At 37.6% G+C, this 72,089-nt stretch overlaps 1 protein-coding gene across 8 annotated transcripts; it reads right to left on the bottom strand.

Moving 5' to 3' along the window:
- Window positions 1-940: 940 nt before the first annotated feature.
- Window positions 941-39,735, bottom strand: RBBP8 (RB binding protein 8, endonuclease). Of its 8 annotated transcripts, none has more exons than XM_067290645.1 (22): window positions 39,658-39,735; window positions 37,905-38,040; window positions 36,750-36,822; window positions 36,110-36,333; window positions 30,730-30,772; window positions 26,143-26,238; window positions 24,269-24,381; window positions 22,869-22,944; window positions 19,513-19,682; window positions 17,893-17,994; window positions 16,692-16,789; window positions 15,905-16,032; window positions 14,052-14,937; window positions 13,835-13,961; window positions 12,596-12,696; window positions 11,774-11,888; window positions 10,674-10,844; window positions 9,969-10,038; window positions 8,860-8,956; window positions 8,610-8,636; window positions 4,150-4,291; window positions 941-1,560 (listed from the first exon to the last, which is right to left on the bottom strand). In XM_067290645.1, the coding sequence occupies exons 4-22, from the start codon at window positions 36,219-36,221 to the stop codon at window positions 1,463-1,465; spliced, it is 2,772 nt and encodes a 923-aa protein (XP_067146746.1). In that variant the 5' UTR covers window positions 36,222-36,333; window positions 36,750-36,822; window positions 37,905-38,040; window positions 39,658-39,735; the 3' UTR covers window positions 941-1,462. The 8 variants fall into 8 exon arrangements, with proteins under 8 accessions (XP_067146746.1, XP_067146745.1, XP_067146744.1 ...); XM_067290644.1 differs by lacking the exon at window positions 36,750-36,822 and adding an exon at window positions 37,597-37,643; XM_067290643.1 differs by lacking the exon at window positions 36,750-36,822 and adding an exon at window positions 37,444-37,643.
- Between the last annotated feature and the right edge of the window lie 32,354 nt (window positions 39,736-72,089).

Genomic DNA, 72,089 nt, shown 5'->3' on the forward strand with positions numbered 1-72,089 from the left:
AATAGTTGCCTGCTTTATGATCTCTGTTTAAACAGAATTCTCATTGGTTGAGACTCTCCCTGGCTACACACTGCTTGAACATATTATTCTATTCCTACATATAAGGATAAAGAGTTTTATTACTTCATGCTTTGGAGGATACAGCAGCCTAAAACGTATGCTTTTGCACCAGGATCAGAGTGGCAGGATTAAACTGGAGGACTAAAGAAAAATCATGCCCCCAGGCATACTGGTGGAAAAAGAGGTAGGAAAAAGGGGGGGGGGGAGGGGGGAGAAAAAAAAACAGAAGTGGAAAAGTTTCCTACAAACACTATACATAAAAAAGCATATTACATTATACCCTCACAGCGTTATTTTGTAATAATAAGAGTTCCTGAAAATGGTCTTGCTTTTCATTTAATTAAGCCTTTTCATATCACCAAAAAAGCACAGAGTGGACCTGCTGTGAAGGAGAACAGCTTGAACTTTCAAGAAAGCTGGGCCTTACCTGGGATTACTTCTTTCAAATATCTTCTAACAATCTTTGGCCTGCCTGTGTAAAAGCATTGCCCTGCCCGGTCATGCTGTATGTTCTTACTATCCATATGCCAGTAGGAAACTACCTATACTTCTCCTTGCTACCATGAACTCATTAAAAATGCCTCTAGAGAATGCCTTGTAATCTAGTGGACAGCACTGGTCATCACCTAGTAAAACCCCAAGCATAGCCGTCATCCAGATTTAAAAGAAAATGCTTATTTCCATATCAATAAATGACACATAGTAACTGAATACAAATAGATCCAAAATTAAAAAAAAAAAAAAGAAAAAAAGGAAAAAAATGGATATTCTAATTTAAATGCTGAGTAAAATGTGGTGCTACATATTTAACACCAAAAGTTTAAGAAAGACGCTTAGACTGAATGATTTTTATACCTCCAAACTATTAACAGTTGATACCTTTCATATTAAATACATTTTTATTACAAGTAGGTATAACAATTACTGCCAAGAGAGGAAGGCTATATATATATATTATATATATAAAAATCCAGTGCAAAATGGAAGCACCCTACAAAATCTGCATTTCTGTTCCCATTGACAGGCAACATTTAGACCTTGCATGAGCAACTGTGATCTTGGGGACTTCAAAGCAGTTACTCACTGACACAAAGTTTAGATAGGAATTGCTAGAATTTAGCTGTTGACTTCAAAGAAAGAAAAATGGGAGACTCACTGTCTGACAGGTGCAAAAATCAATATGAAATGTATTAATAAAAATATGAAACAAACATACATTAAATAGTTTTGCTTCCTGGTACATACTTCAGATTTTCAAAAGAATTTTATAAAATTTACGTACTTAATGAAATGATTTATTGTTGTAGAAAACAAAGTTCTTTATTTCAAGTTTATATTAACTATAAATATCTAAGGACAGGAAGGATATCCCTCAGGTTGGCGTGCTGTATTTCTCCATCACTTATGTCTTCTGTTCTTTGCCTTTTGGAGAAAACATTACAGCATAAGGCTGCCGTCTCTTTGGACGCTGACAGGGAGCAAGGTCCTCTTTAATGTATCCTTAAAAGAATGAGAGCAAATCTGATGTAAGAAATACAACATAGAAACACACAACTTCTGTTTCATTTTTTTATTTACTCTCAAAAAAAATTTGACTTTTTTTTTTTCTTTTGGCAAATGGTTCTCACTTGAGAAAAAGTTAGAGATACCAGGGTGCATTAGACAGAATCTATCATAAATGAAAATATTTAGTTGCTTTCCAGTAAATGACTGCATAGTAATGCAACACAAACAAATAATATTGAAGCTACAGAGGAGAAGAGAGACTATGAACTGTTCATCTAGTCAAAGCAAAATTGCATGTTTCATTCTTTACTATAAAAGATTTTCTAAGAGTAAAAAATATAAAATTACTGCAAGCTGAGTTGCTTAATAAAAATCACTTCCTAAAATGTATTCTCTAGTCTTTCACAGGAAGCTTTAGGCACATGTGCCTTATGGGTCTAAATAATACAGCCCTCTGTTTTAAGAACATTCTTTCTTTATTAAAGACTCTGTCCATCTGGAAAAAGCCAAACAGTAACCTACAACTCAAACACACCTTGAACTGCTCTCTGATAAGAAAAATGTGTAGAAAATTTCCATAACATGCTCAACTTAGCTAACACTGACAGTAAGCAGAAATTTTATGCAAATCAGTTACAGCATCTGGCTTTTGTCAAATCCTTACTGTTTATCAGTGCTAACATCTGCTGAAGTAAGAATAGTAGAGTTGTACTTCATAGTTGGAAAAGAGCTTTCTGTTCAACTCTCAATTATTTAAAAAACAATTGCTTCAAGATACCATTAAGAGACAGAAAATACATCCCCTGCACCCCACTATTTCTGAGTGAGAACTGCAATTGCTTGTCATGCTGTATGTACATCTTCCCTCTCTGTTTTCTGATTTCTTGTTGTACTCTTGTATAATATGGCCTTTGCCAAGAGAGGGGAGATCTAAAGTCTGCCTCTGATATCCTGCTGAGGACTGCAAACAACCCAACAGCTGTTGCTTTAGCAGAACAATGAGGCAGCTATGACACTAGTTTTAACAAGGTTGCAAGCAGATTCCAGACGGGTGGTAACAATCTCCCTAACAGGTTATCTTTATCCCTTGAAGTTATAAATGGACATGGCTTGTTCAGACCAGCTTTCTCATTGGCTGCAACGGGAAAAGGCAACCAGGCTGGAAAAGGAAGTACTGTGATTTGGTCTTCTTGGAAGGGATAATGATCAAGTTCCAGAGAAGGCTCCAGGGTGTTGAGATTTCTCCCTCTCTATCTTGTTGTCTAAGGTGAAGAAGTAATGGATTAGAAATCCTTAATCAAGCCCTGCCTAACTGCATACACAAGAGAGAAAACAGGTAACTCACTGAGGAAGTGGCAGTTCAGCAGCACTCCTGTGGTGCAGGCTAGCTGGATGGAAGGATTTCATTTTCCACACATGGTTCCAGGCAGAATTTAAGGCAAAGAACGAACCATTTCCTGCAGCCTAACCAAGCCCAAGGGTGCTTAACAGCCTAGTAACTAGTGTAAACCCTTGCAGCGGATATTTAATGAAGGGGAACTTAACTAAGGCTTCAACAGGAAATCTGACCCCCACAATGGGAAAGGCTTAAAATTCTGAATCCCATGTTTGAAATGCTTTTATTCCTTGGAACCACAGGTTCAAATTTAAATGAACTCAACTCAGTACAACTTGATTAAAACTCATTATACAACTCATACTGCTTATATAAGCCTCAAAAAAAAAAAAAGATATCTGTTCTGAAAGATTATTAAGGATGATATTGTAGCACTACCACACAAGAACACATACATGACCCTAGCTAAATTTTCCTATGCCTGACCTGAAACTATAGAATAGAGAAAAATAAGCAAAGATCAATATTTCATAACTAACAACATACACTTTAATATACAAGTAACTCAAAGAGAGTTCACCTAGGACTCCTTACATATGAATTTCACATCTTCTGAAGAACATCCATACAGTATAGTATAAACTCAGGAGGTTTTAAAGTCATTAGGAATAAAACTTAGTTTTATTCCAAGCTCCAGAGGCTTCAGAAAAATTATTTATGGAAAGAACAATCTTCTCTGTGAAGAGGAGTCAAAAAAACAGCTTCTGAGTTTCACTAATAGCCAGGGTGTATGTATTAAGGACTACTTATTCACACCCTATTCTCAACCTTTCCATTATTATGTGATACTAGGGAGCTCTAAAGATCCAGACAAAGATCAACAATGCTACCTGTCCGTCTTCAGCAAGCACCATCTCTCAGCCTTTGCCTCTTAAAGTGTCAACCTAGTTCTTGCTTTGGTTCAAAGACAAGTAGGGTTTTAATTAAATTCTCTGAAAACCTCAATTATTTCCACCTTCTCTATCTAGGCTCTGAGAAAAGCCTCCTTATAATCCCTCCTCCTTTGTGTTCTAGGAGCTGCTGAAAAAGGCAGTATTTGTTCAAAGTAATGATTGCTGATAGGTAACTGGAGCTCAACAGAACTGTGTGAGAAAGGCTGCTTTATGAAATACAGATAATTTCAGGAGTCCATTTTAGAAAGAATCAGCTGCAAGAGAAGTGCTTTATAAGCCATTTTATGCACAAACCTCTTTCCACACAAGTTTGGGTGGAAGGAAATCCAACCTCCCAGAAATTTTCAGGTGTACTTGGAGGAATGTAGCGAAATCTATGTCTTGAACAGGAAGCTAGTTTCTTTTCTCTCTCTTCTGCTGGAATGTCTGCATAATACTAAATGTTAGAAAATAAAAATTCTAAGTTAACAAATTCATACATAACGAGTAACCGCATTACACAATGAAACTATCAATCACTTTTTATTAACATAGTTATCTAAATACGTTGGTGAGAATAGCCAAGAGTAAAGATGTGTTATCTGGCCATTATCCTAAAAGTTTACGGAACTGACAGATTAAGTATAACCCTACAGTGTCTTGTTTGTTAGATTTATATCTTTTAACATAACATAGGTACTAAGTTTATGCATGTGTATAATTACTTACGTCAAAAGTTCCAGTGATTGATTTTATAAAGCTAAATAGCATAGGGGTTGAAATAGATGGGAATTTTATAATGAAGAGTCTAAACTTTAGTATTTGCAAATAAAATAGAAAAAAATGAAAAACCATGCTACAAAAATCTATGCTACAAAATTCTTCAGTGTCTAAATTTACAGTATTTACAGCAAACAAGTCAAAATGCTTCCTGGTTCATTACCCTCAAATTAGGAGTGTGAAAAGAGCTAGTTAAACATATGCTGACTGACACTGGGATTCCAGGAACTATCTGCCAGCTGGGGATTCTCCAGAGTATGTAAGTAAACTGGCTACCCACTCTCTTATCTGTCAGCTGTGCTGGAGGCTGCACTGAGAAAAGTGTATACTCTGCAGGCTTCTTTGCAGGGTGGTTCCCATGTGTAGCATCACAAAAAGACATTTTTTAGTGCAGTTTTCTAGTGTTTTAGACTGTGATTCTAGTTAGCATCTCCCCAAAATAGCAATTTGGAACCTACATATTATAAAGTACTGAAGTATTTTCAAAGCTGAATGCACTATTTGATTCAAGTGGCAAGCTGAAAATCCCAGTCTGGATTGCACAAGAAACCTGGCCCTCATAAAAGTAATAAAACAATTCTACCAAAGTAATACAGTATTGTGATCCAGAGAGGCAAACTACAGTTTCAAACCTCAGTCAGCTAACAAGTGATCTAGAGTGGGGATTACGAAAGGAGCAGAACATTTGTGTCAGAGTTTACTTTACTACCTGTCTCCATCTACTGGTAGAAGGTTCACAGAAAGCCTACTTATTTGGAATATTCAAGTGGACCAATAGATTGCTTTTTCCTTAATAGATGACAGGTGAAGTATAAAATAGGCATAAAAATCCTGTTCCCCAAGACAGTGATATATATACATATATAGATAGATAGTGGATGGATGGACAGACATGTACATACACACACTGATGTTTGTTTAGATAATAGAGTAATCACAATCGGGGGGGGGGAAACATGACAAAGCTGCATGAAATGGGAAGAAAGGTGGGAGTTTTTTTTTTTTTTTTTTTTTTTTTTTTAAATTTTAATGTTTCTGTAGGCTACAGGAAGTGTAGCTCTGCCTGAAACTGAGGTAAATTTTCTTCCCCCAAGAAAGTAATGCAAATTTCTTGTCTCATTACAAAGTTTGACACCAGAACATATTTTCCTCTAAAAGCCCTCATTAGTACAGGAATTTTAATCTAACATGTAGGTTTCTCTGAAGAACAGAGATTCAGTTTGTTAGCAGGTTGTATCCAAGATACGAGATTACTGGTCTGTCTTCTACAAAGTCCTGGTACGTAGGGTAGAATGAACTGCCAGTTCCATAGAAAGCAGTCAGGAATGGTTATGAGCCCCTAGTAAAAGGTTCTACAAAATATTTGTGCACTAAGCCCACTACAGCCCCAACAGTAGAACCCCTTTCAGTTAGTGAATGTGGACAAACTTAGTTTGAAAGTGTTTGCCACTGTTTTATACAATGTTCCCTCAAACAGGAAAAAAACCCAGGGCCTAGACCAGAACTTTTCAAGTGGACATCAGTGGTTACTGAACTGGACTTCAGAGACCAGCCGGAAAAATGTCTGTGGCACCAAGTTGAAGATCTAGAGATTGATGAGAGAAGTGACATAGGTAATTATCATCTAAGTACACATCAGTTTCCACTGATAACGTTTAAAAATGACAGGGTGTTAAGTCAACAGAATTAACTGTAAAAATTCTGCAGTACATAATTAAACCAGCCAGATTAACAGCCAAGTTTTATTGAAGGATAATTAGCAGTAGGCTTTACGTTTGTCCTTCAGACAGCTTGGAATTCTAGAAAACAGCTTGTTAAAAATCTGCAGTGCTGCATTCTTTCTTTAGACTTAAAAAAAAAAAGTTATGATTGGTGGGGAATTTTATGGATCAAACAATGAAAATACACAATAAAGTTTTGCAGGAACAGAAAATAAAAAGATAAATCAATAACCAACCTAAATAATTATTCAATAGAAATCAAAAAGCCACTGTTTTTTATTTTGGCTCCTTTAGAAATATATTGGCATTGACAGAGAATGAAAGAGTTACATATGTCTGCTAAACAGAAAAGAAAAAAGAACTGTCAGACATTTTCTAGTCTTTTGAATGATGATCAGATCGAGATCAGAGAAGTATTAACATTGATCTCTCTATCCACAGCACTTACAATCCCCCAAACATTCAAGCTATGTTCCTCCATATGTGAAAAGATATGGAAAATCCCATCCTGCAGGACCTTCTTTGTAAAGAACTGTTTACAGAGCTCTACATTTACTTGGAGTCTCAAGAAGATAACAGATCCTTAAAATGTTCTTTTCATTAGTTCAGTGCATCAAAGTCACTTAAGAGAGTCATTTCTGTAATCTAATTGTACATAAAGACATCTGATTCTTCTACTTATTTAAAGTCTAGCTAGATTGAATATTCACATTAACAAATGTTCCTTTTACAAGCTACCAGTAACTCCTGCATATAATCTTTCTCTGATTGCGTCAAAGTCATTAGACAAAACATAACAAGACTTCTTATCAGAGGTTCTATGCAGTAAAGTGAATGAGATGCTTCCACAAAGTTTTAAGATGAGGATGTAAAGGACTTAAATATCATTTTGCTAAGCAAGTACAGAAGTCAAATCTCTCACTCTTAGAATGAAAAGTAACTCCCGTACACCCCCAAAATACACTGCTTGCAGTGCCTTGCCAGAAGCAATTTACTGATTTCTATCCACTCCCTAAATATTTCCTCAGACTTTAGAGACTTTTCAAAACCATATGGCTAATAAGTAAGCCAAGATGTTTTAAACATCATTTATGCTTTGTCTAATACTCCCCTCTTCCATAAGCATTTCATTCAAAGCTAGTTTTCTTATGGTGTAATGATACAGCCAAGCATTCCATACATTCTGAGAAATTTGTCTTGAATGGCCTATCGTTTCTAAAGCTTAATGTAGAAATCTAGTATTGTAAAACAGAGGCTATAAATGTTTCCAAATACCATGGTTACCATTTAATTAACTTGCCAGAAGGTGACAAGAACTGGATTTGCTGAGAGATCTATAGCTTGCAGAGACAGGAAATTAAAATAGTTAAGACACAACACTTGGCCAGAGAAATAGACTGAAGTATTTTTTTTAATCCTGTTTTCTTTCAAACTCTCTAAATTAAACATATTTTTAAAAATGGTATTTATAGTTGACTGTAAAACTTAATAATTTGCATTTAATGAGTTTTATCAGGACAATTTTTCAGGAACATGCTTTTATTCAAAATACATTCCAATAAATGTCTTCAGCTAACTAAATGTGACAACTATAAAATGAATAGCAGAAGAATCTAAGAAAAATGTTGGTTCTAAATAGGTATGGAAATTAAGTGAAAAGGCTCCAGAGGGAATCCGTTATTCAGTCATTAATCCACACTTCTGGAATGTCATAATGTATTAGATCATAGCCTAATTAACTCCAGGCTGCAAGTCTATTAATGACCAAATTAAACATATTCTTATTACATAGGTAGTAATCTCAATATTCTATATCTGTACAAAGTATCTGAATGCAGTTTAGTAATTTGAAAGACAGGAAAGACTTGCTAGAGTAATAAAAGGGAAACTTGTAATGCAAAACCTAAAATCTCATTATATATATATATATATAAAAAATATGCACATACATACATACACACACTTTTTTTTAAAATCTGTAAATATTTTTGTATGCATTTGCACATATATACACATTGGCATCTATGCCGGTGTGGCTATCTGAAAATACAGACACCCCAGAACACAAGAAACAAAACAAAACGACGACATATAGGAACAATGGTTGCACTGGTTAAGATGGCTGGAGAAGACAAAAAGCTTTCCTAATTCAGCAGCTGTAAATTTTAGTAAAGCTTTTGAGCTAATGTTTAGAGCCTTGCAAATCATTCTTTGACTAGCTTATATATATATATATATATATATATATATATTTTAAAATAATGAAAATCTTACTGGATCCATGATGTGAGAAGTTTCTATCTTCAAACAGATGTAAGAAAAAAAATCAAGACATTCCAAGTTATTTGCAGTTACTACAGTTAAAAAAAAACTTAATAAACAGCCTAGTAAACAGCATTTACTTCTTTGCTACTGTATGTACTGATGATGATGCAACCGTATTCCTAATTTCAACAGCATTTTAGAACTTTGATAGTAGCAGAGTTAAAATGCAAGAGTGACCAAAATTTAGAGCACTACTTACTATTTCACATTCCTTACAAGTATGGCCCAGCAATTTTCTTCTTTCTTCCTTCTTTCGAATTACCTCAATATGAGGGAAATCTAACACAGTATTCTTTCTGAAAAGCAAAAATGTTTTCACATGATAGTAGATCTATTTCCTTTACAAGTCTGGAAAATTTCTTTTTTTAGAACACAATGAAGGAGAGTCTTAAGAAAAGAAAAAAAAGAAAAAAAAAATCACAAAATACCTGCAATATCCAACCACTCTCCATTTCACATCTGAACAAGACTATTTTTATAAGCAAAACAGTTCCAGGATTTTTTTTAATGTAATATAGTATTTTATACAGATGTGTGTCTCAGATTTTGATGGCTTTTCATAGGGCTAAAATACTTACTACATCTAATTTACTCAAAAGTAAATCTTTTTTAGTTTAAAAAAAAAACTTATTTTGCCTGGAACAGAAGTTCTTGCAATGATTTCTGAAAGAGGAATGTATTTTGGGGATCTAACAGATTGTTTTCAACTTTGTGTTTTCTTTTTCAAAACTGCACTAGAAAAATCCTTCTTCCCCTACAAAGAGGGCACAGGCTGAGGTAAAAAATAAGCCAATAACTGTTTAACTGAAGGGTTTAATATCATTATGAAATGAAGATTCAGATTACCACTGATGATTGGACAGAAAGGCAACAGATGCAGCACTAAGAGGTACAGTTATTAAATATTCCTGATTTCTTGCCTAGAGGAAGGGGCAAAAAAGCCAGAGGTAAGGAAATGTTTTTATTTGGACAAGTAACCCATAGCATCTTTGATCATAAACTCCTGCATGACCACGTAACTATAAGAAACAGCATGGATTATGAAATATTGCATTCAATAAAGTTATAAAAAGCAAAAGTAGCAATCTCTTCTTTTTAGCTAATGTGATGGACATGCCTCTCAAACTGTTTATAGTTCTTTTTTTCCTACCTGAGCTTTTATCTAACTAACTAAATTTTCTACTTGTACACCTACAGCTGCTAATAAGTTGCGTACGAACAGACTTACTTTATGGAAGGAAAAAATCTCTATGGGGAGGGAAAAAAAATAGTCTTAAAATGCCTATATTAATAAACAAACTACATTACCTTTCATCACTTTTAAAGTAGGGCTCCACAAAAGCTTTCTGTTTGGTCTTATCATGTTTATCCTCCTGTTCTGTAAATATATATGCAGAAAAAACCAACAGTCATATAAGGTTAACAAACTGCCTGGAGATGTGTCTATAAAATGATTAACCAGCTATTAAGAAATACAAAGATGACATGTACAGTATGCTCTGAGGCAGAAAATTCAAACAGATACTAAAAATAATACAGAATTGGATCAACCAGAAACTAAAAAGCATAACTGGAGAAGCAGGAGGACAGCAATAAGACAAGTAAAGAAGAAAGATGAGCAGAATAGCAAAGGAAAGGTTGCCTAAAATACAAAACATTAAGAAATCAAGGAAGAGAGGAAGTAAACAATGCACAGTCATAAATTCCAGCCAAAACCTGGTATTTCCTTCAAGAGTCATCCTGCTATACAGCCCCCATATTAACATCCATCACAGCTCCCATATTTGGGTGGTGACTATATAAATGAATTCCTAAAATATGTTTTAAAGTGATTTATGTTATGTCCTTGCAACGAATGAATTCCCCCATGAACTTTTGAAAAATGAGCTTGTGGTTTTTTTGGCATATTTGATCCAAGAGAACTGAGCTTGATTTCAAATCAACTCTTGTAGTTTGACCAGTCTAATAGACAAAAAAAAACCAAACAAACAAACAAACAAAAAAAACCCTCACTTTTTAGTTTTTTGCTTGCTGCTGCTATTTCTTTATCCTGCTCATCATCATGAAGAGTTTCTTTTTCATCACATGTAGACGGACTATCTTCTGCTAGGCAGGATTCATATTCTTCATGGCTTGTCCGATCAAACATTTCTGTTAAGGTATCATTCATTTTTTTTTCTCCTCCTATTAAAAAAACAACCAACCAACCAGACCCATAATAAATATCCAAATCAGTCTCCCAACAATTTAAGTCAAGAAAAACAATGCTTTTGTATATTTTGATTGAATGCATATCAAAAGAACAAATACCTACTTTCAGCTCCAGTACTGGTTAACTTAACATTGTTAATACATTTATTCTTTCTGTGTTCTTTTATGTCTTTTAAATGTGGATAATGCTTACTTATTTTTCATAAAGACACCTTGATTCCATTGGTAAACGTTGATTAATTGCTGAATCACTTTGATTTATCTTTAACCTTAACACTACACGCACAAATTTTTTGTTGTTGTAACTATGGAGATATCCAAGCACAAGGAAATACCTTCTGTGGGCAGGAGATAAACTATGGTAATGTGATCAAGTTGCAGCTACTTTTCACACCCACCCACCCCCTTAGAAGTCACTGCCCTGCAGCCATAAATCACCACATACCATACATTAACTGTGATATAAACACATTCGGATTTATTTTAAAGGTACTAGCTCTATTTATGTTTCATTAAAAATGAAATCAGTCTTTCCACAGAAAATTTGATATGATTACACAGCAAGCTTCCAAATTTGTTTGACCTGCAAGCATGTTTGTTGCAGATGAGAACAGAAGTGAAATATAGTAAATATTTAACAACTTAAGCAATGTTAAAAGGAAAGGTACTAGTTCTGTCTCAACAAATCCTATCATTTTATTTTAGGTTAAAAAAATAAAAAGCCACTGATTCTACTAGGAAACAGACTGGGTGATCATTGTAATCTGCAAAAATACATCAGCACTTTATAATGCAAACCATTTTCTACCATCTATACACACAGAGGAAAATAATACATATTATTTTTTCCTCTTCCAAAAAAGCAAATGAAAGAGGGGAAAAAAAAAAAAAAAAAGTCTTACCTGGACTGCTTTCCTGGTTTTGCTTTTGGTTTTTCATTTTTAATAGCATACTTTCACTAACATATGTATAATCCATATCAACACCTTCCCCTCCAGTCCTTGACTGAGAACCACCCTGAAAAAACAAAGCAAACATATGATAATTGCACTCAGATGTAACTGATTAACTCAGTGTCACACTTCATATCTGAAAACCCTTTAATGACAGTTATTGCAACTTCTTAGACACTTTTCTCCGATATTTTTTCTGCAGTAATATTTGCATGATAAAGATGCAGAAACTAGGTAACAGAATAACTCAAAGTATCAATTAAGCATACAGAAATTAAGAAACAGACATTCTGAAGTCGGTATATTTTAGGATATCCCATAAGCAAAACAAAACAAATACAGCTCAGGAAAATTCTCAGCAACCCTGCTCTAACAGTAAAGCTGCATGCAAATCAAAGAAAGATAATAGTCAAGATTTACACATCTTCTACTGCTTAACATAAAGTGATATAACAGTGAACATTTTTTACAGAAAAAAATATGAGATTTGGAACATTTATTTGTCTAAAAAAATAATCAGTTTCATGTTTAGTATCTGCCTGCAAAGTTTATCAAATACAAGAAGAAGGTTGGAACTTCTTAGGATAACTTACAGTACTATGTACAAACAAATATTTTAAGAGTGAAACCGTATATCAAATGAGCTGAATTCAAAGTTTTGTTAGAAAGTGGTGGTTTTGGTCTATCTAGAATAAAGTTCATAATATTACTTTTTTTTTTCCCCCCCAATACTGTGGAACATATGGACTTGTTACAGAAAGAGCAGTTTACCTTTGTATCAATCACAGTAACATCCATTTTGTACTGTGTAAGGTCAGCTCCTGGATCTATGCTCCACTGAAGGTTTTCTAAAGAAGATTTATCTTTAAGTTCTGGATGCAGAGAATATGACAAAAAAGACAAATAATCAGTATCAAACTCTGTCAACAGCACCCAAGAGCATCTAAATTATGTCTTTTTTTTTTTTTAAGATCAATTCATCTTTGGTTTTAAGGATTGATTATTCTTAAGTGATAAGCATACTAATCTGGTATAAATCATATTTTATCTAAAGATTCAGAAGCAATGAGTAATCATAAGTTTTTTGTCATATTTGGGAAGCACATTGCTCCTATCTGTTTGTATGAGATACATAAATAAATATTCTTGCAGTAGAAATACCTGTACTATGTAAATGAACTAATATTAAAATTGGATAGAAGATCAATAAGAATACAAAAGTTAAAGTAATAAAGACATTCCTGGTCATTGTTCCAGAGATGACTCTGGAGTCATTTGTGAAGTAGACATTTAGCTTCCTAGCTACATGACAACATGAATGGCTAACAGATTTTTTTTAAATTCCCAAGTATTTCTAAATAAAGGATGCAGTGTAACAGCTTAGCTAAGGAGTACAGAAGTAGCGATTCTGCAATCCCAGTTGGGAAAATTAAAATGTTAGGAATGGGATCACTTACTGTAAAGAAGATACAACACCTGCTAAGGGGATTATTTGGCAGAACCTGCCCATTACTAGTAGGAGCAGAAATTTCTTTCAAAGATCATCAGGAATCATAACAAACATTAACAACAGGGCTTATCCTTACACTTAAGTACAGTTTTCAAGCATTTGATGTAGACAGTATAAATCCAAACTTCCCGAGATTGTTTCAACATCTCTTACTCAGATGTTGCAGTAAGCCACTCTGTACAGTAATAGCAATGCTAAATAAACCAGAAAGAACAAGTTTCAGCAAGCCTGTTGAGTTTAAAGCTGAAAGCCAGCGATATATTTATTGTACAGCGGAAAAAGAATACAAGATACTACTGAAGAAAAGCCTATGAAATATAGTAAAATTATGATACAGATTGAAAAGCTGGAGGTGATTTTGAAAAGTCCCAAATAACACGGGATTAAGTTGGAAGGAAAACAGAGGAAGTGATTACTGTGGGAGAAAAAAAATATGAAAAAATTCTATTCAGCCATAGCATAGGCTGGGGAGGGGAGGGAGAACATTTTCATAAAGTTACCTTGTTCATTTTGCAGTGCTTTATTTTTTGGTAGTCTACAAGGGTTTGGTTGAAGTACAGATGCTGGTTCAGACTCTCCATGTCCTGTCCTTGTTTTCTTTCTATTTGGTACATGGCCACTGGCAACCTAACAACATATTGCAATTTTACCATTTCCAAACACTTTAAAATAATATTCCAAAGAGGAAGAAAAAAAAAAATCATCAGAAAAACATACCTTCATGTCATCAAAAAGATGTTCTGTCTCTACAGTGTTTAGCAGTGGTGCAATTTTGAAGGGAGGAACATCATCTTTCATTTGGATCTGTTTTTTGTTTTCTGGGAATGTTTTTCCCAGCATTACCTCTGGTACATAAGGTTCCTCTTGTAAATCTCTGCCAAACAAACAACTCTCACTGTTGGTATTTTGAATGGATGGTGAACCCTCAGAAATGGGCTTCCCTAGCTGTGAAAAAACAGCATGCAGAGTCACCTGCTTCAGTCTATTTTTACAGGTTTCCTCACTTTCTTGTTTTTTCTCTTGGCAACGAACTCCAGAGAAGCGATCAGACAGATCCAAGGGTTTATCAACTGTATGTTCTCCATTAACAAGCTGAACGTCTGCTCGGAAAGGCATAGAGTTCTCTTTGTTGAAGGATGCTTTTTCACAGCTAATTGCATGCTCATCTTCAGCTTTCTTTCTCTTAGCACACCTGCCTTCTAGCTGCTTATGGTGTATGAGAAAGACATCATTCTTGATCACCTCATTTTTAGCTGCACAAGTGTTTCCAACACAAGTTCCAGCCTCGTTAGCATTCTTTTTCACAACCATCTGCCTATTGATAGAGGCCTGGCTGATAACTGAGTTGATTTCAGTTCCAAGGTTAAGTGGTGCAACAAAAGCAACATCTTCAGATTTTGATCTACTTTTATGAGATCTGGAACTGGAAGGATTGTTGAAGGGGTTGGTTTTGAGATTAGGCTTCAATCCTGAATCTAAAATACAAGGGGCATGACTAGTACTTGAGTTGTTCTTCATACTGCTAGAAGCTCCAAAAACGGGAGAAGCTACCTGAGAATCCCAGTCAACATGTGGTGGAGTGTTCTGAGACGGCTCTGAAAGACTGAATACAGCAAGAGATGAAATATTTTTCTGGTGTACACAGGGAGCTGGAGGGGTAAGAAAAGGGGATATGCAAGAGATGTAAGTTTCCTAACAGTGATACACGTTAAACCTGTCAGACCTGCTAGTAGTAACTGAAAACTGAAGGAAAAAGAAAAGAGAAACTTTTGGTCTAGGAGTATTGTTGCAAGAAGAACTGTAAAAGGCAGGCAAACACAAACCTAGTCTTTTATTTTAGTGTGGTGTCAAATTATATTCCACATTCAACTGAGAATCAAGGACAGAATTAAGCCCACCTAGGAATCTCTCCTACCAAAGGGCTTCTCACCTTTCAGTGCAGTCATATGGAAGAAAGCAGGAAAGGTTGATACAGAAGCCTACCTAGGTTTCTATATAGATCTTATCAGCGCAACAACAGATTCTCTAACCTTCTGCAAATGAAGCAAAAATCTGCAAGTTTCTTTCAGGTACTCTCGCACACTCCAACACACACTTCAAGTAGTTTCCTGTCCTTCAAGATGACAAATGGGTGCTAAATAAATCCAGTTTAGGCCACAACACCCTGAAGAGGGTGGAAAGAGCAACAGCCCACTGATATGACATCTTGTCAGCAGAAGAAAAGCTTTTTGTTCATTTTCTCACCCCAGGCCACTTACTCCCAGGTTTAGGGACCTCAGAAGATACCTCTCAATAACAAGAAATCAGTGAGGGTGGGAGGCTGTATATCAAAAGCCCACATCAAAAGTTTGAGAGAGAAGAAAAAGTCCACAGTTTCGCAATTTTATAGTTCCTTTTCTTCTAATGCTAACTTATTTACTTGAAAGAAGTTCATATAATATGAAAATATCTAGTTTTTTCCACGTCTATATCTTTAAAACAAACTGCTTTAAAGCTTTAAGTTCTACTAAACCCAGAAGTTCATTTAAGCCTGTTTAAAACAATGTTATTCTAACCAAGCAGAAACACACCCTAAACTGTTGTCATCATTTGTTGATTCAGAAGCTGGGTGTTTTCTTGACTCTTCAGACTGCATGCTCTCTGGATCCTGGTTCATAACAGTATTAGTGGTGGGATGACTCAGTACACTCTGGGACTCCTTGCAAGCAATGAAAGAAAACAAAGAAGGGAAATGTGAGAAGCTATTAGAATTAAAAATTATACATATGCTAGGCTTGCACATAAGAACTCCAAAGTCCTATTCAAATTGAACCATTCAAAACTCTGAAAAATAATAACATTTAAAGAAGAGATGAAATTTTCACCAGGAAATTTTAAAGATGACTTACAGAAATTCAAAAACTTTTTCATTCAAATGCACACATAGACATAAATTTTCCTCTATTTATAAGAAAAATGTATGTAGTATGCATTCTACCATCTTCACTGCAGCAACCAAGCAAAAACATGGAATAATCTAATCTAAGCCACTAAACTGTCTCATCACCAGATAATTTTAGTGTCTCAAACTTGTATTAGTGCACAAATAGAGGCTGGCAGACCTAAGATTAGTTCACTGTCTTAGTCAAACTCGAAAGACATTTACAAGGTGGGAATTCCCTTCCCTTTGGGCAGGTCAGCACAGTTGTATTCCTTTTTGCTAGAGCAATTCTGTAATAAATGAGCAAAAGCAGACCAGAATGAGATTATTTGGGCTTCAACACTTTTGCAGAATTTTAAAGCAAGAGTAAAATACTGTTTTACAAAACAACTGGCATAAAAAGCTGTTTATATGAGAAATTTGGGAATATCACTTACAGATTCCTCTTGAACAGCAAGTCCAATCGTTTCTGCCACAACTGCAGCCAAGTTAAAAGATGGTCTTGGAACAGGATAGCCTCCGATCCTCTGTTTATCTTTGCGGGTAGAAAGAAGTTCGCTCAATGAGTTATACATACATTCTAATATTTTACTCCACTCATATAGATAATACAAACTCAAAACTAAAAAAGAACTGAACTAGAACAAATTAAGATCTGGTAATTATGGAAATAGGTTGACTTGTTCCATACAAAGTCAAATCTGGAAGCAGTGAGGGGAGGAGAGAGACAAAAGAAAGATTTCTGCCGATAAGGAAGAGCTGTATCAGAGGAAGATATACTTCCTATTTGGATACAGCTCCCCAAAATCAACATATAGAGACAAATCAAAGTAAAAGTTGCTTTTCAAACTCCCAGTCCAGGGCATGAGTCGTCCGAGAACAGCAAGTGGAAGTGTGACAGTGTATATTTATAGTGAACTGTGTTGCGTATTTTCTAGGTAACACTTAAAATTATTCTTCTAACTTGTTTATTAGGAAAGTGAAGAGAGATGAGTTTCTCTTCTTTTAGGGGTTTAACATCTTTCAGTTTATTAAACTGGGGAGAAGTGATATGATGGGGAAGTACAAGAACTACAATCACTACGACCCTGACCTACACGAATATTCCAAAATCCTGTCACCTGTAGTCAAAAACTTCATAGAAAAAGCAACAACATAGAAAATTCTTGAAATGTTACATAAGCTTTCAAAGACTGGTTTCTGAAGAAAGACTTAAGACAGCAATACCAATTCACAATTGCAAAAGAGGGAATAATTAACAAAAGCACTTTTAAATGTTACATACTGACTTCAGACAGTAAATGCAATTCTTGGAATATTTTTCTTCTACCTTACAGTTAAAAAATCAGACATAAGACAATTGGGGACTAACCCAAAATATAAGAAGTCAGTAGCAAAAGTTGCACTGGGCTTCTTTTTATTTCTTAGTTTTTAAATCCTGATGCTAGTCCACTAGATTATATAATTTTACAGGATATGCATTCCAGCAGAAATTCTGCTATTGAAAATAATTTTCTTTTCTGGCTCCTTAGTTCAGACAGATGATGAATTGAATCTCAACAGCTGATAACCCCTCATTTTACTATATCTTGTCCTTATTTTGAAAAGAATTAAAACTAAAGGTATTAATACACTTACCTGGCACAGGGGACAGCTGTGGATCACAAGTGTCTGCCACTAGTATCTCCTTTCCATGGTGATTGTTCACTTGAGTGGAACACAGTGGAATTTTTCCAAACTCTAGAAGATGATGTATAAACATTTTCACAGGGTGAAATGAGATAGCCTTCTGTGATAATTATGCTTAAATATAGACCCTGATCTTAAAAGCACTTGAACATGAATTTTAATATGTCAATAGATCCATTAAACTAAGCACATCTGACTTTTTATTCTGAGGTATCACTATGACAAATTGTTCACAAAATTTTCATGTTAATCCTCTCTCTCGCAGGTATGATCCCAGCCAGTCAGCTTCTGCCATAAATTAATGCTGACATATTATTATGTCACTTTCTATACTGAATGCACATACAGTAAATAGTCAGTCTACAATTTACCTCTTGATATGGCAGCAGGACTACTGATTAAAGAATAAACTGTCCAGGAGAATAATTTCCTGCATCAGCTAAAGTAATGAAAAAGCAAAAAGCCTGATATCTGAAACATAAACAACCTTCTTTATGCTGTGTAGTTCTTTCCAGCTGGACACCAACAGCTTTTCATAACCATTATATATTGTGATAGGTACTTATAGCCTCTTTCTTAGGTATTTTACTTTGGTTTGATTTAGTAGCTCAAGTTTTTTTTAATTCAGAAAATAGATAGAAATAGGTATATTTAGAAAGGAAAGAAAATTATTCACAGAACCAAAATTAGATGCGTAAAATAAAGGGTGTAAATAACCCACCCTCCTCACCCCACAATTGTGCTTTTTTATTTTTGGAAAGAAACTTTTAGTCAAGTCTTATGTTTTCTTATTTCTAATCAAATATACTTTTAAAAGATATTTTTTATTCTACAAGAAATAAATTAACATGGTAAGAGCACCTGGATTATTTATCATATTTCCTGTGTATCATTAAAATACAACCAAGAAGTCCCTTATTTCCTAAAAATACTTCTTACGGTTAAAATACATTATAGTTATTTCTATGACATACAGAACCAAGTTTGGATTAAATTAAATGTGCACAATACTAAAGGACACAAAACAAATGCAAACAGCATATCAGAACTAGAAAAAGAAACATCATGTAGGTGCTAGCATTAGATACCTATCAGTTTCAGTAGTACCACTTTGATAGCAGGATAACGGCTGAATGAGGCAAGACATATATTTCACTCTCCACTAGGTGGTGATAAAGGTGCGCACACAAGTCAAACCTGAGCATATTTTTGTCTGGATTTGCAGAAGAGATAGGCGTTGGAATATATTTGCATGTATACATGGATGATGAATAAGAGGAGGGAATGGTTAAGTAGGAGGTTAAGACAAGCTTTAAACATATTGCTGGTATAACAGTTACTGTTAAAACCTTTTTTCCACTGGGTCATATATTATAGCATATATGGAAAAAAGCCCCCCCCAACCCCCACAAAAGACAATTAGCAAGGGTTTTTTTAGATTTCCTCCTTGCAATCATATTTATATGTCATTATTTTCCTTTAGTCCTTCCTTAAAAAAAAAAAAAAAGAAAATCTTTAAAAATTAGTTAACCCCCCCCCCAAAACTAAGCACAAATACAATACTCTTACCACTGTTGGTTTCAGCAAGTTCCAAATCTGGGTGTGTATGTTCTGTGTATCGGATATGCCTATTCTCTTTTTTCCTTCTCATACGATTAACCACAGAAAATGAAGAAGTCAGAACTGGAGAATCTGGAATGACGCCTTCTTCTAATTCAACTGCTTGTTGCTTTTGCTCTCTGGAGACAAAATTAAAAGGTTAAATAAAACCCCAAGTCAGCAAGATGAAGAGCTTTAGTTGTAGCAAGTAGGACAATCATATGTTTTAAGCAAGCAAAAATTTAGAAAATACAGTAATCTTAATAACATCACAATATAAAAAAGTAATACTGTAACCAAGGTTTCAGACACATCTATCAGCAAATTCACAATTGCTCCATCAAGCCTGAGAATGGTATACAACCCTTGTTCTTCACAGCTGAAGTCAACATCTAACTACTGCATTATGGAAGACTTTCTCCTGGAAACTAGGAACTGTGAGGTTTCCAGCTTCTTCTCTGAAACCTGTACTACTTCAATGAAAAAAAATTGGAGCTGATGGACTACCAGGTCTCTTCCAGTATGGAAGTCCCTGTGTACTTCTAGAATATTAACTGTCTTCAAATACAAAACAAAAGCTTTTAGCAAATTTTAAATAGTAATGAATAGAACTTTGTTAAAAACAATCCCTCTCCAGAGCCTTTGATGTTACCTCTTACCTACCTCATAGGCTCTCTACAGAAGAGTGTGAAAAATAATGTAACGCAAAAACATGACATGAATTATGAACTTTATTTTCCTCTCTGTGACAAATTTAACAGTATACTGAAGAGTCAGTATATAAAAATCAGTGCAACAAATGACTGTCTTTTCTCTCCAAAATCTAAATTTACAGATAGAGCAAGGATGTAAGAACAAAAGTATTTATTTCAGTTCTTTTAAGTTACATGCAGTTTGTTAAGTACTTAGTAAGACCATTGCTCCTGTCATATGGTGGTAATGAGGAATGGAAGAGGCAGTAAGAAGAAAAACATAAGGAAACCTAACTTGGCCTGCTTTACCATCTTTCTTTAGTAGCATTTTTCCTTATCACACTCAAAAGAAAACAAGGGCCAAAAGATAACTTCCTAACTATAAAGAGAAGGATATAAGGTTTTGGATCTAAGAGAAGAGAAGGAAATATGGATATATTTCTGCTAGCATTAAAGTAAGCCACAGTATCTTATACAGAATAAGTTACTAATATGATGGAAAACCATGGAATACTGTCTGGCTCGAGTCAAAAGAATTTTTGCAAAGTTAGGCTTTTTACCATGACTAACTTTGAATATTTAATGAAAAACACTGATGCATTTATTTGCTTCTCTGAAATCTTGATGAATCCTAATGCGTGTTTTTATAATTCCTCTTTTCCAGAATGTTTACACAGAAACTACAACTGTAAAGCTGTACCATCTACTGAAAATATTTTAAAAAAAACAAAGCAAAATAAACAGTAAAACATTACCTTTGCAAGGTAACTGTATAAATAGAAGTTAGCTGCTAGAGTTCTATTTAAATTTACGAACACATGTGGCCCTGCATGAAAAATTAGCCTGCTATAAATATATTTTTCTGCATCTTTATTCTATGTCAACCAGGAGGTATTTCCTAAATACCACTACAAAAACCAAACAAATGAAGAAGCTGCCATATATGCTATACATTATAAATATGCATCAAATCATTTCTAAGTTACTAAAACATTTATTTGAGATCCCATAACAGATTTTTGAAGAAACTTCCATGCTGTTTCCATCCATGGATAATGAAATTCTAATCTGATAAAGGACTGGATAGTACAATTCTTCCTAAATTTGGTTTACTTCCTATTTATAAGGGACACTCAGATTTTTTTCTAGAATAGAAAATCTTCATAACAAAAGAAATTAGATGTTTGCAGTCTTACTTGATGGCATGCACTGGATAAAATCTGTTACCTCACTCCTGTGTGATGGTGTTACATTGATCTGAATTATTCATTCTAAATAATGCAACATGACTATAGTTCAATCGAAACAACTAAATGTAATGGATATATTAAAAACAGCAAGACTATCCTTGTTAATCATTGTTAATCCATACAATTGTGCACTCATTTAAATAAATACTTAGCATACTGAGCAAATAACTTAGTGTTACATTCATAATTTTCAACTTTCCTACAGTGGCCAATATACCATGAGATGGTTACTGGAAGCTAAATTGCCAGACTGGGGCTCAAGGTAATAAACTTGCATGATTTTGTCTAGCGTAAATTAATTTTGCTAATGTTACTTCCTAACTGCTGTCAGGCTACATAGGAGACCCGTTATAGAATGGCAATTATACAATGGAAGGCATATAGAAGTTTATTACTAATTGGTATTAAAAAATATCATTTCAACAAGATGAAATGCAAACAGGAGAAAAAAAAGGATGATTAAGGTACAAAAGATGGGAGAGCAACTGAGAAATACTAAGGAATAGAACCGCAGGCACCATGAACTGAATTTGCTTGCTCCTGTATCAAGCATGTTTTCAGACAAAGAAAAGAAAAAATTATACGCAGAAAAAGCCTCACAGATCAAGTCTGCCTCTCCATCTCCATTCTCCCCCTCTCCTGCCATGTAACGCAACTGCTTCCAGTCAAACCCAAACCCAAACCCAAACCCAAAATGAAAATAAATTTCAGGTGATGTCAGACCACAGCTATACAAGAAACAAGTACTACCTCTGCCTTACATAGTGCAACATATTTGTATATTAACCACAACACTACGTGGCACATTCTTGCTATCCCATCAGATTACAATTTGATAGTCAATTTGTTGCTCTTTATTTTTATGGGTTTCTTGCAAAATTTACTGAGATTTTTTTTAATTGTAGAATTATTATAAATTTACTTCAAAAATGTATCAGAAGATCCTGGAATTGCTTGACTATTGGATAAAGTAGTTTCCTAAAGTCTCATCCTAGGAAGAAAGAATTGGCAAAGTGTCTACAGAGGAATAAAAGAATGAGAAGTAAGGCTTTACTATGCACAAAGACCAAAATAATTTAGAACAATCATCAAAACAGAATTTCCGTGACAAATGTATCTCTGTTACCCTTTGCAAAAAACAAAAACAAAAAATCCCCCTATGCACACAGTTAAAAGAGCAAAATTTCTGTACATTAGCAAGATGCTAGTTTTCCATTTTTAATACAAAGTGGCAGTAGACTATCATTTGACAATCTATTAAGAGCAAATTCAGGTTTATTTAAAAAAAAAAAAAAGCTGACCTTTATATTCCCAGAAGTTGTTATTGAGGAACGGGGGGGGGAAAAAAAAAAAGGAAAAAACAAACAAAAACCCCTCAACTTACTCCAACTGCTTCTGCAATTGCTGGAATTGTTCAGATATCTTTTTATTTTCATCTTGTAAGTTGTTTTTTTCATTCACTGCAATTTATATATAAAAAAAAAAAATCAGTGCACACATGGTAGCAGCATGTTATATTTGATTTTGCTAGGTCCTTTAAGAAAACAGAATCAATTCTAAAACCACAATCCCCCTGCATCCAACAGTTTACCAAAATTAATTTTCAAGTTAGTCATTAAAAAGGTTACAAAATGATAGTTAAAAAAGACAAAGGTATCACAATTATTGGATTACAATATTAATTCCATTCAATCATTAATTACTTTTGTCCATGTGTGTATAAGTGAGCCAGGGCTGTAAAGATGACTGAATTGCTTACACAGCTCCAGGGACAAAATTGCTTCAGAGTGAAGGCAGCATATGAAGAATAAAATAATTAGAATATATTTTTAGCCACAGAAACAACCAGCTAGCTGGAGAGAGAGGAAAAACTATTCTTACAAAATCAGTTAAATATTTTGGAATTTAATAGTAAAGAGAGGTTAGTCAGAAATCTTTGATTTTATTTTTCTTAATTTTCAATTCATTACAATTCACAAACTTATTCTGTTACCTTCAGCCTTTTTTTCCATACTGTCTCAAATTAGTGGAATGAAAGCTCCCACCTTTTTTGTTCATTTTAATGTTCACTTTCTTGTTCCGAGTTTTTTGTTGCATATTTTACCTCTGGATTATTCTTTATTGATCTTTTTGCTTGGTTGAGGCAACACACGGAAAATGTCACAGATCTCAACCCAATGTCCATAGAAGTCTAACATTCTGTCAGACAGTGGTCAGTATGATTTGTACCCAACAGAGGTATCATCCTGATTTTTAAGACCCAGAGCTTAATTTAAAAGCTCTGTTTGTACTCTGTTTGTTGTTGTCATTAAACACAAGATTTCTGAATATTCTTGATATAAATATACAAAATTAATAGTCCTGACAATTTGATATAATCTGTATCAATACAGAATTTGGTATTTCCATAATTTAATCAAACACTGAAAAGCCAGTTTGTGTCTGCCATTTCCCACAATTTACATTTCACTGAATACCTGCTCATCCTTGAATGGTGAGGCAAGATGACTCACTGTTACAAAATAATTAATGATAAAGAGAGCATTAACATCTTTCTTCATGAAAAGATTTGATGCATCCTGCCTTCTTGTCATCTAGAACCTTACACAGATGTTTACTAGAACAATTAGTTTATTTTTTTCCTCTCCCATACGCACTAGCTCCTTATTTCAAAGTGAACTGGCTACAAGCTGCCTGGTGTGATGGGATTCTTTTGCGGCTTCACAGAAATTCATGAAGCATTAGTTTACAAATTTTGTCTTCAGATGCATGGATAAAACTCACTAAGCTCAGTGATAAGTTTAAGATTCTGCTGCCGGATATTTTCAAACTCTTGCTGTTTCTTTCTCATATGTTCTTCAGTTACAGCACAGCGATCACATAATCCTGCTCTTAATCTACAAGAGAATTAAGAGAAAGTACATCTGTTATGAAAACATTGTCATACATGAAGTGGATTATCAATAGTTAACTGGCTCTTTGAACAATGAAAACTAGAAAGTTTCTAAAAACTATGCAGAACATCACTAACATACACTGACACAGCAACACCTTGAGATTTTTGAACGACCTGATACTACACATACCATAGCTTGCACAAATGACTGCCAGTACCAGATACTTCTTAAACAATGTATATATCTTAGGTGGAGTGTGCTACACTCTGCCACTGAGAGCCTTTGTAAGGGGTTTTAATAAGCATTCCATCAGATATAAGTGAAATAGGAATGATAATTTGTAAGAGCAGTTCATTCAAACAAATGTAAACAAACAAATAATTTCTTCTTGAACTTGCAACAGACATTTCAATAATATTCCAGCATATATAAAAATCAAAATAACTATAATTATTGCTTTATCTAAGAATTATGCCTTAGCAAGATATCTATTAGCCATAAAGCAAAGCAGTAAAATTAAGAGGACAAATAAGGTCAGTCTGTAACCAATACCAAGTGAATGTGAAATTCTTTATCTAGGTAGTTAATAACTAGACACAAATATTTAGCAGCTTATCCAAATGTCCATGTGAGGCATAGCCTCCACTGTCTCTCATGGTTTAGACCACCCAGTGCTTAAAGCATACCATTGGGCAGAAAAGGACTTTGTATAATTAGTCCATTTTACCTGACACATTTATTCCTGCTACGAAATATGTGTTCATTTTACAGATAACTGAAAGTGTATTTTTTTCTTTTAGCAACAATAAGCTAACGGTATTACAAAAGTGAAAACCAGAATGTCTTTTGCCTGCCAAATAAGACACCTATTGGTTAAGAGTTCCACTGTTAAGTGTTCCACTGCATTTCCACTGTTAGCCCATGAAGCACAAATAAAGTAGCTAAAGTTTCCAATTCTGCAACTGAAATAATAAACTATATCTTGGTTTAAGAGCAGAATACTGAACACCTCTTCACACTCGATTTTCTGACTATCTGTGTCATAAACACACAGTATTCTCTCCTTGAATTAAGCCATTTTATACATTCAGGCTTCTGAGAGCCTATTAATAACAAATTTAACATACACATTCTGAAAAGTTACAAGTTTTTAAAAGATAAAAAATGCACTGTAATTGTCTATCGGTTTGGGGTTTTTTTGATATCAGATTAAACTGGGCCAAATAAGGGAAAAGCATAGTGGGGTCAAAAGGCAATCAGAATGGCTGAGTTTGAAAGAATACAAGAGACGAAACTGGTGATTAAATTTACATAAAAAAGACAGATGAAAAAAGGCCCTCAAATCTGAAAGATTTCCTAGTTAATTACTTCTGAAGTATACTGTATAGTTTGCCTTTACTTTTTGTATTTGTATTTTTTTCTAAGGGATCTTGTCCTATCCAAACGTTCCAGCAGTCTTCAGTTTAGATGTTTCTTGATTGACATTAAACTTACTTTTATATCCTTTTTTGTAAAAGTAGATGCTTTAAAATGGCTACCCTCTACCTCCCAAGCTGACCTATTTAACTTCTCTTATCTTTACTGCACTAAGCATGTTAGCAGTTAGGAAATAACAAAACAAAAACGTAATTCAATCAGAAAAATCTAAATTCTACACTTTTATTTAAAACACACTATTTGAATTGTTTTAGAAAAGGAGTCTTTAAGAACAAAATGAAACAGGACAAACTCAAAAATAAAAGAAAAAAACCACAAATTCACCTGTCTTCTAAAACTTTGATAGTATCATGAAGTGCTTTTTGCTGCTCTCTGAGCTGTTGGTTCTTGGTGTAAAACTCTTCAAGCCTCTCTGCATCCCTAAAATCAAATAGAGAAAAGTTACTTCTAGCTTTAACTTACAGCTATTATCTTTTCAGTACAGAATTATGGCTCTGGTATGTTTCTTATTCTTGGGAAATGTAATTGATAATCAGCAAAAAATACTAAGTTGAGGATAAATGAAACCAATGTTTTTGATGGATGGTAACTTAACAATATCTGAGTTAGAAAAGGAGTAGTTAGTTCCTCATTCATATTAGAGTTCAATTTTTGTTGATAAATCTGATTTTTGCTCAAGACGAATATACAGCTGACTACAGTCAAGGCATAAAAGCTAATGCTATTCAAGTAACAACTCCAGGGAATGTAAACTCAAGAACTTTTCTTTACTATCTACTTGAGCTGTTAGGGAACTAACTGGGAACTTCCTCCCTCAGGTCTCTGTCATTATACTCTTTCCTAGCAATAACTGTATCTTGTACCATGGCAAGCCACATTAGGTTTGTAAAGCTCTAATAAATCTTCAGATCCACCGGAGTTTTAGTTTCTCAGGCAGCAATTCCCAGAGTCTATAGAAGATGGCTTCTCAGAATATGAATACTGGGAAACAAACTCTCTTCCCAAATGTCTCAGAAACAGGACAAGAGCTTAGAGGAAATTTCTTGCCAAAAGCCAGAACTGTTTTTATTAATAAAGACCATCGCCTCCTCAAAAGAGCTAAGGAAAAGCATCAGTAACATCTACTTCACAACTTTAGCTTCATTTTAATTATCAGATCACAATGTGCTGTGTCAAGACACAAACAAGGTGTAAGCAACAAACACACGTTTTCTCTACAAAAAGAGCAACTTTCATTAAAAGCTAAGCAGCTGAATCCATGTAACATGAAAATAATTAACTTCTGAGAACTCATTCCCAGCTCTTCTTTTTACCATAGTATCCTTTGTATATTCCATGAATGCAGGTGTTTGTTTTCAGCATGCTTGAGACGCATTGTTTAAGGAAGCCATGAAATTGGTTGACAAAAAGCTGCTAAGCACACACATAACATAAATGAAACCATATTTACTAGCTTGTTGATACAACTCTTTTACACAGATATACTTTCAAATAAGCACTATCCCTTTAAGATATGCTATCCAAACACATTTACATCCTGCGGATATTAAGAGTAATACAGGAAATTAATAACCATCATTCATAAAGTGAATGGAATAGCAAGAAGTTTCTGCAGTGTACTGTCCAGACATATTTTATTAATTCTGAAATTTAAAATTAGAAATGTTATTTTCCAGTACTACGCTCCAGACCAATATTGTGCCTTTAAGCTGCATACACAACATAAAAAATGGTTAAATATAAAAAGCATGAGGAACCATTTAGCATTTGTGCTTTCTACTTGGGAAGACAAAGTTTAAAGTTGATTAACCAAGTATAGGCAGGCAATGGTAAAACGGAAAAGCCAGAAAAGAGAGGTCTATATTTTTCTGATGTTTATGGGGAAAACCTCATGTTTTCCACAGTTTATGAAACTTAAAAGAAAGCCTAATATATCCAATTTTAAAAACTTTTCTCAAGCCACCTTTATATCATTATTCTATGGCATTAAGTTATTCATAAAAAAGACACAACATATACTAATACTCCATCCCTTCCATCTAAATCTAGCAAAATGATGCATTAAGATAATAAAATGACAAAAGGAACAAAACGCTTTCTTTTTTTAAAATATTCCAAAGCAGCTGACATACCTGATGGACATTTTTGGCTATGAAGGCACTCTTCATAATGAATGGTCTCTAACCTAGCATTTACAAGTCATTAGCTCCAATGCTGGAGTAAAACATAAGGAGCTCATTGTCAGCTGACAATAACAAGTCTGAAATATTAAACCTCAGGTATTCAGAAGCATCAAGGAGAACAAGACCTCCAATATAAGAGCACTGTATCTACAATGTGGTGATTGTAGAAAGATTCCAGAAAACAACAATTAAACCATGCGGTATGTGTCCAGTCACATAACTTAATATTCATCATCTAGAAAATGAACTGATCCATATAAGCTTTTTAGAATGTGGAAACAACTCATGACACACAAGGTTAAGTTAATAACAATAGCAATAGTTTACCCTTTTAGATTAAAAGTGAAACAACCACATTTTTTTTGGGGGGGGGGGGATTGCACATAAGAACTAAAAGGGTGTCAGACTGATTTTTTCCCCCAAATTGAGTAAGTGCATCCTGTGATGATAAAACACAGCACCAAATATTTGTTAACTGAAAGCCATCTAATAACCCCAGTAGCACACCCATGCTCAGTAAAAAACTAGATTGCTTGTGGTACTGCATTATTGATATTAATGTTTAGTAAGCATGTCTTAAAAGATATGAACAATAGATAAGCTGTTTGGATTTTAATGAAATATCTGACAAGATTCCATGAAACACCCCCCCTTCTCAAAAGCTTTATAAAATCCATTTGAATTAATATTTCCAACAGACTGAAAATCTGCCGACAGACTAAACAAGCAGTGGGATTCTATTGCCACATCTCTTTTGTATCATTTGTCACCTCTTATGCAAACCTGAACAGCAACTGCAAATTGTCAATATACTGTGCTCCAGCAATATTTAGACATCAAACAAGAAGCTGTAAAGAAGTTGACAAATCTTGCTGCTGCAAAGCAGATGCACGTGTAGGGGAACAGAGAATTAGCGACAAGGGTACTGCTGGGATTGCAGACCCCGCTGTGGGTTTGGGGTGAATGCAGGAAATCCTTATGGTTCTGGGATAAGAAGGATGTTGTGAAACAGAATAATTAATCCTTCCCTTTGTGTCCTGAACTGTTCCTTCTGCTGTCACGGTTATCCTCTGGCAGCTTTGCAGCAGCCTTCAATCCCCAGGAAGCACAGAGAAAACAGGGAGGCACCCACGCAGCAAGCATCAGAGTGACACCGTGCAGACAAAACTCAAACCCATAGGCAAATGTCTATAGCCTTCACAGCTCAGATCGGTAAGAATGCAGCTGAAAAGTGGGAAAACATGACACTGCAGGCTCAAAATGCTACTGTGGATTATCAAATGCCAGCAGGAGGGAGGTTATTTAACTGAAATGAGCATAAAACAATGAAGTTCAGAGGAGGCTCAAGCACCACAAAGGATGGATAAAATATGAAAAGATATCTAGGGAAGGCAGCAACACAGGCACAACTGAAGGTAATTCCTATGAAAGCTAAATGAAAACAAATACAAACAAATTTTCTAGAAAGGAGACAGTTATAATTACTGAAGAGCAGTGATAATAAAAACTAAACAGCAAGTTAAGTATGTATTGTAGTACAGTAAAGCACACAAAAAGCCAATGTATTTTTAAGATGCATTTAGATATTTCATGCTACAGGAAAAGAAAACACTAATTCCACTAAAGGGACTTCACTCCTATGGACAGTCACCTTTGTTTCCCTCCCAACCATAAATATAAACATATTGGGGAGTTCATAGAAGAAATGCTAGAGCTTATTGAGTTACTGTTGTACAAAAAAAGGCTACATAATGACATAATTTTTCTAACCCAAGGGAGGGTTAATTCTTGTTTATACTGTTTGAAAAACATAACTACAAACAGGATAATTATTTATGCAGGTGAAAACTAAAAAAACAACAACCAAAAACAAACAAAAAACCCGCAAAAACCACATAACAGGAATGAATGAGGCAGAAAAATGGCTAGACTATGACAGACACATTGTTAATTTTGAAAAAGCACAATCTGAACACAGAAAACTACGCTTGAGAGCATTGTGGTGGCTCCATAAAACTGTGTATCTTTGGCTTCAGATGGCAACGTTGGGCATATAAGTATGCACCTTTTTTTGATTACGGTCAGAAGAGTTTAATTTTATTTCTTTAGTATGTTTCATACAATTATGTTGCTTTTCAAAATGGAAAATACCCAAGTAATTTTTTTTCCAAATTGTTTCTAATGAACAAACTCAAGATAACAAGTAAAAAATGACTGCAGAAGACTCACATAACATCTTTAAGTATGAGAACTGACCAAAATTTAGCAAGGTTATTACCAGAACCTTTGCTGACTATCTAAAAGCCAGGTTAAAGGCCCTGAAGCTGATATTAAAAAACAAACATCTAGCAAAAGAAATTTTTAAATATTGTCTTGTCACTTACAAATTCTCTTTTACAAATTTGAGCTCAATCTTAAAATGTCTCCCTGATAATTTTTCATATTAGAAATGTCAAGCATCCTTGATGGGCATCCTAAAAATATCACAGACAGGAAATCTTACCAGTCATTTGTTCAAGGAAGGCAAGCCTAATGTTCAGGTTACACACCCTTTAAAAAGTTATGTACATCTTTAGATGACTTCAGCTGAATTATTCAGGTGAACAGAGTTGTATATATCTATGAAGGAAGCATCCATAAAACCTCAATTGATCTTACAGGTATTACAGCTTGTTAATTGCATTCAGAATCTCCTTTAATAGATTAGATCATCAGGATGTGTACTTACAAGCATCTTTCCTTTTTCAGTTTGGATATTTTCAGCTGTAAGCCTGAAAAGAGGAAGGAAAAAACATGTATTAAACAATTTTGATTTAACAAAATTAGTGGAACGATAAACAAACCTTCCTTTTGCCACTGATATCTGCAAGAAAGAAAAAAATCACTGATTTGGAGAGAAAATGGTTCATTCTGGACTTCTTGGATATGTTCTACTGGACATTGGAAGCAAAAACAGCCATTAAGATCCCTGGGAAATGGGAACTCTGTAATAAACTAAACACCCGCACTTCCACTTAAAACACCTTCTTTGTGGAAAAAAAAGCCCATACTTTACTGGGAGTACCAAGCGTTAAAGTATTTTCATTGAATGTGTATACACATAATACTTTGTGCTATCTGTATATACACATAAATACATAATTCTTTACTTGAAATCTAGTATCCAACCACTGAATTGAAAAATGTATTATAATGTATATGCATACAGGAAGCTTATTAAGAATAAATAATTTAAGGCTTTAAACTACACAAACCACAACATACTCCATTTGAGGTATGCCACAAGACCCTCTCAGCCAAAGCGTCTTTGGAACCCTTTTTGGGTGGACAGAAGAATGATACCTCATTACGTGGCCCTTCTCCCACTAAGGTCTCCACACTCCAAAAGCTACACAACACCTGTCCTCTGCAGAAGTAAAAAAAGTTTGCAAATACCAACGATGCTCTTGGACAGGAATCATCAGCTGACAGACAGCAGACTTACCAATCTGCTTGCATTGTTTTGGGTGTGTGTGCACATGCAGGCAAAGGTACTTTAGGTATGGCAGGGCTTAATAGGTGGGCCACAGTACTATAGAAATTTGTGTTGCTACCCATACAGAACCATTACTATTCTAAATAAATGGCCAGAAACAATCAGACTACAACTGTGTAAAATTTTCTTATGCACAAATCCAATGGGTATTTTTATTAGACATCAGAAAACAATGTAACAGATTTTTTTTTGTAATATTAGATTTACTTTAAACTGTGCAAAGTTGTGAACAACTTCAGTCTGAATGTAAGGTGTCTTGCAAAAGAATTAGTCTCTTTGGGGAAAAAAAACCTAAACTTATGAAACTAGAGCATTTTTCAGAAAAATTCTGACAATTTTGAATTTGAACCAAAACACCTACCCAGTATTACACCTTACCACAGCAAATGCAAGGTAAGACAGTAAACAGATTTCTTTCCCTTCTCCTCCACCACCCCCCAAATGGAAACAGCCCAATGGGGAAAAATACTTGCTGGGGAAGAGTTCAATTTTCAGGGCACCTAAAAGTAATAGACAGGCCAGCCAAAGACTCAATGAACCCACGCCACAGACTGCTACAAGATGCCAGTGAGATGATGAGATAAAAATGTACAGAGACTACTTCAAAAACAGCTCTTGGGAAATACAGCAAGATTTCTTTTATCTCTAAGTGTTCAACACCTGTGAGATGTTATGTTCTGTCATGCAGATCAGCATAGAAAGAGGGTTTATTTTTTTTAAGGAGTTGCTATTCATCAAGTCAATTAGGCATCTGCAATTAAAACCCCTATAAAGCATGCTGCTTTAATGCTGCTCCACGCCCATCGGAAGGAATGAAGCTGCACAACAATGCATCTCCTGTATGAACAGGTAGTCTGTTCAGCAAGTCTTTAGGATTGTAACATTGGCAACCTGAGCCACGAATTGAAGAGGCAGTGCTCAAAAGGCCCAGTACTGTGCTACAGGTAACACTATCTCCCCTCTCACCTGAATTCAGGAGGAACCAAACTAGTTACTTAAAGGTTGTCCTTTTTTTTTTCCCCTTAATTCAAATGACTGCAATGAGAAGGCGGAATCCAGTTTGTTACATGTATCCAAGAGCACTGAATTACTACATTAGCTGTAATCTCTTTCTTTTGCTTTTCCGGAGAATTGGGAGGCTTCAACCGCACTGATTGAGACAGCTTGGCTTTTTCTTAGTATTTTTAACCAGTATGCAAGAATTTTAAGATTTCCTTATGTAACACTCTAGTGAGCATACATATGTATGTAAAACTACACTATGTACATTACTAATCAACTTTCTAATTGATTTCCCCTCTCTCACTATACAGTTCTATGAAATAGACAGCTGCAGACTATATAAATCTAAATTATCTAAAACTCATAAGAGCTTTAGTAAATTGCCTATATTAAAATGATGGAGATTATCTTTAAACTGTCATTAGGCAGATTAACATAAATACAAAACATTTATAAAATTTGCAACTTCACTAAATTAGGTACATGTAATATTTTGATTAATGGATGTGACAATTTCTGTTCTGATAAATCTTCAGACACAGTAGGTTTACTTTACTAAAACTGACAGTGCCTGGGAAGGCACTTCATCACTGAAGGTTTCTAGGAACGAGTTGGACAAGCTTCTGTCAGGAATGACATAGATATAATCCTACCTTAAGGGTATAGAGATGGACTAGATGACCTCCTGAGATCCCTTCCAGCCCTGATTTCTATGATTATTTACTTTTCAGAAGTCTCCGGCCATTTCCTTTCCTACAGCAATCTATCAAAAAGATTGCTTTCCTCAATTTTTTCTCTACTTCTACAACTATAGCTTTTTTTTCCTCATTGATATCTCCTGCTTTTCAGAGGTAAAGGAGTAACTGAAAAGAATTTGGCTGTTTCTTGTTCTATTACACAAAACTGTCTTATCACATTTTTACGCTGAAATACAACAATTGCTTTTAGTATAGAGCTTCAGATGCGAATGTATCCTCAGGAACGACATTGAAAAGACACATATGCACTATTGATCCAGACAGTTATTTCAAGCTAGATGCAAGTATTAACACCTGCAGAAGCTAGTCATTTTACAAACAATATTACTGAATTTCTTTCTAAATTGTGTGACATATAAAACTATGCCACACATTCTACAGGTATGAAATAAAAGCAGAAATAGTTTTTAATGACCCCTATTCTGCGTTTCTGAGCACTTCCGAATTCCATAAAACTCAGTTGACTTCAGCCATGTTCAACATCTTTGGAAAGAGCTGTAGGAGTCTTACCCATGGTCACATGATGAATTTGAGAGAAAATGCTAGCTATTTTGTCTGGAGAGAGTCAGCTTTAGGAATTTCAATATTTTTTGTAAGCGATCTGTTTGAAAGAATAAAAAGCTTTTACTCTCTAATGAAAAAGTTGCAAGACTGTGCTTGTTTAGCTAACATGGTGGAAAAAATACACACTTTACAATAAAGTAATATGAAAATTCAATAAAACCCATTTCAAACTTGACGTGTTTGAAATCTTATATGAATATTCTATAAATATTCTAATTTGTATAATATGCCTATTTCACACTCATGTGTTATATATCTGCTTTTCACAGATTTGTAATAAGAATTCCACATTTGTCACCGCGTCCAGTTCATTGTCTACCTCGTTGAAAAAGTCTTTTCTCCAACCACTAGCTTCTCCCCTTAATACCACCATCTTTAAAATATATTTTTGCTGACATTTAGATTGGAAACTCATGAGTCAATTTTAATTCTTATTTATAGACTTCAGAAACAAGCAAAGTCCAGGCAAGTCTGTGTTTGATGTTTCTAAAATATCTTCCAGTACCATTTTCTATAAGAGGATCCCCACCTTTTGAAAAAATTAACTATCCTTCAGGCATGTCTTTGATGTTATCATGCAAGACCTAATTTTACCTAACACAGTGCGGGACATACTGACAAAAAACTAGGCATGAAAAAGTCTGCCTAGTGGCAAAATTAGCTGGCCCCACCCAACATGCATTCTAAAGAATATCTTCATATGCATAAAGAAAACCAAATGTTAGAATCACGTGCTTCATATCCCCCAAAAAACTAGAGAAGGGGTCACTTAACATCACTCTCTGCATTAGAGCTTTTTGTTTTTCAAGTTTTTGCTGTTCAGACATGCCATAGATTGCCAGATCCCATTCTGTCAGTACTTCCGCGTTTATCTGCAGTTGACATCACACCCACTCTGGAATGAGCCATAAGGAATTAAAAAGAAAAAAAATAAAAAGTCATAAAAATAAGCAGTAAATTTGGGGGGGTTTTTTTGAACACAATATAAAATTATATTTCATATGACATGAACTATTTTTAAAACAAAGTGCTATTACCTGGTACATCTTTCCTTTCAGCTGCCAAACTGATGAAGTTTTCCAACACTTACACAAAATGTCAAGGCCCAGTGCTGCAGTGTTGAGTCAAGCCTTCTCTGACTTTCAGTGGGAGGTATGAAACATTTATGCATTATAAATTTTCAAAACCTGGGGGGGACTGTTAAGAAATGAGGCTATAACTAGACCTAAATGGACAGACCTGGACCTGTCTCGAGGCTGCTGAAAATGACCAAGGCCACTGGAATAGTCTGACTATGAAGATGTGTTTGTTTGACTAAAGTCCTTAATTCACAAGAGTTCACCAGCTTTTATTCCAGCATAATAAATACTATTTCATGCATAAGGATGGGCTTTGTGAAGTTTCAGTCATGTTCTAATTCCATTCAAAAGCATAGACAATGTGACTTACACTTGCAAGACCAAATCTTAATTTCAGACCATGTATTTTTAGCAAAATATTTTTATGAATGCTATTTATGAAAAAATGTTACAATAAGAATATAAATCTATGATGCAATAATTCATCTTTACTTTGAATGTTATTAATCTCCTATGCTAGTGTAAAATGGAAAGGCAGTAACAGTCAAATGATAGTAAAACTGGTATCACACAGGTCACAAAATACAATGTAAAAGAATAAGCACCTCTTGTATAGATTTTGTTGTGAAAATGTAGAACACCAAAAAAAAAAAATCAAATAATTATTTTTCTCTTTGGTAATCTTAACCTGCAACAGGCTGTGATATGCACTGTAATTAGGCACAAGTTAGGGGAAAAAACGCAGACATTTGTCAAGGCCACAATTTTAATATATCTGAAGTGACTAAACCCAAAAGAAATAAAAAAAAAAAAAGAGAAAAAAATTAGGTTGGAAAACTTCATTTTGAAACTTTGAACCATAGCCCTTTAATAACAACGTAACATTTAAACATTTTCTAAGCAAAAATAAATGGCATCTAACACTGTGTTATTTCGTGTCACTGATCTAGCAAATCATTTATACTTTTTCATAGTTTATATCCAATACTGCTAAGTCAAGCTTAGGTTGTAAACCTCTAAGGGACCTTTTGTAATCATCCAATCCAACTTCCTGTATAACATAAAACATTACAAATCTATTTAGTTCTATTCAGATGGAGTGGTACACTGGTTCAAAGTTTTTCTACAGTAACGAATACTCTCTTGTGAACCCAGACTTTAACAATTTACCTTGTACTTCCTTATCGTGACATTCTTTCAGTTTGGACCACAGTTCCTTGAAGAAATCTCCAGTAGGTTCTGCAGAACTAGGGCTCCCACAACTTCCTCCAGATGCATTCATCTTGCTTTTTCTGCTCCCAAATTCTTTCACTTAGCTACAAAACAGGCTCACTCTCTCACTTTAAGTTTTAAATTACATAGTTATGAAGCTGTTTCAGAAGACAGGTGTATGCCTGTAATGACAGATCGACAACACTTATGTTTGCATTTATCAGAGTATAACTTGCAGCCATGGATGAAATACAAAGCTCACTGTCTATCCTTGTCAGGTTGCGCTTATTTACTGACCCTGAAAGTGTGGGAGATGCTAAGTACTTTGGTGGGAGATGCTAAGTACTTTGGTACAAGCAATTATAAACTAACAGAAATTGTTTTTTTCCACCTTGAAAAGCAACCAACTTAAAACTAGACTACAATTTTTAGGAATCTTCATTTTTTGCCCTGTGTAAAGCTATTGTTCAACGGAATTCCAGCTTGCCAAAAGCGTCCCAGGCTTCCAAAATTTTGCTAACAGCAAATACTGTTTCACAAAGCTTTTAACATGCATTCACGTACATGCATTCTTTACATAAAAATGGATTTGAGTTACCCCCTTCTGCAAAGAGAAGTTCAAATCTCCTTTGGAAATTTTCTTGATTCTACATTGGAATTGATCACACTCCCTGATGAAACAGAAATAGGAGATTAATCTCAAAATTTATAAATCCCCCCAAACATGAATATTTTAGAACTACCTATCTTAAAAGCCAGACTCTGCCTACACACTCTGATAGAACAATCTCACCCATAATTTTTCTTTCTTTTGAAGGGTTCCTTAGCACAGATGACACCTGCAGGTAAACTACAGGGGAAGCATGGTACTCAAATGTGGGTATGAGCCAAAGATAAGATTTAATTCCAATTGCTACAATGGGTGTCCAGTATTAAAATACTCCTGTAATCCCTCTGTCCTTCAGTCCTCTGTGTGTGAAACTGGAGATTATAATTTTTCCCATTCTTTATGCAATCAATTTTAAACAAACATTTTTAACAGGAGCAGGGTATAATTACGAGATGCACACTGCAACATGTATTACTTTGTAATATAAATTACAATAAGAAAAAAGAATAGTCTGAAGTACATTGTGTTAGTCCTAAAGTAACATCCTGACCACACACAACACAGACTATTCCTATATAGAGAAATAAAAGTAGCAACTGGCTCTCAAATTCTTGAGATAAAAGTTATAGTTGCATTCAGACCAAACAAGGCTTATAATTAGTCAAGAAGCTGCATTTCCTACCTTAAAAGTCTTCAAGCAACCTAAAAGATCTGAATTGCAGCTACAGGTTTAGCTGATCTCCCAGACTCATCATGATAAAATGTTTAGTCCAGTGGCTAGTGACCTAGTCTAGGACCTGGAGGCCTTGCTTCATTCATGTCTCTTCTCTCATACCTTTGTGTACAGTCTTAGGTAGGTCACTTTTCTCTCAGTTTGCCCATCTTTAAAATAAAATAACAGAACAGATGGAACAAACAGTTATTCTTGACAACATAGGGATATTGGAAGCATTTTTTTTTTCCAATAGTGCAAAGACACTCAAATGTAATGGGAGCTATGAAGAGCTCTTGGTAAGGGTAAAGTAGCTCCCAATTTGCTTTAACATGCTCTCTCTAGAAAATTCAGTGCCCATTTCAGTACCTCGTTTCAAGTTAGCTAGTGTTCTTAAACTGAGACAAATCTTTAATAGAAAATAAAATTACCTTTTCGAATGAGCAATGCCTACAAGTCACCAGCTGAAGCTGAATGATAATCTCCTTGCATCTTTGCAGCTGAAATGCTTCACTTTGTGTAGTCACATTAAGCCATCTTACAATGCTTCTTTGGGGAACACATTGCCTAGTGACATTAGGAATGTCTTTTAAACACTTATTTTTCTACCTTCAACCACAGATACCTAAGAAACCATCTTTTTCTCTGTCAAGCACTAAGACAGTGAAATCAGCAAACTTGCTCTTGCTTATCTTAGACTTGAATCTTTTGGATGAGTCATTTTCAAGGAAAGGGCATCTGACTCTAAAATTGTTTCTGTTTCTGTTTCCCATCTCTTCCTGCAGAGATGGTTATAAGGAAAAAAAATACAAAACCCGCAATATTTGCTGAGTTACTGCAAGTGATTAGTACGTCGACTGAATATAAACAAAAAAGAGCAATGGGTTGCCTTGAACTTCATCTGCTCCAAGATCCCAGATGGTACATTGCTCTCTACATGTGTTCAACAAGTCTTCAAACAGACTGCCCCAAACAAGCGATCGAAGACACCTTTTGGCAGGTCTCAGCAGTTGCATAAATGCAAAAGGCATTCACTGATGTCAATCTTAGCTTACTTTCTAGTCCTAAGGACTTTCCAGTCCTCAGGGAAAAAAAAATAAAAAATAAAGCTTGAGCTGCAAGTATGCACTTAAGAGAATTAGAAGCTGCTTGCCCCAGGAAGGGAGCGCACCAGCCTCTCTCTGAAATGGCCTGCTGTGGGCAGTTAGCACAGTGGCTCTCCCCGATGGGGCTGTGTGCCTGTCTCCCCAACTGCCCCTTTCACAGAACAAGTTAAACATTTCTGTTTTCCTTTTCTTCCAGCCACTATTTCTGGCATTGCAAGGCTTTGCACAGCTTCATGAACGACTGCCTTCCTACACATGCCTTCATCAGGAATGGCAGTTAATGCTGATAAAACACTGTAACTGGTTATCTGTACTTATACTTCACTGACACGAGCACAATTGCCTCTCTGACTCTCAAGAGCACAAACACTATTTCCCGAAAGCTTCCTGAGCCCCTGACGGAAATGTCTGAACAGATCACTAAGACTGCTACCAAGAAGCCCAACTGCTCCTACAAGCTGAACTCTCCAGTATCTCCCAGCAGTGATTTTTTCTCCCCTCTGCATAAACATTTTACAGAAAACTCACTGCTAAGACATGACAGAGCACTCTGACAAATCCTGCTCCACCAGACGCCCGACAGCCTGCCAGCCCCAGCACAGAGGTGTCAGACGGAGCAAGCACCATGTCTCAGCCGCCCCAGCTTCAAGCCAGGCTGCTTTGCGCTCAGGGGCTGCAAGAGAAGGAGAGGACGGGCACGTCCCAGCCCTCCCCTTCACCCCCGCGGCGGCGGCCAGCTTGCGGGGTGGCGGTGGAGAGGACTCAGGGGCGGCCCGGCCGCTCTGGGCCGCCGGTGCCAAGGGAGGCGGCGGGGTACCCTCCTGGGCGCCCCAGCCCGGCAGCCGAGCCGCTCCGAGACGGGGGGCCGGGGCGAGCGCGGCTCGCCGCCTCCGGCGGAGCTCAAGCGTCAGCGACGCGCCCCGCAGGTCCCCGCGGAAGGGGAGGAAGCGGGCGGCGGTTGCGCCCGCGCGCGGCGCGGCGCGGCGCGGCGCGGCGCGGCGGGGGAGGAGGGCGTCACGCGCGCGGCCGTTGCCAGGCGGCGGAGACGGGGAGGGGAAGGCAGGGCGCGCGCCGTTACCTGGTTGGCTCCCGGCGGCTCCGCGCGAAACGGCGGGAAAAGGGAAACCGCGGCGGAGCACCTTCCCTGGGAGCCGGGGGGGCGGGGCCCGGCGGAGCTCTCGCGAGGATTCCTCCCCTGCTCTCGCGAGAGCGGGCGCTGCCGGCTTGGGCCGAGCGGCCGCGGGTGCTGCCCCAGGCCGTGGTGCGCCACAGCTCCCACAAGCTCAAATATCCATCGAGTCAAACGCCCTCCTCCTCCTCCACCGCGCAGCGGGCCTGGCGTTTTGGATTTCCGCGGCCCGAGAGGAAGACAGAGTGGCCTGTAAGAGCCGAGGGGATGAGCCAGGCCTCCGCGTGTGCCGCGGGGAAGTGTGGCAGGCACGGAACATTCTGGAAAAGCAAGTGTACCTGTGAGGGCCTGCATTAAAAAAAAATGCTCCCCACATAAGAAGAGCCTGCCTGAAAGAAAAATTGGGCTTGCTGGTTCAGATATAAAGAGGATCTTTGGAATACACCTGTGCTGGCAGAGGTAGCCTTGCTAGAGTTCAGGCCGTGCTGCAAAATCTACCTTTTCCCCAGGATCTGTGGTCTGCTGAATGCTGGGGCTTACACATGAAAGTTAAGATGTGCTTGGAATGCTTTTTTATCCCCTTCCTGATCTTACTAGGTTCAGTAAGTTCACCATTTTAGCATATAGCAGAACTGCCTAGAGCATGCTTTAGTGTTTTGTGTGAGTATAAAAACCTATAGGCTTATATAATTAGTAAGGACATAGTGGCATAAGTCAGCTGATCTATGTGATGTATCCATTTTTGAGAATTTTACCAACTTTTTTTTTTTTTGCCCAAATTATAGATCACCATTCATTCTTTGGGATCAATCCTGCCATCTGCCGTGAGGTAAACCTCTTGATTTTTAGTCTGTAGTTTTACTTAATTACAAAATAGAAACAAAACACAGCTTTTCACTAATATTATTCTGCCTTCACACAGTTATACTGTACTGTTTTGGTACATGTAGAAACATTTTCAGATACAGTTTAGTGGCATGCTTAGAGCTCACAGTGGCGATCTGCTTTTAAAGGCCAGTCCTGCAAACATAAACTTTCTTAAATACTATTAATAGCTATATGAATAAAGTTAGATGTGCAAGTATTTATTTTACTAGTTGTTAGTAGCTGTTTCATCTTACTCTTCTTAGGTTACTAGATCACAAACTTGAAGTCTAGAATCTCAAGAAAGTGCCATAAATATGGAGCTATAGCATAAATAAAATGGATGTAAAATATTATTTACTTATATTATTATTTACTTTATATTATTACTTCCATCATAGACTGGTCCATTTTCACATCAGTACATGTGGAAAAGAACTAAAATTTGCTACATCTTATGGAAGAAACTGCCCTAATAGGTTAGAATAGACACTTTGGTATTCTTAAATAGTGACTGCAAGCACTGTCTTGTTCCCTGCTTTTTTATTATACTTTTGAATTTTCTGTAATCTAAAAGTTAGTGATGTAGGAGAATAATCATTTCCTCAGACTTAAGATAAACAGATGTCTTTAAAGATATATACAGACCAGATAAGTAGCAATATAATTGCCTTCTTGCTGACTGGTCAGTCATTCTATGGTGAACTGGACACTTCTTTTTATTTCTAGGAAACCCTCTAGAAAATAATTGTCTTCTTTCCAAATAATCTATGTGGCCATAATTCTACTATGTTGAACTTTACAGCAATATAACTCCATTGACTTCTGCAGTGTTATCCTAATTTACTCAACAATAAGTGAATGCAGAGTAAGACCAAAAGTTGAACTTTATCTCCTTTCCAAATTTATTTGATTTTATGCAGAAAAATGAGTTCCATAATCACATACTTGACCACAAATTACTGAATAGATCCGTGGCTCATTAAACATTCTAACAAACTACTGAAGAGTCTGATATTCCACATTCATTTGTATTGGATGTTTAAGCTGACTAGTCTAACTGGAACTGCATTTCATTCATCTCGTTAGAGTAAACACCCACACCGAGACAATAAAACTGTGGTGAAAAAAAGACTTTGCCATTGTAGCACTTGAGCAGATACAAAAGTTCCTGTGGAATCGTGGCTCATGTCCAGATTTCAAAGTAACCCTTAATATGGCACATTAAACTAGATAGCAGAATACCTGTCTATGAACAACTCTGAAACAGAAAAGGGAATCTAATTTAATCACAGCCCATTTTAGACCCTAATGCTTAAAATGTTTAGCTTTACTAATAGTATATGAAGCTGTTGATTGTCAATTATAGTTTAATGGTAACACCTTCCTTCTTGGTGACTGGACTATTTACCAGCAAATCAACTACTGATTGAATTTCTTTTGTAAGAGTACTGCAGTGTTGCACAGATATAATAAAAAAAACCCCTTTTTTTTGGTAACACAGAGGCTGCATTAGTGTTTCTAACCAGTCAGATAACAGTAAGTGACCTACCCCTCTGCATATGCATACAAAGTAGCTTTAAAAGAGAATAGTGGTTAGCTTGTTTCTGTTACCTTAAATTTAGATGCGAAGATTAAAACCAGCTTTGAATGACAATTATCATTGAACATATACAATGATAAATTGCTCTTTTTGTGTAAATACATGTAATAGTGAAACCCTTATTTACTAACATAATATATAGCAGATTGCACATATACATACACGACCAGTGTGCTCACAACTTCCCTGACATGCTGGATCTTCATTGAGAGATAAATATGTTGCTTAATCTCTAGGCACGTTCATTTCATGAACTTCATGTTGTAGCTGCCAATAAGTACATCAAATGAGCCCAACTTCATATCCAGTTGCATGCGAGAGCATGCAACACAGTTCAGCAGCTACCTTCACGGGATTTGAACCAGGAGTGTAGAAAGTGGCAGTCCTCTGAATGGTATGATTTCTTACAACTGGGAGAGCACACAGAGCCTGCGATCTGTCTGGCACTGATAGCATTTGCTTTTTCTGGAAGAATAGGGAGGAGGTACTCCATCACCCCCACTAGTTGAATTTGAGTCTTCTCAAGCAGCTTGCATAGCCACTTTTGAAATCAAGCCAAGGGCAAATTCCCATGTGCCAGTAACATTGTTCACTTTAAGGAACCCTTTTCTTTGAAGTGCTTACACTGCTCCTCATCTGTAGTCTGAAACAGCCAGGGTTTGTTCAGCTGGAACTCTCAGGTCCTTTACAGAGCCTTGATGGAGGAAAAAAAGCAACCTGAGGGAGGCTGTTTTAGGACTCCAGTGTAGCGTTCCTGGTCCTCAGACTCTAAGGAGCAGCACCTATATGTGTTAGCTGCAGACTGAAATGGTTTGCTCTTCCTGATGTTACTCAGGTTGATATGAATTGTCTGAGTAGTTTTGCATATTTATATTAGCCTTGGAAGGCTATTTCAGGCTTGGAAGGCTGGAGTAAAAGTTTGCAGATCTGTGTATCATGCCACCTACTTTTTACTGTAGTGAATGACAAGAATTCAGGACAGGAGAACAAGCAAAACAGAAAAAGCAGATGGGAAATGGTATTTTACTGATCTTTTGGGGAGATAAATCCCTAAACAATGGCCTCTGCCCCAAAGAAAAAGCAGCCAAGCAAGAACCCAAATAAAATAAAACATGTAAATTGCTGAGGGAGAGGGTGGCAAGCAGTATTTTGAAAAATGATTTATTTCATTTGAATTTTACCAATTCTATAGCTTCAGAAAACAGAGCTCTTGGAGCATTTTATGATCCCTACAGAGTGTCCCTGGTCAAACCATACAATTCAGCCACTTACATTTTTTTCTTTTGAAAATGGTGTATATTCCTTAGTCTAAGCAAGTTTTAATTCCATATTTGACAGTGAAATCAACAGAGATGCTAAAAATTAATTTTTTTTCCTGATGCATATTTTTAGCTTCTGTGAGAGTGCAAAACTTTCCCTATGTTGTTTTCCATTCTCCCACACTTTGAAGAACAATTTTAACAAACAGATAAAGTGCAGCCAGTGAGAAAGTCGTTTCAGTCTCTCATTCATTTTCTAAGCTGCTCAGGAGGCCTTTTTATTAGTAGTCTACAAGAGAATAATAATGTTCATTTTTACATCAACCTGGAAATAGCAGGCAGTTAACACCTCCATAACTGAAGTTTCCTGTTGTGTGACTTCCATAAATTCTTACATAATCCTACATAGATCTTCATGTATCTAATGGTTTATATCCACTGGATATAAACCATTTTTACATCATAAAAGAGAACTGTAATTGTTTCACTTACAGATAGACTAAAATAAGATTTCCTGGGCGATGGAAGTGTCTATATGATTTTTCAAGAACGGAGTTACACAGATGGTGAGAAGATTCAGATTTACTTCAGTTAAAGTTATTTTGTCCCAACAGGCATGACAAAACCTGTCTTCATTCCTTTCTATTCAGCTCAGCAAGTACTTCTGTTCTTCAGTAGTTAATCAGTTACTAGATTCCACAGCTTTTGTTTTCACACTATTTAATATTTCTTTTTTGACACTGTACCTGTGAATGGATTCAGTTGCAGATCCAGATAAAACTTTCAGGGCTGCCTGCTGTTTTTGATTAGGACTGTTTTTTATTATAATTGCTACCACTGTTACTCATTACATTCTAAACAAGTAAGTTTCTAATAAATATATAGAAAGAAAGCAGTAAGAATGACAAGTACATTTCCTATCTTACCATTAAGTCAATTTTGGAAATGTAAATCTAGGTTAATTAGCCCACTCCATAAAACTGAGCAATAAAAAAAAAAAAAAGTTGGCCCAGCAAGTATTAGTAACCATACATCTTACTGTAATGGCACTGTGCTTTGTCACAACATTGCTATTATGAGACAGGGATTATAAAAACACTATAAAAGAGAAGACCAAGAAGGATAAGTTAACTGACCAGCTCAAAATACTAAGTCATTGGCAGTGGAGTTTCTGTCTCGCACTCCTGCGCTTAGTTCATTAAACTGTCTCTCCAGTAAATATTCTTGAAGACAGAGCAGATGATGTTGAGCTGCACACAGAAGGGTCAAAAAGCTGCAGTCAGAGAAATGTCAACAAGCGCCATAGAGGCTGGCAGTACCCAGACACATTAAGGAGACAGCCGTTCTACCACTTCAAGCATAAAATAAATTTTTTGCTTTAGTTTATCTTAAATTAATTTTAAAGAAAGACTTTCAAAACTCACCCTTCTGTTTGAATTGTGAAAAGTTCTGTTCTTGATCGGGGTGATAAATATTTACTATTGACTTCCCCTCCAGCTATAAACCTCAAGTGTAAGTAAGATGAGGAAGCCACTGTGGACCACACTAGAGAATGCTGAGAGGAGATCTGCTGCACCTAAGATATATACAATGTGCAATGGATAACCTAATATGCCTTTCATTTAACTGGCTGGGCAGGTTTCTGCATTCTGGAGAGCATGGAATCATACCAGAATTTGTTGGCATAACAGGCCCGTCAGACCGGTTCCCCAGGCGCCCAGGAACCTGCCCAACCAGTCTGCATCAAAGGCCGGCCCAACATGCTGCATCTCAGCTCAGCTCGGGGAGGCTTCATACGCGGTGAATTATTCACGCCTCTGTCAACTCTCAACATACTACTCAGATAGAATGATGTAGCCTCCAGCGAAAAAATTTACCAAGGGGTGGGGGAGTGATATATCCTTGTTAAGTATAGCAAGATCTTATTATAAATTTTCTTTCATTTTATATGCGGATGCACTGGGCTAGAGGTCTTGCCCAGCATAAATACAGAGGGAAATGGGAACAAAAAGGTCTTTTTTTATATATCAGTAGTCATACAGACTTCTTAAACTAGACTAGACTTAAATTAGACTTAAACTAGACTTCTTAATAACCCCAAATTTTTAGTGCGATCAGCTAAGAGAAAAAAAAAGTTAAGCTCCAGTTCTGCTATAAGCGTGAAAGAATACCCTACGCTAAGATTCAGCATAGCTTTGTTGCATGTGGGGAGACTCTGAGTCAGTGTAATCTTGCCCTGCATTTCCACACACAATATTTGAAGGTGAAACAGGTCAGAGAATGTGGAGTGTATGGGACATGCTTCCATAACCATGAACTACTTGTGAAGCAGCTCTCTCCTCCTGTGAAGGATACAGCAGCTGCCCTGGTACAGCAGCACACGGGTTGCAGCAGCAGCTGCGCTGCTTCTTATTCATGACTGGGGGGCAAGAATACTTGCACATCGGTCCTGCATATAGCATATTTATTCAAGCTGTAGACAGAGATCACCAACAGAATCCTGCATCTGTGCAAACTTACTACTTTCTTTCAAACACCATAATTTTCAGATCTCATGCTGTCGTTCTTAGGGTTGTTGACTAAAATCAGTAGGAGCTTTAGATGTTTAGCACTTTTGGAAATGTGATCATGGGTACATAAAACTAACCTGCTAAACCTATGCTTAGGTTCCTTTAGCTTTTATTTAGCCACCTAAATTTAAACACTCAGGCTTGGAAAAGATTGGCTCCATTTAGTGTTGTCTAAGACTGACTAACTTTAGAAGCTTGTGTTTGTTCATTAAGCAATCCCACTGTGGTATCATTTATCCTTCTTTCGATCTTCATTTCTTATTTATTCATTTTAATAATAGCTACTAGAGGACTAGTGGTCAGAACAGGAACATCAACTTCAGCCTTGTGCAACATAATGAGCAGTTTTTTGTCATTGACGAGAATAGCTAACAGAAGAAATGCTGATATTTTCGTATGCTGTATTCAGACTATTTTACCACAGGACAGTAATATTTCTTATAAGATTACATTTTATGACGGCCTGTAACGGAAGGCTTAAATCTGAAGATGGCAACTGGATTACTAACTGAGCTGAAATGACAGATGTATACTGTTTGTGCTTGCACATACACCACCTTAGGCTATGATTTCATACAACTAACAGGGCTGGGCTTGGTCAGTACTTGGATAAGAGATTCACAAGAAAGTCCGTTGCAGGAAGTGGTTTTGGTGATTCAGTATGCTGTACTAAATAATTGGGCATCAAAGCCAAATGTCATGGAGACATTGGGTTCTGGACATGTCATAGCTTTGGTGTCCTGAAATGGGTTCTTTTAAAGACTCCAAAGCCCTTTCCATAAGCAATACATTTTGAACTGTAAATCCTTGTCCAATGTGAATATAGTTTGTCTGGAAACACTGCCTTCAATTTATTTTTGAGTGTTGTATAATTGGATGAATTGTCTAGCTTATTAACATAGGTAAATCACAAACCAAAACAGCTGATAAATGACATACAATGTGGAAAAGGTGCTGCTTGCATAGCAGACTAAAGAAGGGCTGGCGTGCTTGAAAGCTTGTCTACTCCTCCCAGCTATGTCAGCTGGTCTTATAAAAGATACTGTCTTTGAGATTTTGCCTCTTGTATCCTGAGCTTATCATGGCAACATGAAGACTGAAGAGAGAACATTTTGACCATTTTTAAATGGATAGAATAAATGCCAGCTTTTTTGATGCCCTCCCTCTGGATTAAACCTGGAGCCAGGTAGTGAATCTAATAGTTGGCCTTTAAAACACCCTGGGCTTGTTATTTAACTGCTTGCTAGAGTCTGAGGAGTGTGGGGACAAGAGATCTTTACTGTATCTTCCTTTGATTTGGTAGCTTAAAGGAGAGTTTGAACACCTTTCCCCCACTCCAGCCTCTTGCTCCCCCAAACCAAAACCACCATGTACACATATTACACATTCAGTACAGACTTCTCATATAAGGTTGCTGGCAACATTGAGGTCTTAAATTAGGCTTTTACATTCACTTCCACAAGTTATAGAAATTTAGTTCTTAGTACAAGAACAAAGGTGTAGGAGAACAAGGCCATTGTATGTATCAGTGCACTGTTGGATAAACATCACTTATCTGTTATTCTCAGCCTTGTAATTCATGACAGTTCTAAAAATACATATGCCACAGAAATGAGTATTATAGTATCAGACTTGATCAGAGCTCTCTGTGACAGAGATTGTTTTTCCTCCTAAGGAAGGCAGTATAATTATTTGAAGTACGGAAATCCAAATCCTCTCTTATTTCAGGTATAATTTGCAATATGGAGATATTATAGATAAATGCTCTTTCAAATTAAACCTATTATTAAATGCTTTTCCAATTGAAAATAAAATAAATTATAAATTGTTTATCATCTTCAGCTTCAGTTAATAAAAGCCACATAATGCCTCTCTGTAAACTCTTCCAATTTATACAATGTTCACATAAAATCTTCTTGAGGGGAAGAGGCTCAGAGATGTGCAATTCTGAAAAGTAAGACAATCTAAATGGTGCAGGCTTTGACTTGTTCTTATAGTAAAGGTATGCACAAACATTCATGTCTACAAGTATTCATTACAGAGAGTTTACAACATACCTCCCTGTAGCTATCAAAAGCTGCTCAGTACTTTCACAAACAAACTCAGATAACGCACATGCCCCCACACCCCTATCAGAGTTCAGTAATATCTTTCTCCTCTTGACTGGTTGCGTAGCAGTGTTAAGGACAGTGAGACTGCTGGTTCATAAAGAGCAACTTGAAAAATAGGCCAAGTCCCACCTTGAGTGGAGAAGGAAGGTAGTACTTCATCTCTCACCTAGGCGCTAGCTAGAGAAAGATGCCTCGAGGTGAGCCAAAGGATGCAAACTAAAGCATTTTTTGATGCTTTTCTGTACAAGAACAGCTTTAGAATTTGTTGCTACTAATTTGCTGCTGATGACAGTTTCTCAGGTTTTACCTAAGCTGAGACTGCAGGGCTGGGCATTGGCAGAGTATCAAAAAAGAAATACAACAAGGGAACTATCACTATTCTCAATACAAGAGTAAACTTGATATAAAAACATGGCTATTTTGCTCTGAAAGGAAAAAGCCCTAAAATGCTTTTTTTCCTGGTTGTCAGTCTGCCTCTTTCTCCTCTGTCTTTAAGAATTGGTGCAGTTCAGTCATTCAAGAAAGGAAATCAGTTTTGTGAACTTTTGGGTGTACAGAGGTCTCCCTATGGGCTATTATGCTACAGGAATGTTGTGAGGGAATTGTTGTGAGAGAAGAATTAATTCCTAGGAAATTCCAACATTCCTTTCAGCTCTCAGAGAGGAGGAGGGAAAAAAAGGAAATACAAAAAGAAAGTAGCAGAAGCTCCGCAAACCATTAGACTGGAATTTCTATTCTGTAATGTGATTGCATAAACAGCTAGAACCTCCAATTTTGTGTAATTCAAAGAAGACGTCCTTAAAAACAAGATTTTCCAGCAATCTCTATATAAGTAGAGTGTTCAGTTAGTACTTATTGCAAAACAGGCTGCCACAGACTGAACTATCAAAATCCCTTGTAACTGGATTTTCTTCTTGTCTATCGTCTGTATTTGACCAGGTCTGAATTAGTATTATGCAGCATTCCAGCTAATCCTCCTATAGATATCTAGGAGCACTTTGCCTTTTTTTGTGGAGGTTAATCTTTACAGTAAAGTGAGTATTTGTTATCAAAATGATAAATCAGGAACCAGAACTGATATCTCCATATTTTTTTCAATCTGATTAATAAATACTTTTATACTATTTACCTGCTTTTTCAGATGGCACTCTATTAAGAAACATGCCTCCTATATCTCCCCTATATCAGGTACCTCAAAGTTAGCTTTCCTCATGCTGAAATGGGATATTTGATTTCTCCAGTTTGTTTTCTACCTCTTCACTTTTTCTAAACATGAGAACTACTTTCCCATCTCATGGTGATTTAGCTTGTATTTACAGCCTTTTCCGCAGTCCTTTATCAAAGACTTTAGAAAGTCCAAGTAAATTATCAACCAGTTCCCATTTGTTGTCTGTTTTGCTAATATACCAAATAGTTTTAATAAGGAGCTACATTTTTCTATTGCAGGAACCTTGCTGAAATGTCCTTAGCGTATTAGGTTTCTCTTTGTGTTTTGTATTGCTAAATTTAATTATAGTTTAAATCAAGCTGTTACTGAAGAAACACTAACTAAAATTTCTCAGGATTACGCATTAGGTTTTTCTTTTTTAAAGAAGAATATATATTTGTTGCTCTCTTGTTCTTTGAGTATTAGTGAGAAATATTTGATATTAGTGAGAAAATATCTTTTTGGTTTGGAACTTGATATTAGTGAGAAAATATCTTTTTGTTAGAAACTTGAAATGCCACTTTGTTATTAAGCTTCTTCAGAATTCAGAACATCAAGAGAAACCCAACCATCCTTGTGCTCTGTTACTTCAATTCAGCAGTTTCTTCCAGCATTTTCTCTTCTAATACCTAAAGCCTTGTCAGTCTCTCATGTTTCTTGTACCTAGAAACAGTGTGTGTAGGACAGTATAAGGAAAATACTACATGAAAGTAAATGTGGGTTCAAACTTTAAAAAAGAAAAGCAGACCTTTGCAATTAATACCTTTCAGGTAAAAAGCTGAACTTGCTGAAGTTAGAAGGAGCTTTGCTAATGACTTTACTGAAGCCAGATTTTTAATCCTCTTATGCTACTTTTCTTGTATAGTAAATAATCAAACAAGTTTTGGAAAAAGGACCTTTCCAGAATATGCTTATGGCCTAAACTTTTAAAAGAGATACTTGCTCTTTGAGGCAATGGGAAAGATAAACTTCAGCAGCTGTTTCCCTGTGGTATTGGCCAGGAGGCAGGACACAGGGTCATGCTGTGTGGTAACCCCAGAACTCCTCCCAGGCCTTGCATGGCCAAAGCAGCAAAGCAGGACACAAACCCAGCAAGTTTCCAGCCTTGACCTTCCGCCTGGGACTTCAGCCATAGGCGTACTTGTATCAGAGCAGCGCATCGTCCAGCAGATCACTAACCAGCTGTAACCCAGCGACCATCTGGTGAGTTTGATTCTGTGGGAGAGGGGTGGCAGCACCCTGCCTCTTGCAATATTGCCTGTTACAATAAGAAGGAAGGCATGACAGTTAGCAAAGCCATGTGCTCACATAAGCGCATTTGGGGGCAGACTTCCCAGCTGCATCGTAGAGTTTTTCCATCATACCTCTTGCCTGTTAGGTAACATCATGTGTCACCTGTGTCTTCTGTCTTCAGATGGGTTGAGGTACTGTGTTGCGCTTCAGAAGAATCATGAGAACATTTCATTAAGTACTTCATTGTATTTAGTTCTTTTGTTTTCTTAATGACTGTTCTAAGGCTAAATGACCACGATTTTTCAAGGACTTTTAACATATATGTAGAATAAATAGAATGAGAACACTCTTGCTTCATCAGTCCATCTCCAAAATAGCTAATCTGCTTTTTAATCCATTTTGCAAGCTACAAGATATTTAAATTACAAGGTGCTATGAGAAGGGATTCTTAATCTGAAGTTAACCACTGTTGTTTCAAAAGTTTGTCGCTCAGAGCAAACCAGTAGCCCATAGAAAACCGGAGGAAACTGGCATTTACATAGCTCATATGTCTGATTGCTTAACAATGTTCTGCATTTCTTATGGATATTCATAATTAAAAAGAAATAATAAATATTCTTGTATTTACTTTATTTGCTTTGTGTGAAAAGAAAAGACACTCTGACTTCTGTCAGCCTTTTTTGGGGGTGTAATTTATCATCATTTCTTACATTAAATTCAGTTTTGTGACCTCTAATGTGTACTCACTGTTCCCACTTAAATATATGAGCTGTTACTTAAGTCTTGGCTTAGTCACACTGAACTAACTTAATTTCTTTTAAAGTTAGTGGAGCTGAATGAGATGAATTGGGCCTCCTCGTTCCATCTGATCTCCTCTGCTCCCATTTCTCCAGTTTCTCTCATCTGTGGTCAGCAACTACAGCAACTACAACAGAGTTACACTGTCATTGCTTAACCTGTCAGCCGTCAGCTCTCTCAGGACTTCAAGTGGAAGAAGTTCACACCAGTGTGGCAGTGTTATAGATACAGGTTGAAGAGAGGGGCTTCTTTTTATAGTTCATCTAGTATTTCTTCTATATCCTGCTTAAAATGCCGTTCTGGCCCATCCCAGGAGAAGCGACTGCTGGCGGAGAGAGGGGGAGAGCAGCAGGATGTGAGAGAAGGGGAGGCCATGCTTTCCACTGGCACAGCTCTCTGCAAAGCCTGCCCACACCCTCCTCCCAGGCACCCAGCTGGAGCCCTGCCTTTCACTGGTGACACACAGGCTATGGCTCCCCTTTACAGCTTCCCTAGAAGCCAAGTCAGTTTAACAGGCTCCTCAGCACCGTTGTCCCTCAAGTTGTGCCAATGAAAGTGTTTGTGGTCTTTCTTGGTAGAGGACATCAGTGAAATAATCTGGGTAAAAAATACTGTACCTCAGCAAAAGGGACTTTTTAACCTGAATTAATTAATACAATAACACAGCCCACAAACCCTGCATTATGATAGCTGAAGGATTGATAAACTCTGGCAGGACAGGCAAAAATGATTGGCCCACAGATTTTTTTTTTTTTGAACAAAATCTATGTTTCATTTTAAAACAAAGCCTCTGTAGTAGCACATCTGTTTGAGGGGGAACATACTCGGTACTTTTTAATATCTGAAAAGGATCTAACTTTTGGAAACCTGACCCATGCACAATAACTAAAACCATATTTTCTGTGATACTAATGCTGTTCAGGCCTTAGCTTCATGAGGAAATTGTATAATGGACTTGCAGCAACTGTGCAGGTGCATCACTGGACTAATTCTAGAAATGATATAATACATTTTCCTCACTCCCAACTTGTTTATCACTGAAGAGATGGGATCAACAACAACAAAAACACAGAAAAGGTAGTTGTGATTTGACAATGTCTTTTGTGTTAGATTGTTTTCCTCCCTGAGGAAAGTTGTATGGCTAAAACAAACTTTTCACTTGCACAGGAAAGAATTAAACTTTGAAGTGATTCTTCATTACATGACGCTGGTCAAGTTTCTTTCTGCACTCTGGTTACTGTGCTGTGCATAACACACAGTGTTTTGAATGCTCTAGTGATCAAAAAAAAAAAATCCAACAGACACAATGTAAGTATTGTTGTTTCTTTAAGTACTTAGGAGCTTCTGAAAATTCCAAAGGAAGTAGGAATTTGCCTTAAGGAAGGCATATTTTTCTGGTACTTCCAAAAGCTCCTGACATAAGACAATTCTGTCATAACTGACCATTCAGAGAGCCTTTATCCAAGCCTCCACCTGAGCAAGATCAGAATTGTGAGTCATGCTCTCTGAGGAAACACCACTATTTTAATGTAGAAGGACTTTTTAACTGACTCAGTTCAGCTATAGCAAATTCCTCTGCAGCCACTTCTATTGATTTCCATCCCTAAAGGCTAAGCTAAGCCAGGAAGTCTAGCTGGAATGCAGACTTCAGTGACCAGACAACTTTTTGAATTTGCTCAGTGAAATCAGTTTAAAATCACATCTTCATGGGTTTATCTGACATAGGAAAATTACAGAGAAGTAAGCTAAGGTGTGAATTTACAGCGCTCTATCTACTTTGCACTAGTCCCTTCTGGGCTAACACTTGCAGTAAGCGTGAGATTATTCACACAAAATGGAAAAACTAGTGCATTGTGATGGTGTTCCCTACTGTGCTTTGCAATAGTTACTTTATATAGCTGAGACCTAAGTAAATCTATGGAAAAGTATTCATATCCCATGTATGAGATTCATCTGTGTTTATGTATGGTTAGCACAAAGTAGATGGAAATTTCAGCAAGCCTGACCTGGAGTGTCCCCTCTAATGTTGGTGCTTATGCAGCTAAAGTGCGCAAGTGAATTGGGTGCTGTGAAATTAACTTATCTAAAAGGGACATTTCTACCATCCCTTATGCTAGTTCTCCCAGTATTTTCTTCTTAAGGAACTAAATCATATTTTAACATATCATTTTTAGAAAGTAAAACGATTGGAATTAGATCACAAGTTATAAAACTGGAACTGTCTGTAGAGTTTGTAGGCCTTGTGTGTCTCTGCCAATCAGCAGTGTGGTTTTTTTCTTATAGTTTTCTTCATGTAGAAATGGCAAAATCTTAACATGCTGGTGAAGCTATTCTTTGGCCCAACACTGAGAAAAATAATTCTGATGCACCCTCTAGAATTAACATAACCACATTTATGAGGAAAAAAAGCCTGACAATCTATTTCTAGCCAAAACTAATTGGGTAACCATCACTCTCCATAGCTGGCCCAAACACAGACTCTCCACCTGCCTTCTTATAACTGGGCTGACTTGTACGTAGTCAGGACTAGACAGTATGCTCTATAAAATGATGGCAAATAGGAATCTAAAAGACAGCAAAGAATATTGTCTAACATCCCTTTTGATTAAATGAATGGAAACATGTAAGCTAGATGAAAATCTGGGAGAACACCTTCCTCCATCCCAGGCATTTAAAAACATTTATGGACTAGTGAACAAACAGGGTATATGTACTTCCAATTATGAGTGTTCCTGACACTCATGTCTGTAGTTCACCCCTGGCTCATATTCAAGCAAATATAGAAATACAATTAGCTCTAAGAACAAATATCAGGAACTTCCTATTTGAGTTATGCTTTAAACAGCACAGAAACAAAAGCACAAGGTGTTAAACCACATTGAGGTTCTGATCTAAGCTCAGCGACCATTTAAGCAGACTTCCTCATTATATATTAAGGTACAAAGTATTCAACAAATGAAGTACATAAAATTATTTTTCCAGGCTGAAATGAGTGGTGTCAGTATAGATGAGGGAAGAATTTGTTCTGTCATGCTTTCTCCTTTCATTTATTTATTGCTCTTTAGGTTTCATGTTTTAGGACTCTTCCAAGAATTGTCTCCATTTATTCCGTGGCAGCACACAGAACCAAGGGATGAAGTAGATTCCCCTGTTTTATGAGCTGGACTGGCAATGAACCCACTGCCTAAATTCCTGTGCTGGAAGAGACAGGGATTGCTTGTTGCCCAAGCAGACAATTGCTGCTGCTTCTGTGCAGCCAGATATCCAGCTGCTCCTCAGTAAATGGCCAAGGAAATAGTGTCTTTTTTGGGGAGGAAGCAGGGGGGAGGGAGAGGTTATCCCTCTTTGCAGGAACAATCACTACTTCCACTTTCTTCACAGCAGCAGGAGGGGCAAAACACACAGCTCTTGAGTGTTGTCGGCACAGGTGAGTTACTTACCCTCTTTTTTAGAGTGCCAAAATCCAATCTTGCCCACATTGCTGAGAATCCCTAGGACAGCTCGGTGTCAGCAATGCTGGTTTCTAAGAATTCAGCAGACTTATATACTTACTGCTCAGATGGTATCTTTGTTGTTTTTCCAGTCATGCCTGCCTCTTATATTTTAAATACAAAGCAGTACAAGGATTAATGTAAGTGAAAAGTGCATGCTGGAACATGGCCTATTTGTTACAGGAAACTATTGTCACGCGTTACTGACAATATGACATAGACTTAATTGTCTGAATTGCTGTGTAAAATGGGAAACTTACCTTTGAGGAAATATATACCATTTGTCAATGGGTAATCTCCAGGCTGTTTTCTTAATGTCAATGAGAAACAATAATTTGACGACAGAAAGAAGTTGTTTTTTGGTGTAAGCACTCTACCTAGGTTATCAATAATACCAGGTAGATTTTCTTCAGAAAAAAACTTTTTTGCATCAGCCGTACTCATTTACAATGGTAGGCAATAGGAATAGCACACACAGAAGACATTCTGGTCACAGTGAGTTTCGTTGCACAATGATGTTGTCTTCGGCTGATACTGGAATTGGTTTAAAAAATGAAAACAAGCACTTCAGTTTCCCCTCCCTCCCCTTTTTCTGGAGTTCCAAACCCTTGCTTAGCTCATTCGTGGGCTGTGGAAGAAAGGAAAAGCTCCCTTATGCACTGTCTCCCCACCGCCCGTTGACTTAAGAACTAGGCAGGATCTGGCCTGGTCTCTGTAATTCAGATTGAAATGTCTGCTTTTGCTTACTCAAAATACGCTCACTCTTAGGTGCATTTATTTTATTAGACAATAGCCTTAAGAAGCAGTTCACAAGTACTAATCAGAGGCAACCTACATATTCAGTTTCTAAAGAGAAGTTCATCTCGTTTGTGGAATTATCACCCTCTGCTAGCAATATTGCAGTCCTCAGAGAAACCAGACAATTCCAACATCTGGAAAAAAGTAACATGGATTTTTCCAAAGTCACCAGTGTTTTCAGCAGTATCAATCAAGCAGCATCCTTAAGAAATCAGGAAAACATCTATATGCAAGCAACTCATTTTCATTTCAGTTCTGTGTCATATTTTCCTGTGATTCAGCTCCAGGATAATCACCTTATGGCAATTGTTGGGAAAGCTGGAAGAGTTAAACCAGAGGTGAATATGGCCCTTTTGTTTGTACTATCTGTACTTTTTGTACTCTAAAGCCCAGGGTGACACTTGATATTGTACTCCATCAAAGCCTTTCAAGCAGTGCTCTGCGTATCAGATTAATGATGCTCTGAGTTACACAGGCAGCAAATCAACCAAATCAATACACATACAATAGTTCAGGTGGCTTTTTGTCAAAAGAATGAAGGGCTTGCTGTGGCAACAACACCGGAAAGGCAGAAATATGTGGGCAGATGGCAGTAGGGCCTCATTTGGGCAAGTGAACAGTCTGAACTACTGTCATCTCACCCAGCATGTGACCTGGGAGAATTTGGCTCTGAGTTCTTTCCTCCCTTTTCCGTGGCCCTTTGTTCATTGTCTTTCAGCAGTGACTGATGTTGGAAATCCATATGTTACTGCTGCTTACGGATCTCTAACACCAGAAGAAAGCAATCTGAGCTTTAGATACACTTCACAAGCAAAAGGGCATAATGTCTATCTTGGGATGGGCAAGTAGGCTGAGTGCTTATAAAATCAGGCTCCTGAGAACACTGAAGTTGCCTGATTTTGAGCAGCCATTACCTTGCATTTATTTTGAGTGATCACTTGGCTCAGGTGGGACCTCTGCACTTCTATCATTTTGGCTAGCCACCTCAACCCCTAAATACAAATTGGGGTGTGAAATACTTACTTCTTGAAGAATCCTGGTCCTAAGAGAAAAAACAGATAAAACTACTCATTTTTATTTAAATGTTTAGGTCAGAACACAAGGAAGGATTCAGTTCTCTGTTGGTAGCCTGAGGGGTTTGCTTCTGCAGGGCCGGACCACAAGCGTTCCAGAGAAGTTCTGATGAGATTGTTGTTAAAAATGATAAATTGTTTTCCTTTTTTTTCTTTTTTTGTTAGGTTATGTATTTTTTTATAAGGCAGGAAGATTAAAAGATGTTTAAGCACTGTGAAAGAAAGGTAGGAAAAGACCCAAGTGCAAAGAACCTGACAAAAGAACACTGGGTCACTGACCTCAGGGAAACCAAGCTGTCTCCTGGCTTGGTCTGAGATTTCAAGGTTAAAAAAAGAGAGTTAGCTGAACTGGCTGCTTAGGGAAGGCAGATATAGAACAAGCAGAATTTTATTTCCATGCTTGTTGTCCCCATGTAACTGAAGGACAACTAATAGCATAAATCCATTTGCCTGAGACCCACACAGGAAGAGTGTGTATGAGGAAGGAAGTTGGCTTCGTATTCTGCAGTATTTTCCCTAATGTGTTACAAAGCATGACAAATAAAATAGCATTTCCATGATACTTATATGTTTTATAACACATGCTAACAGTAGAATGAAGGCCAAGTGCCAAGATAGTTAATTAATTCCACTTTCTTGAATTATCCATGAGGTTTAAATTGTCTGTGGCAATTACCTCTTTTAAACTGTTAAGAGCGCAGAAAGTGATTGTTGCCTGCTCTCTTTCTACCTGGCCAGAACTGCACCGGGGCAGGGGAGTTGAATCCTACTGTGTGTGTCAGTGTGAGTGAAGAAAGGGCTTGTTGACTTGGAGGCACAAGGGTGCCATGCGCCTTCCTGCTGGTATTATAGGCATGATGAGGTGTGCCGAGGGCCCCACTGTACAAGGCTCTGCCCGTAACTCACCATCTGAGGATTTCCCATTCCATGGGGGATGAGGCAGAAAAATGTTAAAGACTGTTGCCATTGTACAGAGGAAGAGAAAAGAGAGAGAGACGTAGTGGCAGGTCCAAGGAGACTCTGGGGAGCTGGTGTCACTGTAAGGAACTGAATCCAGATCACCTGTTTTAGCCCATGTCTCCATTTTGGGACCTATCCACAGAGCTCCATGCTAAATCACATCAAATCTTGCAGTGGGACTGGCTTTCTTTTACAGGCCAATTTCCTCCTGCTGCTAAAACAATGATGGTTCCATGCAACTTCATGGGCTTCAACAACTTAAGCAAACATGGGAAACCACAATCAAACGACAAAACTTGCTACTCCTGGCTTGGGCTTCTAGTCTCTCTCCTTCTGCTGAAGGTGCCTGGTTCTTTTTAATTATCTTCATCTGATTAGCCTTCACTGGACCTGATGGATAATAATAAATGGGAACTTTAACCTAATAGTCTCAGGCTGCTGTCTGACCGTGTAGGGTGATAGTGTCACAGAAATTGGCCTTTTGGTAACAATAATACCTCCCAATCTTCTTGCGGGACATGTTACTCTGTACTGGAGATGGTTGATTTAACTGGTTCTGGTGTTTTTAACTGGTTCTGGTGTTTTACACCAACAAATCACCACACATCCTGTGGCTGGTCCTACACCTCACTGAGCCATGTGTGCGGGCCCCGCTGCAGGAGCCGATGTCCTTTGGGCTGTGTGAGCTGCGTGAGTGCTTTGTTCCTAGGCTCCCTGGCATACTTTGAAATCAGCTTTCTGTCATATTACAAGATAAAAGGATGATGTATTCGAGCTGTCTCTACCAGCCAGACCACCATCCATCCCAGCAATCCATACACGTGGGCAGAACAAGAGGAAAATGTACAGCCAGCTGATGAATCTCAGCTCCCCCACAGACAGATGGGCAGGGAGGAGGGGGTAATCTCCCACCCTGCTTTCCTGGGGAGCCACAGCAAAGTGTGTGTGTGGGGGGGCAGGAATCCAGCTCAAAGCTTTTAAAACTGGGGTCTCTGAAGAGGGGTGTTATAAAAATGCACAGACTTAGCCTACCAGGAAAATAAAATAGCTAATGGTGAAAAATTAGGGTGTTTTTACAATTGCATTTAAAACCCTGGGGGAGCCTATAATGGGCTAAATGGACTACTTAGAGAAAAGCCCTCATGTTTTCCACTTTTTTGTGTGTGTTTTAATTTACTGTGTGTAGTTGCCATTTTCCATAAACCAAAACTTACAACTCTGTTACAACAAGAGAAAAGAACACTTTATTGTCTGCTGCTGGCAGATCACCCAAAGTCCCCTCCCAACTTAACAAGCGTTAAGCTTCAATAAGACACAAGACACTTCAGAAAAAAACATCGCCACAAGGCTAATGATGACAACAGCTGCCAGCAAACTTTCCATTGCAAGCAAGTAAAGACTTGAAACAAATTTTAGCTCAAGTTTTGTTTTAGTAGCATCAGTGACATGTCTGTGCCGGCAAAGGCTCAAATTGCATTCCTTAACACTAGGGCTGTAGACCTATCTCCTGGAGTCATTACATTGCAACAGCCTGGTAGTAAGGAGTAGAGTTGTGAAGTCTTTAACAAATCTGACCCTTTTTTTTTTTTAAAAAAAAAAGGTATTTATGCTCTAAAAGGCCAGTGAGGCAGGTCTTTGGAGGATATAGATGAGAATTTCTGCGTGCCAGAAAGCTGAGGTGCCCTTTATGTTTGGAGGACAGCAGGAAAAAGAGGCTGTGGGTCTCAGTGTAGCTGGAAGGCCAAGAATTTTGTAATTCTGTTCACTTTTCTGATATTAATTCTCTTTTTAGCAAGTCATTTAAAGCCCAGTCTACATCAGTGACCTTACTTATGAGAATAACAGCTCTGTACAGTGTAAGTAGGAGAGGTCTGACCTCAAACTTTTCCCCTTTATTCTTCTATAGTACTGTGTCAATATTACTTATATGCCTCCCCAGATGGGTTTCATGAAGTTGCTCTATACAGAAAATCTTGAAGTTAATTAGAGGAAAACAGGTCCTAATCCCTGCTGACAGTAAAATATCTGAACAACATAATCACAAGATGGTATAACATGGATAATGAATACTGTTTGGTAAGAAAAGGAGTTAATACACTCCGTCTGTTGATGCACTTTTCTTTCTCAGAACAAGTGTTGCCGTTTTGCTGAGCATCTTCCAGAATTGTAAAGAAATAGTGAACGAAAGCAGGCTGGAAAACCCTCTGACATCCCAATTTCCTTTTGTCCTATAAAAAGTATGATCTTGGAATGGGGACTGTATTGTGGAATTAGCAATTGGGTAAAATTGGAACTTATTTAACAAATCTGCTTCCTGTGCCTCAATCAGGATCATTTATGTATCTGTTTTCTGCCAGAAGGACATTTCTGCTGTGTATAATCGCACCCAGAGGTAGAGATTGCGTCTGGTCCAGGTAGAATTGACACACTGTGGGACAGATAAGCTGCGTCTTCCTTGTTTGGTAGAGCACAAGCCAGAGAGCTGCCTAAAACTAAATGTGCTCCTTTGTCTGTGTGTCTGCTGTTCTGGCCCTGAAGCACAGTTCAGCAGCCTGCATCTTGCTGCACACACCAGCCTTTCTAAAAGGCTTGTAGGTTGACTTGTTTGCCTTGTGCTGACTGTGTAATGTTGCTGCATGGTGCTAAGGGCAGGTAACGGGACCTGAGCAGACATAGCCAGTGGGTTGGCATGTGCTTGAATCCAGGCAAAGGGAGAGAACGGCTCCAAATCTCAGCTTCTCTGAAGTTCCTGCTTTTTGGGTGTTAGTACTGAATAGTTTGGATATGAAGAGAATTTGAGCTCAAGTATGTGCTGGGATCCAAGCTTAAATTGCAGTCTAGAGGTAACCATGGTGATCTCCACATCCATGCAGAATAATATCTTTCACCAGAGGAAATTCCTCCTAATACCAGTGACTGTGGGGCAAGGTACCATTACTGAAGCTGCTTTAGGGTATCATGATCTGACCCTCTGCTTTTCGTTTACCTATGGTGACATCAAAATAAAATACTGGAATAATGTGGATTGACCTGTATATCCTGTACTGAATTTGTACCACAGGAGGTTAGAGAAACAGCTTTTAAAGAAAGCTTAAACCAAGAATATTTGTTATTAAGTCACTGAGTGATCATAAACACAGAGCCCCATGTTACCATTTTTACAGAGTCATTTTTCAGACCATAAAGGTGCTTTACAGTTTGCAGCTGTTTAGTAAAGAGAACAATATTTAAGAAATTGGCACGTCCACCAAGTGAAGCATTTACTTACCCTGTAAAAATACGGCCCTTCTACTTCTTCTCCAGAGATGATTTATATTTGTTGTCCTATCATTAGCATACAAAGAGTGATATAGGAAACAGGAGTGCGTTTTAAAGGGACTTACACTGACTATAGTAAAAAAATGCTAAATGTAGAAAGTAAAGAAGAATATTGGATTTGTGAACTTCTGCTGAGTGTTTTATATGGAAAACGGGGTACTAAAACTGCAAAGACATCCTCATCTGTATTTCAGGGATGTAGTCCTATTACTTTTATACAAAACATTTGTCTGTGTTGACTATTTAGGGTATATTTCTTAAATTCATTTCTGTTAGAATACAGCCAGAACAAATTCCTATGATTTTTCTTCAAGGCAAAACTCCCACATTTGGCCTAAATGAAACTGACTTGGCTTGATTTCACTTTTATTTATTTTCTATGGGACATGTTGTGGTAATTTAGGCAGGACACTCCTCATTGTTTTCACTGGGGAGTTCTGCTTGAAATATGGATCTATATCGCACTATGCTAATGACGAACTTGGAGTGAGTAATCAGGTTTAAAGCAAGAGACGACCTGGTTTTGGAAATCTTTTACTTTTTATGCGCACACTTAACTTAAAATAAAAAAACAAAACAAAGGAAAGGGTTCAGTTTGAATTTTGCCACACAAAAGCAGCAGTCCTTCCTAGTCTACAAGAAGGGAGGTTCATTTAGGAAAAAAAAAGGAAAAAAAAAAAAGAATCCTGAATTGTATCCTCCCACGAGGACATTTAATTTAATAAAACAGCCTCCTCGGAATTGCTCCACTGCTGCTTCGGTGCCTCGGGGGGAGGATTCTTCCTCATGATGGGGAGGATCTTGGCCAGGCTTTAGGGAGACGCTAAGGCTGGGTGTTAGGGAGTGGATTTGGCCCTGAGGGCAATGTTCCCCTTTCCAAACAGCTGTATGGATTTCTAATGCAAATTTGGTCTTCATTATGTGTGCAAGAGGATTCATTTTTAGGTAGATCAACTGTTCTGCCCTTATTTCTGAGTTTCCCTGAGTAGCCTTCTCAGTCTGGCCCTTTGCAGAATTGCCCGCTCTGCGTTGCTGGTCTATGCCTGCTGCCCCCTGCCCTCCTGCCCCCCAGGCACATGGGATGATAACAGTTTAAATGAACTGTTGGCAGATTACACAAGGGTAGTCTAAGCTTTGGCTTTGGTGTGCCCTGCCTGTAATCCCAGGAGGAGAAATGTAGTCCTCCTTCCTTTCAGAGTAGCTAAATAGAGCTCACTGCCATTTCCTCTGCCTGGGTCTGGAGCCACCTGCCAGCCCCAGGGCCAGAACTGGTTCCCCTCGTCACATTGCTGGGGCAAGTCCCTAGCTTCAGCATCCCTTTACGGGGCATTTAAGCTGTCAGAAGTAAAAGACCAAATCGAGCCTATGCTCCTAAAGTTAAAGGGAACTTACTCTACCAGTCTCAATATGAATAAGACTGAAGTGAAACTCCCCAGCCTTTGCAGTAGTGCAGAAGGCTTTCAAAATGTGAAAACAGATGCCTGCTGTTGGGAAGCCTGATGGCTACCTATTAAACGTTGCCTTCAATGGCAGAAATGGCTGCTTTCCATGAAACGGTAAAGCAATATCAATAGTTTTACATACACAATAACACTCTTCTATCTAGAAGGACTGTTCAGTGGATGTAAAATATAACATTACTTGTTATTAGAACATTTGGGAGCAAGCAAGGTTGGAATGGAGCCTGGAATGAGCAGGTTCGCAATCGACTTATGCGGGAGAAAATGCTTTCCAGGTGGTCAGCGCTTTTGTGCAGTGTCTTGAATGATACTTTTCTGACTTTGGGAAATATCGCAAAGGACCAGTCCTTTGCTGTTTTGTTTGCAGAGGCCAGGGAGAGACACGGATGTGTAATTTGGTTCATCTGATCTTTACACTCTTGCCCCCTATGTAAGCCTCTCTATGTCATACCTACTTGATTCAATTTTCGGGAGGAAGCACAAATAAGGGGAAGCCAACGAACTACTGAGAAAAGATATGAAAGTGCTCCTACATCCAGCAGCAAGACTGCATTTGGCATTACATGCTTGCCTTTCTCTAAGCCAAACTTTCTTTGATCAAATGTTTTTTGGGCACAGATCAAAATTGGTAAGTTCATTGCAAACTGAACTCCGTTCAAGAAGCATAATAAGAAAGGAGGGAAAATACTGTTTTATCATTAGAAAACTCGATGACATTGGATTTTGATATCCAGTTATCTATATTTATGCAAAAATGTGACAGTGTGGTTGCCAATAATAGGGTCACATAACAGACGTCTAAAGAAAGGTAGATAATACCACCAGATGGCGCTTAAAGCACAAAATACCTGTGAAAATGCCTAAAATACAGTGCTTCCAGTGCCACCTAGTGCCGTGATCCAGGTTTCTCCTATAAACAAGTATAAATTACGTGTTATTAAATGAGGGCCCCCAGAATGACTGGCTTTTGAAGAAGCAGCTTAAGGTACATATAATGAATGTAAAAGTGTGAGATTGGGAGTGTGTCTGGAGGAAATATTACTGCATTGTAATGTCCTGTTTCTGTTCTTGCACTCCCAAAGCATCCTGCCCTAACAGACACAATACTGCTCTGGATGGACTTTTGGCTGTTCTTGTGGTAATCTTGGCAGTGTTGATATTTACTGTCAAAAGTCATCATTTGTAAATAAAAAGTGTAAGTAAAAAGAGATGTGGGCCATGAGAAAAGAAATGTCTTCTTCAGTATCCTTCTCAGAATACTACACTATACACTTATAAGCCTCCAACAGAAGTTTTACAAACATTAATGAGTTATTGTTCTAGCTATTGCCATCCTACTTTGCTTCCCTTTTCCCTGTAACAGTGAGGCAAGAAGAAGAGAATGACTCTAGACAGTCATTTTTGGGTATTCGTTTTGAGTAACAAATCCCCAATCCCTACTGCTTTGCTGCTGAGCTTGCAAATATTTACTGGCAATCTCTGTTGTTCCTCACAGGGGAAAAATTTTAAGGCAAATGAACATCAAAGAAGTTGTGAGAGGAGAAGGATTGGCAATTTCCACATTATACTATCCTATGTAAAAAAAAAAAAAAAAAGTTGTTTTATCTCTGAATGGATGGGACTTACTCATCTCTCCACAGCTGCCTGCATTACACAGTCCTCTCAGCTTGCCTGAGCATGCATGTTTGCTGAGTGGGAAATGGCCTGTCCTGTTGTGTCAGCTCCTTTTTTCCTGCAAGAGAAGAGTTAAGGCTTTTCTCTTTCAAAATCCGAGCTATGATTTTCTATATTTAGCTGGTTCATTGCATACTGAATACTTACTGTTTCTAACAGAATGAACATCTTCCTAAGAATTGAAGCTGGTTAACTGCAATTAATTAATACAACGAATGCTTACAGGCATTGCCTATTAAGTCATTATTTTGTGCAGCAACCTGTTAGTTTTATGATGTTGTTCTTCCATCCATGCCAGCTCTCTATTCCTCCCATGGATCACAATCATTTACCCACAAGCAATAGGCAAATATGGGCGTTGTATTTCCAGGTGTTTTTTTCCCTCCCTCAGTGTGGTTGTGGGATGCTTGCTCTGTGAAGGACACCTGAGGCACCTAGAGAGCCTTCCCGGAGGAAAGGTCAGTGAAGGAGAGGGAAGGAGGTTTTTGTGCCCAGCATGTGCCTGGAAGCCAGGGACTCACTGGGATTCCCTGGTTCAGGGACACACAGAGACAGCGGGAATCTCATGACCCAGCTTGAGTAATGCCTTGGTCTGAGTTTTGGATGTTTAACAAAATGAGGAAGAAAATTCTTATTTAGCTCATCTTGAAAAAAGAGTGAGGAAATAAAAGTGTGAGGAAATAACAGCCTTTCTAGTCATGCTACTTTTTTTTTTAATGAAAATTCACTGTTCACTATATAATTAATATGCATTTTTGTCACTGTTGGTGTCAAAGCAATATATATGAGAGTCTCAGGCCCCAGTTTAGGAAAACCCTGTGACAACTATTTCAGTTCTGTTAGCTTCAGCGGAGTGAGTTGTCCAAATTAAATGCATGCTTCAGAGTTTGGGGTTTAAGCACATCTGTACGGCGAGGTCTCTGCTCAAGCATTTTGCTGAGTCGAGGCCTGGGACACATGTGGATTCAAACTTGCATGTAACGCAAGGACATCCAGCAGAAAACAAGCATGGCTAAGAAAGTATTCCCTCGAAGACACTTGGAACAGATAGTTATGCCTGCAGTTAAGATTGTCTGATGCTTCCCAGTGAGAAAATGGGGGCAGAGTAAGTGGGAACAGATGTGGGGACAGAGTGAGAAGCCAGGGAGAACAAGTACAGCAGAGTCTCCAGCAAGAAAATACATTTTTCTTCTGTGATTGAACTGTGCTTTCCCAACTTTCATCTTGCGTTTGCTCTCTAACAAATAGCTTTGAAAAGTACTCACTGAAGATGTCTCATCTCCCTCCCATGGCTGGACATAGACAATAGTCTTCTGCTGTGCCACCAAGTACTCAAGTAGATTAGGATAATCAGAGGCTGTGCTGTGGATCTGAGTTTGGGACCTGATGACTACCCATGAAGTTTTCCAGTACTCTCTCACTCTTTTTTTTTCTTCAGGGGAATTGCATGTAAAAACTACATTATTTAGCTTGCAAGTCAAGCACTACAAAGTTACAAAATATCAGAATTGAGTTGTCTGTGTTACATTAATTTGTCTCTTCCTTGTGCGTTGGTGACATTTACATGTTTTTTTCCCACAGGGGTCTTGACTATAGGATGGGCTGTACTCTCAGAACAAATCAAATTTCTGTCAGTCTCAACTCTGGGAAAAGCCAGGGAACGGACCCAAAGTTACAGCCTCAGCCACCAAAGGGTTGCAGTTTGCTAGAGTAGTTCTGTTAAAATCCAGCTGCAAGAGAAATTAATGTATGCTTGACACAAAAGCAATCAAACTCTTACTGTTTTTCATCTCCTTTCTCTTTCTGAAACCTATGAAACAATGTGGTTTTGCTTATACTTTTTGAGCCAGGCAGGTGGTGAATTCCAGGTGGATTTTGTGTTGCCTGAACCCTCCACTGTTTTGATTTAGCTAGTAATTAAAATCTCAGTTAAATTACATGGAAATTTTCTGCTGACTCATTCCTTTCATGTCTTGGGTAGTCCAGGTGGGTTGAGCAGCAAAAAAGAGGTAGGGGCTTCCAGTCAGGTGAGAACCAGTAAAAGCCAATGGAGGTGGGCATTGGTGCTTGCTTGTTCTTTGTAGATGGCACATGAAAAGCAGATCCCCTCAGGTGTCTGCTTCCAGTAACTGGCTTCAAAGCCTCAATGTGAAAAATGAGAAAGATTTCATTTCTCTTCATGGCCTTTCTGGCCAGTCAGGCTGAGTAGGTGTAAGCAGGTGATGTTCAAAAGGACCCATTTGATCTTCCCTGGTTTGCATTGTCTGGAGATACTGGAAGACATGGTTATCTCAGGAAGGAGTAAATGCCATAGCAGCAGTTCTTTAGAGGTTCCCAAATGGAAATTCAGGATTCCTCTGAGTGAGGGCAGGGTGACCTGCCTAAATTCAGCTTCTTCTCATGGTCAGAAAGAGAGTCCAACAGCGGGGCCCTGGATTTCAAAGTTGTTGTGGCAGACTTTCCTTAAGTCATTTGATTCCTTCTTCTCATAGAAAACTGGATGGAAAAGTGTTGTCAACAGGAGAGGAAGAAGATATGAACTGACAATAGAGGCTTTTTGGTTCTGCTGAGCTACCTCTGCATCTCTGTGTAACCTAATTCTGTCTTAAGGATTAATCTTAAGGATTTCCAAACATATCTTTTGCTCCCAGCCAGATGCCATGACCGAGAAGCCCAAGAAGAAATGGCCTCCTGAGGAAAAAATAAAGAGAAAGGATGTGGAAGATAATTAGTAAAAGAGGCTGAGGTAAACCAGAGTTACAATATACACGACCTCCAGTGCTTTTTCTGGGGAACATGGCCAAAATCTGTTAGGCTCACTTAACTGTGGCAACTCTTGTGGCAAGGAGATGTTCTTGCAGGTTTGGTAATCCTTCCCAATAGTAAAGTTTTGTCTTACCAGATGAAATACATATTTTCTTATCATGGAAGGTCTTTGAGGTCTCATCCACACTCAACACACAATTCATATTCACCATCATGGTGACCTGGCAGAGAGGAGACCAGGAGGGATGGTGCCACTGGTGCCCTGCAATAGCAAAGGAGCTCTTGGCAAGGTTTGCTGCACAGCCTTTACCCCTGCTGTACAGATGTTTTCTTAAAGTGCTTTTAGAAGCAAATATATCTCTCCTGTTTCTGCATGTGATTCTCAATGGTAGATTTAACTACTTCGCATGTATAAACAGCCTGCCAAAGCTGGCAAGGAGAGACTTTTTTCCAAGACAAATATGCTGAAATGATGGCTGCCTACTAGAATATAGACATAAGGAAAAGCTGAAGCATCAAGTCTGTCCTCCTGTATCATTTTCAACATTGCCCTACAGCCCTTGACCTACACTTAAAGAGACAGAGCTTACATAAAGTAAGAGTCCCTAAAGATTTTGGAATTAAGACTAATGTATTTTAGCCCTTATTTTTGCTGAGGTAGGTTATCCCAGGATGTTCAGTGAACAGGAGGGCTAGAACCTTGCTGATATGATGGTTATCTCAGAGACAGGCCTCAGTGCCTGTATAAAGAAAACAAAGCCTTTCATAATGTGCATAAACCACTAGCCCACGACTCCTCTACTCTCCTCAGAATGTTGGTTTGTAAGATATGCCCGCCAGCATGGCTTATAAAAATGCCTGCTAAAACCAGTTACCAGAATCTGGTGATGAACAGTAGTTTCAAAGATCTTTTACTCTCCTCTCTCCACAAGCCTGGGCTGGATTCCTTTTCCCCACTATTGTGTTTTTTCTTACTTATAAAAATAATGCACACTTTGTCTATGAATATTATATCTCATATGCAGATCTGCCTGTTTGAAGAGGAAAACTTGGTCTGAAACAAAAGCAAGTGCACCCAAGATACTTGCACTTTTTAACCTGCTTTCCTACAGAAATGAATATTGTTTTCTTGCTGTCTATGTGCCTTTCAGTCCTCTAAAACTTTTGAATTTGCTGACCAATTTCAGTCTATTTGATGAAAGAGACTCAACACTTTAGTTTCTTATTTGTTTAGTGAAAATTAGTAGCTGAGCAGAGCTGAGGGACCTGACTTGTTTTCCTGCTGAAGGAAAGACTTTGTTATGAGCAAAACATTATTACTGGACATCAGAAAATCCATATAGGAAAAAAGGGAGCTGATAGATGGCTCAGCCACAGGAAAAGTTTAAATCAAAGTTTGCATCTTATTAGACACAGGATAAGTCAACCACAAGACACAAAGCCACAGGAAACTGGACTTCATTTTCTGCTGCTACTTGTTTTTTTAAATCAGAATATTTGGGGTTTTCCTCTCTTCACTTCCAGAGATTTATTACTGTGCTGTGATCCTGGGCTTTACAGTTCCACCGTCTTTATCTTTTAGCTGTAGTTCCCTTTCTATGAGTTTGTCATACTCTGTCAATATAAAAGTTAAATGTGCAAAATGTGGGTAGTAAGCCTGGATATTAAAAATGCGTTTGTGAGGTCAGTCTGCTGATAAACTGTGGAGTGTCACTATGGTTAAAAATAGTAAGTAAAAGTACTTTTTCCACAACTGGTTTTGTTTTGAAAACAAAAATGCACGTGCAACTTGTTTATAGCGAATGCTATGGTTGTGATTACATCAGATTCCACTATAGCTCTCAGCTGACAATTCCTTGAGAAAAATATTTTCCTTGTGAGTGAAATTGTCTATGTTTGTTTAAAGCCCTGAGGATGAATTTACTTTTGGGGTATTGTTATTGTTTATTGAATCATTTATTTGGTTATTTTGTTGTTTATTTAGCAAGATCTGTTCTCTTCAATAAGGGATGAAGATTGTCATTTTGAAAACAGAAATAAGTGTGATTAAATATTCTTTGAGTATATTTACTCATTGTGGAATCTGTGTTATTTCATAAAAGGGGCAAGAAAGAAAAGGTTAAGACTTCTTTCCAATCTACTACTTGTGACAGTAGCTTGATTTATGCTTTCTCTCTTGTTTTAATTCTTTATAGCCAGGTGTATATTATGCTTCTTTTTATGGTAAATCACTATCCAGTTCAGTCCAGTTCAAATCACTGTCCAGTTCAGTACTGCTATTTAACACTTAAATAACATATTCCTAGTCACCCCGAAAGGAAGCAATGTTGTTAAATTAAGCCGTCCCAAGCCTGAAGGGTTATTGTGAAATAATGAATATTCCGTAATCAGGAAATGGCAGCGTGGAGCAGGCAAATCTGAAGCCTCATGAAGTTCTGGAATTATTATCTGTATCAAAGTCTAATTAATGCTTCCTTTTAAAATTTGTTTTCCATCAAATTGGCCAAAGTTTGATTGGGAACTGGAAATGTCATCTGAAAATATTTCCTCTTACAAGACTACTCTAAACAGAATATTTCTAGTCTACAATTATAGTCGCTGTACTGAGCTTTCCTTCTTCAAGGATTTTCTACCATTGTCCGTATGTTGAAATAGCTTCATCTGGGCAAACATTCAGTCATAACAAAAATGTCAAATGGACTTTATTTTGGGTCAGAGTACCTACGATAAAATAAATTGCACACTCTGCTTCATGTCAATGCTATGTGTCCACGTGAAGGCTTTAGACCGATGGAATCAAGTTCCTTGCCTGCAATGCGGACAAAGCCGCAGTTCAACTCCCGACTTCAGTGAACCATAAACCAGGGACAACCTTGTTTAACATATCACTGCATCTGATTGATATGTTAATATCATCCAAGTTCAAAGCAACACGTCCTGGCAAGATAAATGCTATTTTTTGTTGTAATTTACCATTTCCTTCTTCCGTAAATCCAGCAGACAAAATAACAATGGCGAGGGGGAAGGGGGCTGGCTCGAACCAATCATTTTAAAAACTAAGAATGCTTTGGCAAAGTACGTCTAACCTGTTACTATAAACATCAGCAGTCCTGTCACTGTCTCGGCCCGTATAAATACATTAATGGCGCCCCACCTAAATCAGTGAAATATGCACATAGTTCAGACATACAAGTTAAATCCCAGGCAGCAACAATAAAGAGTAGGAACCTGAGGTCTTTTCCCAGGTTTTATCTTTTGCAGGCATCAGTGCTGAGTGTAGTAATGCGGTTACTAAATTCTTCTCAGCCCGAATTCTGCTTCCTCTGTTTGTGTGGCGCTTCCTCCCTGCGCTGCGGCGGGGGCAGCCGAGCTTGCCTCAACACAATAGTCCCGGGCTGAGATTGCGGTCACCTGTCCTCTTCTGTCTCTTAATTTTCGACCTGCTACACCTAAGTTAGAAGGGGAAAGCCCATGGGCAACAACGCCTTTTCAAAAAAAAGATAAATTGCATTTGCTTGACATAAAAAATAAAAGTGCTTCGCTGTGCAGTCAGTTGCTCCTGTTGAAATCCTTAGCAAAATTCTTGCCCAAATTTTTTGTTGCATGAGAAATGACTGGCGTATGCTGTGGGGCTCAAGAAACTCCATGTTCATTTGTTACTTATTGTATCAGTGGCTATTTTAAAACTGTGGGAGAGAAACATTTAAAATAAAGTGCTCAGAGAAACTGCTGCCGTTTGAGGGATGAGAACTGGGATGAGAAGCCAGGCAGTGGCCCAGTTCTCTTAGCATTCTTGAGGAGATTGAAAAATAGCTCTTAAAGAGAAGATATTTTATATTGCTACAATTCCATCTGATTAGGAGATGGGAAAAATTTAGCCAACATCTGTTCCGAGCACCCACTTTTGGTTTGCTATGAGGCCTTACGAATAATTTGGCATTGGTCAAATCTGTCACCATCCAGGTTTCATCTGGATATTTTGAACATAAGGAAAGAGTAATCAGTGGCTGAGATGAAGAACTGACAGGCTTGAGTAAGCTGTAATGCAATGTGAGGTGCCAAAGTGGCACTGTGGACTCTATGATGGGCTGGCCATGGTCCCACCCCACCATGTTCTCAGGTGGCACCTGGGACCATTCTGCAGCTCCATCCCATGATGTGTCTCCTCTGGCTGGGTTAATTTTTATCGCAGGACGGGCGCCTGCTGGGTGCAGTCGTGCTGAAGCACTGTGGATAGCTGAGCTGGTGACACCTCCTTCGCTGCTCTGGGGCCTTTCCCCTGCTGTGGAAATAGGTGGGAAATTCAGATTTACTGTCTGTGTCCTGGGCTGAACCCAGCGTACCAACGGATACACATCTGCTGGCTCCAGAAAAAGAGGTCCAGCATGGGGGGATTCGCTGGCAGCACTGTGGAGCGATGGTCCTCATTAATACGTAAATGCTTGTTTGTGTTCATTACAGTGGGTGGGGGCACCTTCCCTTCTTGGAGAGAAGCACTGGCAGTTTATGCTGCTTAGGGAAAATGTAAATAATTACAAATTTCCATCCTACTGTCCAAGAAAGACAGCATTGTTTTATACATTTGGTTTGGTGCATTGCAATTAGGATCACTATTCTGGAATGTTATCGAAAAAATTATTGTACTTTCTGAAATGTTAAGTCAGTTTAATGACTAAAAAGTTAATAAGGATCTCCTTGTTCTTATTATTCATTTATTATCCAATTACTTCATAAAATTGGATCTGAAAATGTAGAATGTATTTTTATGGAATAACAAATGCTACAATTAAATGTTAAAGAGTAGATTGTTTTTAAATTCTTGTGGAGGATATTAAAAATGAATTAAAAATATTAAAAATTGAATCTGAAAATGAACAACAGCATTAAAATGGAATGAAAACAAACGGGGATGAAAACAAGTTAATAACATTGTTGATAGTACATGGGCATGGAAATATTAACCCTTTCAGTACTGCAGTAGAAAATTTTCCGTGTCTCCCCCCTTCCCAAGCAAGCTGTCTAAGGGGGTTACCCACTTAGTGACTGCAGGACATCCTGGGTCTGGTTCTGATCCCCTGCGACTGTAAATCTGAAACAAACTATTATCGTCAATGGAGTTGCACTGCTGGAGATCTGAGGTTAGCATATGTAATCACCCCTTTCAAATTTAATGCACTTCACAGTTACTTGCCTTGC

Source organism: Apteryx mantelli, chromosome 2 (assembly GCF_036417845.1).
Source record: "Apteryx mantelli isolate bAptMan1 chromosome 2, bAptMan1.hap1, whole genome shotgun sequence".
Taxonomy (NCBI): domain Eukaryota; kingdom Metazoa; phylum Chordata; class Aves; order Apterygiformes; family Apterygidae; genus Apteryx; species Apteryx mantelli.

Coding starts and splice junctions, on each gene's coding strand:
- RBBP8 (XM_067290645.1), bottom strand. CDS start 36,221: ATGAATGCATCTGGAGGAAGTTGTGGGAGCCCTAGTTCTGCAGAACCT. Junction 26,239..30,729: donor CTGAAAAAGGAAAGATGCTT/GTAAGTACACAT, acceptor ATTTGATTTTAG/GGATGCAGAGAGGCTTGAAG. Junction 8,957..9,968: donor TACTTTAAAAGTGATGAAAG/GTAATGTAGTTT, acceptor TTTGCTTTTCAG/AAAGAATACTGTGTTAGATT.